This window comes from Mesoplodon bidens (assembly GCF_964165515.1).
Source record: "Mesoplodon bidens genome assembly, chromosome: 14".
In the NCBI taxonomy this organism is placed as follows: domain Eukaryota; kingdom Metazoa; phylum Chordata; class Mammalia; order Artiodactyla; family Ziphiidae; genus Mesoplodon; species Mesoplodon bidens.
Genome location: NC_138170.1, coordinates 16712398 through 16784486, shown reverse-complemented (window position 1 = coordinate 16784486; position 72089 = coordinate 16712398). Strand labels below are relative to the sequence as shown.

General features: G+C 45.9%; 3 protein-coding genes across 14 annotated transcripts in view; 1 reads left to right on the top strand and 2 right to left on the bottom strand.

The window, feature by feature from the left end:
- Positions 1-1448, bottom strand: part of LOC308627892 (zinc finger protein 227-like) — a 140491-nt gene extending 139043 nt beyond the window's left edge. For all 12 annotated transcript variants that reach the window (XR_014017461.1, XR_014017462.1, XM_081254374.1 and 9 more), the window contains exon 1: positions 1-1448. This exon is cut by the window's left edge. The gene's annotated coding sequence lies outside the window, so the exon portion shown is untranslated.
- A 40893-nt stretch (positions 1449-42341) lies between these two features.
- Positions 42342-71673, top strand: LOC308627560 (uncharacterized protein; the record flags this gene model as incomplete). The annotated part of the gene is made up of 3 exons (XM_081253873.1): positions 42342-42351; positions 43578-43956; positions 71487-71673. The coding sequence occupies 3 exons, from the start codon at positions 42342-42344 to the stop codon at positions 71512-71514; spliced, it is 417 nt and encodes a 138-aa protein (XP_081109999.1). The 3' UTR covers positions 71515-71673.
- On the bottom strand, positions 48709-58364 carry LOC308627891 (uncharacterized protein). Its single transcript, XM_081254367.1, has 3 exons — positions 57191-58364; positions 55181-55307; positions 48709-51908 (listed from the first exon to the last, which is right to left on the bottom strand). The coding sequence occupies exon 3, from the start codon at positions 51371-51373 to the stop codon at positions 50252-50254; it is 1122 nt and encodes a 373-aa protein (XP_081110493.1). The 5' UTR covers positions 51374-51908; positions 55181-55307; positions 57191-58364; the 3' UTR covers positions 48709-50251.
- Positions 71674-72089: the final 416 nt, after the last annotated feature.

The following is a 72089-nucleotide window of genomic DNA, read 5'->3' as shown; positions in this document are numbered from 1 at the left end:
AAAAATTAACTTTCTAGACTTATCTTTCACATGTAGGTCCTTTAAATATTTTGGAGTCTATTTATGTACATTTTATTACATGGGATCCACTTTTATTTTTCTCCAAGAGAAATTCTTAAAAATAGTGATATTCATGGCTTGAAGATTCAATATTACAAAGATATCAGTAATCCTCAAAATGATCTATAGGCTCAGTCAAACCCCAATAAAAACACCAGCATTTTTTCCCCTTGGAAATTGATGAGATGTTTACAAATATTATGTGGGAAAGCAAAGAGCTACAAGAAGAGCTGGGGGCTTCCCTGGTGGCGCAGTGGTTGAGAATCTGCCTGCTAATGCAGGGGACACGGGTTTGAGCCCTGGTCTGGGAAGATCCCACATGCCACGGAGCAACTAGGCCCGTGAGCCACGTAGTGAGCCTGCGCGTCTGGAGCCTGTGCTCCCCAACAAGAGGCCGTGATAGTGAGGCCCACGCACCACGATGAAGAGTGGCCCCCGCTTGCCACAACTAAAGAAAGCCCTCGCACAGAAACGAAGACCCAACACAGCAAAAATAAATACATAAACTCCTACCCCCAACATCTAAAAAAACATAAAAATAAAAAACAAAAGAAGAGCTGGGACAATCTGAAAGAAGAATGAAAAGAAAGATATTAGTCACATTAAATCTTACTATAAATCTACAATATAAGATAGTCTGGTGTTCGCTCAAGGATAGACAAGATAATAGACATCAAAATCCATGTTGAAACAGACATTATAACAACGTGTAAAAAGAAAACACTGCAGGGAGTTCCCTGGTGGTCTAGTGGTAAGGATTTGGCGCTTTCACTGTGGTGACCCTGGTTCAATCCCTGGTCAGGGAACTGAGATCCCGCAAGCCACGCAGCACGGCCAAAAGAAAAAAGAAAGAAAAGAAAACACTGCAGCAGAGAGGGGAAAGAACTCTTGTTAATACAGTTGATCCTTGAACTAGGGTTCAAGGGGGTTAGGGGTGCCAACCCTCTGCTAAGCTGAAAATCCAAGTATAACTTATAGCCAGTCCTCTGTACGTACATGGTTTCTCCATAATCGGCAATTCTGCATCTGAGGATTGAACCAACCTTGGATCGTGTAGTAGTGCAGTATTTACTATTAAAAAAAATCCTCGTATAAGTGCACTTGTGTAGTTTAAACCCATGTTGTCCAAGGGTCAACTATTGGTTCTCAGTCAGCTGGATATCCATATGGGAAAAATATTAATCATTACTGCATAGGATATAAAAATATAAATTGCAGAAGATCTGCAGACTTAAATTTGAAAAGTAAACAATGATGCTTTAGGAAAGGAACGTAAGATAACAGCCTTTTTGCCTTGGAGTAGGAAGAATTTCTTAAGACCAAAAAAGTCACCAACTGTGAAAGAAAAAATTGAAAAATTGGACTATTTTAAAGTTAAGAAACACTGTAAACCCAAACGCAGCACTCTTGGGCCAAAAGTGAGAGATACTTTAAAAACATCTATGGAATAAAAGACTCAGATGCATCCCTCATGCCCATGCATTCTTCAAGGGTCAACTGTATCTACCAAAGTTGAACATATACCCTAGAACCCTTTGGCTCCACCCATAGAAATATCCCTCAAACAAGTGCACAAGGCACATTCTAGATTGCTCACGTCACCACTAACTGTGATAGCCAAGAATGGGGAAGTACCCAATACCCACCAATAATGGGATTAATAAATAGATTTTGATATGTTTACACACTGCAATAATATCCACCAATGAAAATGAATCAAAGGTATCCACTCCCAACAATATGGATAAATGTCATGGATATACTGTGGAGCAAATGAAGCCAACACAAAATAGCACCTGTTACACGACTCCATTTATATCAAGTACAAAATAGGCTAAGTGAATCTACACCATTACAAATTAGTGGCTACCATATGGAAAGGAAGGTTACTAGAAAGAGCCAAAAAGGGATGCTTCTAGGGCTTGGGGTTTGTCCTGGTCCTCCAAGAACTAGACGGCAAAGTGCTGAGAAAGACTTTAATGAACAAATCTTTCATTAGGGAAAACATCGGAGAGGAAATGGCAGGGAGCTCTGGAAGGCTGGCGGAGCTATCAGCTCATAGTGCAAGTCTGACCCTGAGTGAAGATTTGGAAGAAAGATTTGGTAGATCATCCGAGACTGCCTTGTCATCCACGTAAACTCCTTCAAGGCTGTCAGAGTCCTTGAAAAAAGGTCACTGGACAGAGGAATCCTGGTCTCCAAGAAATGGCCTGCCTTAGGATCCCTGCTGTGCTGACTAGGAGCAATCAGGGGCAAGGCCGGCCTCCAGGCAAACCTGGTGATGGGTTTAAGAGCAGCAGCTGGGACCTTTGGCCAGTTATGCTCCCTGTGGTCATAACTGTGAAACAGGAGACTCTCAACGTGGATGCTTCCTTGCGATAAGATCTGGTTCTTTATTTCTGTCAGTAATAGTACTGAAGCAACGTTGCGTCCTTCTCAGTATAGCATACCCCAGAGATCTAAAACGTTCGTTTGTTCTGTTATTGATCATGTTCATCTCTTGGCTAAGGTAGTGTTCACCAAATTTATACCTACTGTATTTCTTGTTGTGATTAATACTTTGTGGAGAGATACTTTGGGTTTTGTAGCATCCTGCTCCTTGTAAACTTTCAACCAGTAGTTTTATAATTCATGGATTACTCTTGCCAGAACCTATCATTACTATGATGGTTGTAAATAAGGATTTTTACATTACATCATTCCTTCTATATATTTATGGTTTGGCATTCTATTATGAGAGCCCTTCCTTCCCTCCCTTCCTCTTTTTTTATTCATATTCTGTATGATAATTGTTTATTTTATGGTCAAATTGCTCAGATTTACCCAGTGTGAGTCTCTTCAAGCTGGATCTTTTTACACATCCCGCCACTCTTTCCTACTTTCTGGCACAGTAAATTTTCTCCAGGATCATTCTACACTTTCCTTGCTCCAGCCCTGAAATAGAAACGTGGATATACATGCTTATATACATCACATACACATGTGTGTGTTTGTATATCCTCACACTTCCATATCTACTTCTGTAAATACCTAGCATGTGCACTCACTCCCTCTCTCTCTCTACAGATGGGTGGACGGATGGATGGATGGATAGACAGATCTGTATAAATAACTTATGGTCAGACTTCCATATCTGTGGTTCCTCTGTATCTGCAATTCTGCAACCATGGGTTCAACCAACCACAGATCATGTAGTACTGTAGTAATTACTATTAAAAAAAACCCTGCATATAAGTGGACCTGCCCAGTTCAAAACCATATTGTTCAAGGGTCAACTGTAACTTGCTAAATAAAGCCCTTTAACCAACTATATTAAAAATACCACCATTGGTCTGCGTATGGAACGCCATCCAAACCTGCTTTGTCCTTACTGGTTCCACATCCAGAGGGTCCTCTGCTATTATGCTCAGTTCTCTCCTCTTGTGCATCTTTTCAACAAGAGCAACTTTTTGTTTTTAAACCTCCACAATGTAGGTATATCCACTTTTGTTTCTAGCTCCAGGATTTTCCCTCTCCCTATGATGGATCTGTAGTTAAAGCAAAGCATAAATAATAAAGCTTCAATTGTTGAAACTCATGAATTTTTCTGTGTATGCAAAATAATCTGAGAACTGTTTTGTTTTTGAAATTGGCTTCCAGAGTTCATACCATAATTTTGATCTTATATGCCTTATGACAATATAGAACAATCATATAAGGTCTTAACTTGCTATTGCAGAGACTGCGCTCAACCTAGGTCCACAGAATGCTCTGATGTCATCATTGAGGTCACAGAATCCTGCTGTGCGCCTGGCAACCTTGTAAACTTAACAGCCCTGGTGAGCACTAGGCAGTACTGCTGCTTCACTAAGTGGTACAAGTTTTTCAGCCATTTAGGAGACTTGACTATTTTTATTTGTATTGAATCATTTCAGCGGATTGCCCAAGAGCCAACAAGGGCCAACCTGTAGGGAAGAGGAGGAGTTGGACATCTCTTGAGGCATCTTCTAAGGGAGACTTCTAGTTGGTACCATGAAACGGCGACAAAAGAGGAAACATCTGGAAAATGAAGAGTCCCAGGAAACTGCCGAGAACGGAGGAGGTATGTGGGGGGCAACATGCTGGGGCACATGGGTTTCTGCCAAACTAAACCTTCTCTAGGATGGGGGGGACTGAGAACGTGTCACCTGTGAAGCAGGGAGCGAGAGACCTTGTCTCACTGATGCTGCCGTATCCATCCGGAGGGTCCCTGTGGTGTGAGACGGCACAGAACGGCCAGATGCCCCCTGGGAGATGGGAGGTCAGCTCCGCTGGTCTAGGGACTCTCGCCTGGGGCTGCCGGGCCTGGAGCTTTGTCGGACTCACAGCAGGCTGCATCCTGCTTGCACAGACCTAGAGGTGCAGCTTTTCTCAGTCCCCGATTTCTCTCTTATTCTCTTGGATCGTTCCCTGGGGTCATGAGGTGGGGGATGTGAAGGATGCAAGGATGCTGAGAGAGACCCATGAGTTGCTTGGCCTCTTTTACCAAAGTGGAAAGAGAAGCCCCATGAGTTGAAGGCCCTGTTGAAAAATATCTTGACAAGTGGAATGCACTTTGAAAGAAGATTGTTTGTCTAGGGATGGTGTCATATTGAAAGCAAGGAGGTTTTATTCCTTCAACAGGAAGAATTTCCCAAAGGCGATCAAGGGAAGGGAAGGGTTTTCCAGAGACTGAGACCGCGTGAGCAGGGGTGAGAAATGGCCTCAGGGTCCTGCGGGGAGCTCTGAGAGCCACGGGCCACGTGGTGCCTGCGTGCATTAAAAGTAGGCGAGTAGCTTGCCCTGGGAGAGAGAGGGGTGGTCACCCCAGAGCTCCAGCTAGAGGCCTCTGCCCCAGATTAGAGCCCAGTAGCTCCTACCGGGCCCAGGGCCCTGGAGACTGTAGGATGGGCCCTGGGAATGGAGCTCTAGACAGCAGGCAGATTTCCAGGCAGTGGCTGGGACAGGCTGGGGAAGGCAATGACTGCCCCTGACCATTCAGAATATTTTGCTCTATGTTCCTGTGTGTGTGTGTGTGTGTGTGTGTGTGTGTGTGTGTGTGTGGTAGTGCAGAGAAGAGCGAGATGAATGGGGTTAGAGTGCTTACCAGATATAAAGTCTGCGTGGTAAAGTTCTTGTCACCCTGCCTGGACCTGGCTGACACTCGGTGTACGTAAGAGTGTATACAGAATTCTTGTTAGGGGTGTTTCATGAGACAGTAACTCATACACCCATGTACACTCTGATACAGCAAAAATATCACACACCCCACATATAACTTCCTTAGTAAACCACACACAGCACATGGAGGTATATACATGCATCCCTTCTCTACAACGTTCTCATACAACCCACCTGTATCACAATCGTCTCCTTCAACACCAAACGCTGGAGATGAGATATGTATATAGACACACACACTATATATATAGGACACACACACACACACACTGTATATATATGTATCTCAACTCTTGCACAAACACAGCTAACTTCAGCCATCTCTAAATACCTCTATAAGAACCAGTCACGTGTCATACACACCACACTTATAACACATTCTTGAGTAATGCCAGACCCGCTTTGTACAAACCACAGTAAACCACAGTCTCAGTAACCCAGGTCAGGATTGCCAGAGAAAATATGGGCTATCCAGTTCAATTTGAATTCCAGATAAACAACAAGTAATTTTTCAGTATCAGTATGTCCCACATATTGTATGGGCCATACTTACACTAAAACTAAGTCAGGCCAAACACTGCATGGGAATACTTACACTAAAAAAGTATTCTGGGTTTATCTGAAACTGAAATTTAACTGGGTGCCTTGTATTCTTGTTCGCTAAGTCTGGCAACCCTTATATACTTACCACCAGCTGATGTATTATATATTTATTGTAGTTTTGTTTAGTGTGTGTCTTCCCCTACTAGAATGTGCAGCGTTACCAAAGACTACAACAATGGAAGAGTGCCGGATACACAGGAGTAGCTGCTTACTGAATCTTGGTGACTGAATGAATGAACACGCACCATAAATACAAGCCACACCATGTAATGAGGAAAAGTTACATGTCCCAGAATTCCTGACTTGTGAACAGAAACCATGCACACAAAGGCCACAGACACAGATAGACACATCTGCACTGTGCTCCCCATGCCAACCCCACACTTACCACAGACTTAACTGATACACATCACTCACTCTTCCCACACACTCACAGTCACCACCGAGGCCTACATTACCAACTAGACAGTGAGAGAATAAGTATGGATTGGAATTAAATCCTGGAGTATCCACTGGGAACCACACTCTCAACTGTGTGTATTCACTGCACCTGACACGTGTCACACACTCAGTAAATATTTGTGGACAGAGGACTGATGAACCCACCCTGAGCCTTTCATTCCTCCCTCAGGAATCTCGAAGTCACAAGAGGATCCCCCTCGGCTTGGATCCACTGTGGTGGCCCAAGGCTGCAGCCCAGGGCCAGGGGAGGTCTCCTCTGCCTCTAAATACTTCTTCTGTACTTCTACTCGGCGCAAGCTCAGCTACGCTGGTAAGGGCGCAGGGCTCCTCAGGTGAGGGGGTGCTTGGCTGTGAGGCAGGAGGCACACAGATCCCAGGGAGGCTGAGAGGAAACCCAGGGTCATCAGAGGTGATGAGGGCTCTGTGGAGGAGCCTGGGCAGGATGGCTGAGCTGTTCCGAGGGCGTGGATGCCAGCTGAGTCTGGGTGTGTGTGTGTGACTACTGCTACTACCATGGTGGGGAAGTCAAGGAGCAGGGGCCGGAAAGGTCTGGGCTTGAGGTGGAGGGAAGAGGGACCAGATTAAGCATCTTCAGAGGAAAATGTAGGCTTTGTCTTTGCCTTTGCTTCCAGAGAAGGACAGAGTTCTGCATCATACACCTCCAGCCTGAGAGCAGGACCATCCAGCTCAGGTGCACACAGCTCACACATACACGCGCCCTCCAGGCACAGCCCTTCTCAGTGCACATCAACCCCAAGCACGTGCTCCACAGTACTCTCCTCCTGCACCACAGCCCCATTCCACAAGGAATGCACCACCGATATTCCCAAACTCACACTCCTCGTCGTACACGCATCCAGCCGCATCCCTCACATACCACAGCCCTCACCACCATACTCCACACCCCTGTATACAGACACCGCTCCGGTATCCCCCCCACGCACATGAAAAGCCCACAGATGACACCAGATACACCACTCCGTCCTACGGCCAACAGACACCAAGCTCACGACATAGCTATGTCGTGCCAATGTCCCTCTCTCGTCTACCACACCTGCTCCCTCAGCTTCCGGCATGGCCCATGCATGTTATTATGATTTTAATTTCCTTTTTCAGGAATCCGGAGATTTCATCGAGACACTGCCCAGCCTAGAGCACCCCTAGCCCAGGATCAGGGAGAAGGAGAGACCGCTCCCCCATCACACTGTGTCTCCTCCTCACCCTCTTCACCCTCTAAGAACTATCTGCACCCAGACAAAGAGGAAAGGGGCATGAAAATATACTACATGCAGGTACAAGTGAACAAGGGTGTCGCTGTCTCCTGGAAGACAAAGAAACCCTTGGAGTTGCCTGAAAAGCAGCTGAGGATAGAAGAAGTGACCCTTCCTGAGGATGTGTGTGCTGTAGCCACTGAGCCCTCTTCTGATGTGTCCACCGAAAGCCTCCTGTCTGACAGTGAGCCCACTGGGGAGGAGAAAGAGTATGAGGAAAGGGCAGAGCCAGGCAGCCCATCAGGGCCACCTGCCGTCGAGGAGAGACCCAGCGCCAAGACAGCGGACTGGATGGTGACCATGGAGACCGGCTTCAGGTGCATGGCCTGCTGCCGGGTCTTCCCCGCCTTGGAGATCCTCCAGCAGCACGTGAAGTTCGGCATCCTGGAGGGCTTCAGCTGCCGTGTCTCTCATCTCACCATGGTCCAGCTGATGGGCAATGTGGAATCCAAGAGCACCCCGGAGGAGGAGGAGGAGAACGAGGAGGAGGAGGACGACGAGGAGGAGGAGGAGGAGGTGGAAGAGAAGCAAGAAGAAAAGGAGAATGAGGGAGCGCAGCCCACGGGGGAAGGCCCCAGCCCAAAGAGACCCCGCAGGCAGGGTCTTTTCTCTCCTTTGAGTTCCAAACAGCAACTGAGATTCATGGGACCGAAGATCCTGGAAGACGGTGTGGCCGTCCCTCGGAAGAGGTAAGGCTTGAGGCTGGCAGTCTTCTGAGCCTATGTCACGAGGGCCCAGAGGAGTCTAAGGGAAGGGGCCGCACACATGTGCTGGTTGACCTAATGGCTCTGCAGTTGCATCAAATGGGACACACCCAGCACTAACAAAGGCATTGAGCTCTGTTGACGTAAACAAGAAGGTGGAGCCTTTTCCTAGGAGTTTTCTCAGGGTCTGCACGACGGACCTCAACTCTTAGAGGACGTACTGCCAGCAGCGCCTTCTCGGCAGAGAGAGCCAGGAGTGGTCTCCAGAGAGGACAGGGGCCCTGGCAGGACCAGACCGTTGAGGTCTGAGAGCCTTGGGCCTGAGCCGAGATCTCACCCGGACCACTGGACCTAGCCTTCTGTGACAAAGGGGAATATGAAAGAGAGTCACGTGGAAATGAGGTCCCCCGAGATATGGAAATGTTCCAGAACCTTCGTTGCGTGGTAGTTGATCTGGAGCCAAGCTCACTGTGGTGTGTGTGGCTCTGAGCATTAAGGCAACGCTGGAGGGTAACCCTGACCAGCAGAGCTTGGAGTGCTGCTTGTCTCTTCCTGTTCTACCTCATTTGTTTTATCCCTTCCAGGGAGAAGAAAGGACCCTCGGGAGAGTAGCAGACAGAAGGCCGTGGTCTGAAGGAGGATGAAGGGACCGGCACTCAGTCTAACATCATATGACGATAGAAGCGTCCTATGCAATAAAGGGCATTTTCCAAACCTTTCCTGGAGCTTTTATTTAATTACATTTTTCTATCTATGCATCTATCTGTCATCTACATCTGTATCTTTCAAGGTTTGTGAACAAGCTTTCACATAAGCACTAGAGACGTCCACCAGCATTTTCCAGAAGAGGCCTGCAAATTGCTGGGGACTCCTCACAAATAGGGAATGGCCACAACCCCTGCCACACAGACTATGCGCGTGGCCCTCCTGACGTACTCCCACTCTCTCTCTGAATTTCCCAACGTCTGAGATGAGGGTGCTGGCTGGAGGCAATGATCACGTGCAGGCTGAATCTTCTCCAGATTCTGATTCTCTTCCTGGGCCTATCGTCCTCAAGCACAGTCTCCATGTCCCTGGCTACACTGATCTCTCTCCTTCAGTCCTTCCCTCCCTCCCTCTCCTGCCTCCCAGTGCAGAGAATACTTTTTTGCATTTGAGACGACATTTAGTTTTTGTTCACAGAATTCTCACCTGTTCTACTGTGGCCTCCGTTGTGAACATTCCAAAGCTGAGAATTTTCTTTTTTTCTCCCTCATTTCTGCTGAGTCTTTACCTTCCTAATGCAGTGAACTCAGAGTGCCTAGCTGACTGGATGGGGAAAAAAATCCAGGGAGCAAAGAGAAATAATAAAAGAATATATCAGTTAATTTTTCATAGTGTTATCCAACTACATATTTTTTAAATTTTGGAATACTATTAGGAATCTTCTCTTTATAAAAAACTGAATTATTGGGCTTCCCTGGTGGAGCAGTGGTTAAGAATATGCCTGCGAATGCAGGGGACATGGGTTCGAGCCCTGGTCTGGGAAGATCCCACGTGCCACGGAGTAACTCAGCCCGCGCGCCACAACTACTGAGCCTGCGCTCTAGAGCCCGTCTGCCACATCTACCGAGCCCACGTGCCACAACTACGGAAGCCTGCGTGCCTAGAGCCCATGCTCCGCAACAAGAGAAGCCACTGCAATGAGAAGCCCGTGCACCACAGCCAAGAGTAGCCCCCGCTCACTGCAACTAGAGAACGCCCGCTAGCAGCAACAAAGACCCAATGCAGCCCAAAATAACTTAATTAATTTTAAAAAATTGAATTAGTTTCAAGGGTACAATGTATAAAAGTACAATAAAAGCCCCCCTTCAGAACCCCCCAACCCCACTCTCAAGATGGAATAGATATGCTGTGATACAATTTATAGTCGTAGCACTACTACTCCTCCCACCACATCCCAAATCCTCTGAGCCAGGTGCAGCAGCTCCCTTTCACAATGCTAGGACCCGCCACAAGACAGATGATAATCCCTTTGGACATTTCAAGGAGCGGCACCAAGGCAACAGTACCTGGGAAATGCCACTGACAGCTCAGAATATCCATGGCATTTCTAGAGCCTCGGCACTGCTCTCGCTCTGGGAATGAAGGTCCAAAAAGCACATCGGAGAATGTCCATAGTTGTAAACAAGCTCCACCTTTGAAACACAATCTACATAGAACCACATATACAAGCCTGCACGATGGAGGAAGCCAAGGTCTCCTCCATGATTTCCCTTCTGACCACCTTATTGTCTCCTCAACCATAAAAGGTGAACTTGAAACTCAGGACCTTGCCTTGTCCCCAGAAACATCCAAGCTTGGATCAGTCTTTCTAAGACCAGATCCTTGCTCTCTGAACTATTAGAGACTTGTCACATACACAGAAGTAGAACAGGATTGTTTCTATCTACCTGGGGACCAGGAGTCTTTCACATTGCTCCTGTTAAAACTCTCACAACAGCAAAACTTTACCTACAAAGGGTTCAAGCTATGACACTCCCAATTTCCACAAACCTCCTCAGCTCTTGTGAGTCACATGCAGCCAATTCCAGGAATTGGAAACATGGTTGTGAGGATGAAACTGACTTTGGGGCTCCCCTTGGATATGGTCTTCCAGACTTACCAAAAGGCCATTAAGAGGAAGGTTTACCCCACCTCAGGGAAACCCGAGGCAGTACTTGCAGTCAAGGGCTGGCCATGGCTTCTGAGCTACATCCAAAAAGAATTTCATACTGTACCTGGATCTGCTGAAGCCATTTCTGACTGTCCGAGAGCCAGCATGTACCGCTCCTCAACTGCCTCCATTGTGGATCATCAGTAGGGCTGTCAGATTTAGTAAATATAAGTACAGGATGCCCAGTTCAACTTGAACTTCACATGAATAATAAGTCATTATTTTTAGTATAAGTAGATCCTATGAACTCTTTGGGGCATACTTATCTTAAAAATGTACTTGTTGTTTCTCTGACATTCAGATTTAACTAAACAGCTTATATTTTATCTGTCAACCCTACCCTTCAGAAATGATAGAGGCTCATAGAGATCCAGGAGACGCCTCAGCGCCTCCTCAGCTTTTATTTCTACGTCCTGGACAGCGAGCACGAACCTTCCAGTCCCAGTCATTGGCTAGAATGGAGGATATTCTCTGTTTTAGAGCTTTTTCTACTTGTCATTGTTATTATCTTCCTTATTTTAAAGAGATGTTTATTTTTTCCCAAACTTCATAGCTCATCCAAAAGTATTTCAAAGTTCATTAGACAAGGGAAAAACAACATGGGTCTGAAAAGTGAAGGAAACCGCCTGGTGTTTAGTAAAGAAGTAGTAGGGAGACTGAAAAAGCCAAACTTAATAAGCAAATCTCTCCAAGGGTATTTTCAGAGCTTGATACCCTCCCACACCCTGAAAATATTATTACATCAAAAACGTAGAACTGCTAACCAAATGTAAGGCTCCCATATGATTCTATCAAAGTGAGGATGCTTCTTTACGAAGCAGTGAGCACACTTGCTGCCCCAGGGACCTTGGCAGTTGCAACGTAGGGCTCTTCCCTCTGGGATGGAAACAGCAAGTTTTCCTGTGGTCTACACGCTGGCCCCAAAAATACTACACTCCCAATACTTGTCAACTTTAAGTATTTTTCTACATATCTCCATTTTTCTGTTACTATTTGGACTACATCCTAGACTTGACACTACATAAATTGCATTCAAGAAGCTATTTTTAAAAGTTGGTAGGAAACCTTAAATCTATAGCTTGCAGTCCCTGGCTTACTTTCATCCAGGTGCATAAGTGTTTTCAAAAGTAGTCAGGTTAGTTACCCCATATCACAGCCCCACGCTTGTGTCACAGATATAAAAATGGAACATGATATTTAAGGTTTTAGTTGCCAAATCATCAAGCCTCCCAGACAGAGGCAATAGGGCAAAATGATTACAGAGGCATGGATTTTGATTTGCTCCAGTGTCTTGGGCAAGTCACTTGGCCTCTGTATTTATTTGTACTTATCTGCACTTATCTGTCACTTGGGGGTCATAATTGTACCTGGTCCATGGGTACGTTGTACAAATGATCTGTAAAGTAGTTACAAGAAACCGACACAGAGTAAGCACTCCACAGACATTGGCTATTAGCTATTGGAAATATTTCTCCATGAAACAGATGACTTTATCAGTGGATGACTCGGTGGGAGACAGTGAATCACAGAATCACAGCATGTTGAAAGTGACCTAGTTCACACTCTTATGTGAAAAAAAGAAAAGTGTGCCTGGGTAGAAAATGTCTGAAAGCTTACCTAACAAATAGTTTATCATGTTAACTTGGAGAATTAGAATAAAACAGGAAAGCAGGAAAGAAAAACTTGAGTGTAATTCAATTTCTCTATCATTTGTGTTTCTACACTGAGACTCTGAATACACTGGAAGCGCAATGTTTTTTAATGTGGCGGGATAAAGGTTTTCACGTTTTCCTGATCCATCCGTATTATTATCTCAGAATTGCTGGCAGTTCTTGCCATCTTTGGATCTACACCCATCTGAGTCAGGGGGCCATTCTGGACGGAGGAGATAATAGAGCAGAAGTGAAGTGAGAGGAAAGGAGAGACAAGATTTTCTCTTTTCTCTTCCAAGAGGAAAGGTCTTTGGAATGGGAACAACTCACAACCAAACTTTGGGGAAAGGATGTGATGGAAAATGAGACAAACATCCTACCCCTGTGATGAGAAGGATTCCCTGGGCTGGATGGAGGGAGGTCACAGGTGGCTGGACAAGGAAACCAACTAGGGAGAAACACACACAAGTGCAGAGCAAACACCCTGAGGCCACTCAGCCGGACTCCATGCAAACATGTGTCCAGCAGCCAGCCCTTCACATGTGGCTCCCCAGCAAGACAGGTACCTCGGGGGTGCCAACTCATTCTGAGTCCATTATGCCTGGCCATTCATAAACCGCTGTCTAACGTGTGAGGAATAAACTCTCAATGTTTATGAGGAAATTGGGGAAGGAGATTGAAAGGTTACTTAAACGGAAAAAAAAGAAGTTCAGGAAGGCAGAATGGTAGAGAGACAAGAAAAAGACCTTAAAAGATAGAAAGGATTTGCCAAAGAAGAGAAAGAAAAAGAAATGATTCCGAATGGCTTAACCTGCAGCTAGGAAGTTAAGGAAGATTATTGATGGGTGAAGACTATGGAATAAAGTGAATAAAAGTTTTCAGAAGTTGCTGAGAATATGGTAAGAAGCATGATTATCCAATTATGAATTGGCTGCAATGGCATTCTAGGGGGACACTAGGAAGGGGAAGCAAATGTTCCTGAGATGACAGTGGCAGGTGGAAAGTTGTTTCAGGGGAAGATCAGTCTTGCAGAGGGTGTATGAGAGGAGGGCAAGTGTGAGCAAGCAAGGAAATACTAAGTGTATACGGTTCCTTCACTGAGTGCACCCAGCCCCGTGGTCAGCCTTGAGAACAAGCAGGACTTCAGGTACTGGAGCTACATTTCAGTCATCAAGACTTGAGAAGACACCCTTAACTCAGGTCTTCTCTTCAAACTCCATCTTTCCTTCTTGACCTTCATTTGGCCTCTTCCCTTACCCTCAAGCTGTGGACTGAGGCCACAGAGCAAGATGGGTCACTAGTGTCCTCCATCCCCTGGCGACTGTGGTTCACATCAGTGGAGTACCAAAGGCAATAGCCAAGTAACAGACACAAGAGTGTATGAAGAAGAAGAGATTCTGATAAGGCTTTCTGTGACAGTGTGGGCCAAGTCGGCTCTATATGGCTGGTATCACCTGAATTATGAGCAGCCTTAGGGGAGAAGTTCTCAGAAGGCAGAGCCTGGCTCTCTAGAGGCTCTGCGTGCTCACAGCCCACTCCAAGACCTCAGTTACACCTTCGGCCCCCAATATCTCTCCCTCTGCCTGCTCAGAGTTTTTGAAGGCTTCTTTCCTCCACATTTCTCTTGAGCGGTGGAGGAGGAAGATGAGCTTCAGGCCAGCTCAGACTCCCCTGGGATCCCAGCAGGATGCCTATCATTAACCTCCCACCTTCTAGGAAGCTCCTAAGATCTTCACATTTGGGGCAGTTTTCATTTCAGCTGTGCTTCAAATTGCTGGCTGGAGACGGCCTGTTGGAAGGTGGCTGAAAGCAAGTAGCAATCCTTCGGGCAGCCTGGCCCTTCTCGACTGTCAGACATCTTCAGGGATATTCTAGGAAATGTTGTTTGTTCTAGAGAAGGGAGGGAAACAATCCAATTGTCCAATAATGCTTGAATGGAAAATAAATGATGCTATATGCATGTGATGAAATAATATCAAGCAGTCAAAAATCAAAGACCTAGATCTATATGGATTCACGGGGATAAATCTTGAAAACATAATATTGATTGAAAGAAAATAAGATCAAGAATGTTAGATTGTGATAACAGGTATGTAAGTATTTAAATATTTAAATCAATTCAACATATTGCTTCTATATATATATAGATGCAAGAAAATAAACTTTATCCAAAGAACACATTATTTACATTTCCTATGCTCATTTATCTAGGAGACCCAAAAGAACCCACAGATAAACTAGCAGGAACTAATAAGACGGTTCAACAAGGCACACACATACAAGATCAATAAATTTTAAAAGTCAATCAGGCTCCTCTACACTGGCGATAACAAATTAGAAACTGTAAAAGAAAATAAGAAAAAAAGAAGATCTAAAAATTGTCACAAGAGCCATATAAATTATTTAGAGCTAAGCATACGTAGAAGGCAATATAACTAACAAACTGAGTACGAACAGTTAAACTCCACCCAACCCAAGGTTAGGAAAAGACTGTTGTTACTTTATGAGAACAGACCCTCTTCTTAAGTGGCAGATCAGTAAGTGAGAGTGAATCAAAGAAACACAGCATTTGAAAAGTCAGCTAGTCCAAGCCTCTTGATGGCACATACAGAAGCTGAAGCCCAGATAGGTTGAGTTACTTGGTAAAGGGCCCAACGTCCTGACTCAAGGACTAGCATTTTTCACTCATTCGTAAGACACAATCAAATGCAGTACCTTGGAAAGAGATGGGAAAAAAATGAAGAAATCAATTATATAGTTCCTCATCTTTAAGTACAGAAATAGCTGTGACAAAATTACACGTATTGAGGGAAAATTGAAGTGCAGAGTTTAAAATGTCAATAATCCACAGGGAAACTGGAGACCACTGAAAATATTCATATTAAATCTCTCTAGAAAAGACATGAAAAGATCTCCACTCAAAATGTGAATTTTATAATAGACATGGTATGATACAATTTATAATAGATATGGTATGAACCTTTCCCTTTCACGGGAAAGGTTCAGCTGGGAAAAAGGAAATGTTCTTGAAAATGGGGCCTGTGCTATTGCAGACACTGTGCTCCACCTAGGTCCACGGAATGCTCTGATGTCATCACTGAGGTCACAGAATTCCACTGTGCGCCTGGCAACCTTGCAAACATAACAGCCCTGGTGAGCACTAGGCAGTACTGCTGGTTCACTAAGTGGTACAAGTTTTTCAGCCATTTAGGAGACTTGACTATTTTTATTTGTATTGAATCATTTCAACGGATTGCCCAAGAGCCAACAAGGGCCAACCTGTAGGGAAGAGGAGGAGTTGGACATCTCTTGAGGCATCTTCTAAGGGAGACTTCTAGTTGGTACCATGAAACGGCGACAAAAGAGGAAACATCTGGAAAATGAAGAGTCCCAGGAAACTGCCGAGAACGGAGGAGGTATGTGGGGGGCAACATGCTGGGGCACATGGGTTTCTGCCAAACTAAACCTTCTCTAGGATGGGGCGGACTGAGAACGTGTCACCTGTGAAGCAGGGAGCGAGAGATCTTGTCTCACTGACGCTGCCGTATCCATCCGGAGGGTCCCTGTGGTGTGAGATGGCACAGAACGGCCAGATGCCCCCTGGGAGATGGGAGGTCAGCTCCGCTGGTCTGAGGACTCTCCCCTGGGGCAGCCGGGCCTGGAGCTTTGTCGGACTCATAGCAGGCTGCATCCTGCTTGCACAGACCTAGAGGTGCAGCTTTTCTCAGTCCCCGATTTCTCTCTTATTCTCTTGGATCGTTCCCTGGGGTCATGAGGTGGGGGATGTGAAGGATGCAAGGATGCTGAGAGAGACCCATGAGTTGCTTGGCCTCTTTTACCAAAGTGGAAAGAGAAGCCCCATGAGTTGAAGGCCCTGTTGAAAACTATCTTGACAAGTGGAATGCACTTTGAAAGAAGATTGTTTGTCTAGGGATGGTGTCATATTGAAAGCAAGGAGGTTTTATTCCTTCAACAGGAAGAATTTCCCAAAGGAGATCAAGGGAAGGGAAGGGTTTTCCAGAGACTGAGACCGCGTGAGCAGGGGTGAGAAATGGCCTCAGGGTCCTGCGGGGAGCTCTGAGAGCCACGGGCCACGGGGTGCCTGCGTGCATTAAATGTAGGCGAGTAGCTTGCCCTGGGAGAGGGGTGGTCACCCCACAGCTCCAGCTAGAGGCCTCTGCCCCAGATTAGAGCCCAGTAGCTCCTACCAGGCCCAGGGCCCTGGAGACTGTAGGATGGGCCCTGGGAATGGAGCTCTAGACAGCAGGCAGATTTCCAGGCAGTGGCTGGGACAGGCTGGGGAAGGCAATGACTGCCCCTGACCATTCAGAATATTTTGCTCTGTGTTCCTGTGTGTGACTGTGTGTGTGTGTGTGTGTGTGTGTGTGTGTGTGTGGTAGTGCAGAGAAGAGCGAGATGAATGGGGTTAGAGTGCTTACCAGATATAAAGTCTGCGTGGTAAAGTTCTTGTCACCCTGCCTGGACCTGGCTGACACTCGGTGTACGTAAGAGTGTATACAGAATTCTTGTTAGGGGTGTTTCATGAGACAGTAACTCATACACCCATGTACACTCTGATACAGCAAAAATATCACACACCCCACATATAACTTCCTTAGTAAACCACACACAGCACATGGAGGTATATACATGCATCCCTTCTGTACTACGTTCTCATACAACCCACCTGTATCACAATCGTCTCCTCTAACACCAAACGCTGGAGATGAGATATGTATATAGACACACACACTATATATATAGGACACACACACACACACACACTATATATATATGTATCTCCTCAACTCTTGCACAAACACAGCTAACTTCAGCCATCTCTAAATACCTCTATAAGAACCAGTCACGTGTCATACACACCACACTTATAACACATTCTTGAGTAATGCCAGACCCGCTTTGTACAAACCACAGTAAACCACAGTCTCACTAACCCAGGTCAGGATTGCCAGAGAAAATATGGGCTATCCAGTTCAATTTGAATTCCAGATAAACAACAAGTAATTTTTCAGTATCAGTATGTCCCACATATTGTATGGGCCATACTTACACTAAAACTAAGTCAGGCCAAACACTGCATGGGAATACTTACACTAAAAAATTATTCTGGGTTTATCTGAAAGTGAAATTTAACTGGGTGCCTTGTATTCTTGTTCGCTAAGTCTGGCAACCCTTATATACTTACCACCAGCTGATGTATTATATATTTATTGTAGTTTTGTTTAGTGTGTGTCTTCCCCTACTAGAATGTGCAGCGTTACCAAAGACTACAACAATGGAAGAGTGCCGGATACACAGGAGTAGCTGCTTACTGAATCTTGGTGACTGAATGAATGAACACGCACCATAAATACAAGCCACACCATGTAATGAGGAAAAGTTACATGTCCCAGAATTCCTGACTTGTGAACAGAAACCATGCACACAAAGGCCACACACACAGATAGACACATCTGCACTGTGCTCCCCATGCCAACCCCACACTTACCACAGACTTAACTGATACACATCACTCACTCTTCCCACACACTCACAGTCACCACCGAGGCCTACATTACCAACTAGACAGTGAGAGAATAAGTATGGATTGGAATTAAATCCTGGAGTATCCACTGGGAACCACACTCTCAACTGTGTGTATTCACTGCACCTGACACGTGTCACACACTCAGTAAATATTTGTGGACAGAGGACTGATGAACCCACCCTGAGCCTTTCATTCCTCCCTCAGGAATCTCGAAGTCACAAGAGGATCCCCCTCGGCTTGGATCCACTGTGGTGGCCCAAGGCTGCAGCCCAGGGCCAGGGGAGGTCTCCTCTGCCTCTAAATACTTCTTCTGTACTTCTACTCGGCGCAAGCTCAGCTACGCTGGTAAGGGCGCAGGGCTCCTCAGGTGAGGGGGTGCTTGGCTGTGAGGCAGGAGGCACACAGATCCCAGGGAGGCTGAGAGGAAACCCAGGGTCATCAGAGGTGATGAGGGGTCTGTGGAGGAGCCTGGGCAGGATGGCTGAGCAGTTCCGAGGGCGTGGATGCCAGCTGAGTCTGGGTGTGTGTGTGTGACTACTGCTACTACCATGGTGGGGAAGTCAAGGAGCAGGGGCCGGAAAGGTCTGGGCTTGAGGTGGAGGGAAGAGGGACCAGATTAAGCATCTTCAGAGGAAAATGTAGGCTTTGTCTTTGCCTTTGCTTCCAGAGAAGGACAGAGTTCTGCATCATACACCTCCAGCCTGAGAGCAGGACCATCCAGCTCAGGTCCACACAGCTCACACATACACGCGCCCTCCAGGCACAGCCCTTCTCAGTGCACATCAACCCCAAGCACGTGCTCCACAGTACTCTCCTCCTGCACCACAGCCCCATTCCACAAGGAATGCACCACCGATATTCCCAAACTCACACTCCTCGTCGTACACGCATCCAGCCGCATCCCTCACATACCACAGCCCTCACCACCATACTCCACACCCCTGTATACAGACACCGCTCCAGTATCCCCCCCACGCACATGAAAAGCCCACAGATGACACCAGATACACCACTCCGTCCTACGGCCAACAGACACCAAGCTCGCGACATAGCTATGTCGTGCCAATGTCCCTCTCTCGTCTACCACACCTGCTCCCTCAGCTTCCGGCATGGCCCATGCATGTTATTATGATTTTAATTTCCTTTTTCAGGAATCCGGAGATTTCATCGAGACACTGCCCAGCTTAGAGCAGCCCTAGCCCAGGATCAGGGAGAAGGAGAGACCGCTCCCCCATCACACTGTGTCTCCTCCTCACCCTCTTCACCCTCTAAGAACTATCTGCACCCAGACAAAGAGGAAAGGGGCATGAAAATATACTACATGCAGGTACAAGTGAACAAGGGTGTCGCTGTCTCCTGGAAGACAAAGAAACCCTTGGAGTTGCCTGAAAAGCAGCTGAGGATAGAAGAAGTGACCCTTCCTGAGGATGTGTGCGCAGTAGCCACTGAGCCCTCTTCTGATGTGTCCACCGAAAGCCTCCTGTCTGACAGTGAGCCCACTGGGGAGGAGAAAGAGTATGAGGAAAGGGCCGAGCCAGGCAGCCCATCAGGGCCACCTGCCGTCGAGGAGAGACCCAGCGCCAAGACAGCGGACTGGATGGTGACCATGGAGACCGGCTTCAGGTGCATGGCCTGCTGCCGGGTCTTCCCCGCCTTGGAGATCCTCCAGCAGCACGTGAAGTTCGGCATCCTGGAGGGCTTCAGCTGCCGTGTCTCTCATCTCACCATGGTCCAGCTGATGGGCAATGTGGAATCCAAGAGCACCCCTGAGGAGGAGGACGAGGAGGAGGAGGAGGAGAACGAGGAGGAGGAGGACGACGAGGAGGAGGAGGAGGAGGAGGAAGAGAAGCAAGAAGAAAAGGAGAATGAGGGAGCGCAGCCCACGGGGGAAGGCCCCAGCCCAAAGAGACCCCGCAGGCAGGGTCTTTTCTCTCCTTTGAGTTCCAAACAGCAACTGAGATTCATGGGACCGAAGATCCTGGAAGACGGTGTGGCCGTCCCTCGGAAGAGGTAAGGCTTGAGGCTGGCAGTCTTCTGAGCCTATGTCACGAGGGCCCAGAGGAGTCTAAGGGAAGGGGCCGCACACATGTGCTGGTTGACCTAATGGCTCTGCAGTTGCATCAAATGGGACACACCCAGCACTACCAAAGGCATTGAGCTCTGTTGACGTAAACAAGAAGGTGGAGCCTTTTCCTAGGAGTTTTCTCAGGGTCTGCACGACGGACCTCAACTCTTAGAGGACGTACTGCCAGCAGCGCCTTCTCGGCAGAGAGAGCCAGGAGTGGTCTCCAGAGAGGACAGGGGCCCTGGCAGGACCAGACCGTTGAGGTCTGAGAGCCTTGGGCCTGAGCCGAGATCTCACCCGGACCACTGGACCTAGCCTTCTGTGACAAAGGGGAATATGAAAGAGAGTCACGTGGAAATGAGGTCCCCCGAGATATGGAAATGTTCCAGAACCTTCGTTGCGTGGTAGTTGATCTGGAGCCAAGCTCACTGTGGTGTGTGTGGCTCTGAGCATTAAGGCAACGCTGGAGGGTAACCCTGACCAGCAGAGCTTGGAGTGCTGCTTGTCTCTTCCTGTTCTACCTCATTTGTTTTATCCCTTCCAGGGAGAAGAAAGGACCCTCGGGAGAGTAGCAGACAGAAGGCCGTGGTCTGAAGGAGGATGAAGGGACCGGCACTCAGTCTAACATCATATGACGATAGAAGCGTCCTATGCAATAAAGGGCATTTTCCAAACCTTTCCTGGAGCTTTTATTTAATTACATTTTTCTATCTATGCATCTATCTGTCATCTACATCTGTATCTTTCAAGGTTTGTGAACAAGCTTTCACATAAGCACTAGAGACGTCCACCAGCATTTTCCAGAAGAGGCCTGCAAATTGCTGGGGACTCCTCACAAATAGGGAATGGCCACAACCCCTGCCACACAGACTATGCGCGTGGCCCTCCTGACGTACTCCCACTCTCTCTCTGAATTTCCCAACGTCTGAGATGAGGGTGCTGGCTGGAGGCAATGATCACGTGCAGGCTGAATCTTCTCCAGATTCTGATTCTCTTCCTGGGCCTATCGTCCTCAAGCACAGTCTCCATGTCCCTGGCTACACTGATCTCTCTCCTTCAGTCCTTCCCTCCCTCCCTCTCCTGCCTCCCAGTGCAGAGAATACTTTTTTGCATTTGAGACGAAATTTAGTTTTTGTTCACAGAATTCTCACCTGTTCTACTGTGGCCTCCGTTGTGAACATTCCAAAGCTGAGAATTTTCTTTTTTTCTCCCTCATTTCTGCTGAGTCTTTACCTTCCTAATGCAGTGAACTCAGAGTGCCTAGCTGACTGGATGGGGACAAAAATCCAGGGAGCAAAGAGAAATAATAAAAGAATATATCAGTTAATTTTTCATAGTGTTATCCAACTACATATTTTTTAAATTTTGGAATACTATTAGGAATCTTCTCTTTATAAAAAACTGAATTATTGGGCTTCCCTGGTGGAGCAGTGGTTAAGAATATGCCTGCGAATGCAGGGGACATGGGTTCGAGCCCTGGTCTGGGAAGATCCCACGTGCCACGGAGTAACTCAGCCCGCGCGCCACAACTACTGAGCCTGCGCTCTAGAGCCCGTGTGCCACATCTACCGAGCCCACGTGCCACAACTACGGAAGCCTGCGTGCCTGGAGCCCATGCTCCGCAACAAGAGAAGCCACTGCAATGAGAAGCCCGTGCACCACAGCCAAGAGTAGCCCCCGCTCACTGCAACTAGAGAACGCCCGCTAGCAGCAACAAAGACCCAATGCAGCCCAAAATAACTTAATTAATTTTAAAAAATTGAATTAGTTTCAAGGGTACAATGTATAAAAGTACAATAAAAGCCCCCCTTCAGAACCCCCCAACCCCACTCTCAAGATGGAATAGATATGCTGTGATACAATTTATAGTCGTAGCACTACTACTCCTCCCACCACATCCCAAATCCTCTGAGCCAGGTGCAGCAGCTCCCTTTCACAATGCTAGGACCCGCCACAAGACAGATGATAATCCCTTTGGACATTTCAAGGAGCGGCACCAAGGCAACAGTACCTGGGAAATGCCACTGACAGCTCAGAATATCCATGGCATTTCTAGAGCCTCGGCACTGCTCTCGCTCTGGGAATGAAGGTCCAAAAAGCACATCGGAGAATGTCCATAGTTGTAAACAAGCTCCACCTTTGAAACACAATCTACATAGAACCACATATACAAGCCTGCACGATGGAGGAAGCCAAGGTCTCCTCCATGATTTCCCTTCTGACCACCTTATTGTCTCCTCAACCATAAAAGGTGAACTTGAAACTCAGGACCTTGCCTTGTCCCCAGAAACATCCAAGCTTGGATCAGTCTTTCTAAGACCAGATCCTTGCTCTCTGAACTATTAGAGACTTGTCACATACACAGAAGTAGAACAGGATTGTTTCTATCTACCTGGGGACCAGGAGTCTTTCACATTGCTCCTGTTAAAACTCTCACAACAGCAAAACTTTACCTACAAAGGGTTCAAGCTATGACACTCCCAATTTCCACAAACCTCCTCAGCTCTTGTGAGTCACATGCAGCCAATTCCAGGAATTGGAAACATGGTTGTGAGGATGAAACTGACTTTGGGGCTCCCCTTGGATATGGTCTTCCAGACTTACCAAAAGGCCATTAAGAGGAAGGTTTACCCCACCTCAGGGAAACCCGAGGCAGTACTTGCAGTCAAGGGCTGGCCATGGCTTCTGAGCTACATCCAAAAAGAATTTCATACTGTACCTGGATCTGCTGAAGCCATTTCTGACTGTCCGAGAGCCAGCATGTACCGCTCCTCAACTGCCTCCATTGTGGATCATCAGTAGGGCTGTCAGATTTAGTAAATATAAGTACAGGATGCCCAGTTCAACTTGAACTTCACATGAATAATAAGTCATTATTTTTAGTATAAGTAGATCCTATGAACTCTTTGGGGCATACTTATCTTAAAAATGTACTTGTTGTTTCTCTGACATTCAGATTTAACTAAACAGCTTATATTTTATCTGTCAACCCTACCCTTCAGAAATGATAGAGGCTCATAGAGATCCAGGAGACGCCTCAGCGCCTCCTCAGCTTTTATTTCTACGTCCTGGACAGCGAGCACGAACCTTCCAGTCCCAGTCATTGGCTAGAATGGAGGATATTCTCTGTTTTAGAGCTTTTTCTACTTGTCATTGTTATTATCTTCCTTATTTTAAAGAGATGTTTATTTTTTCCCAAACTTCATAGCTCATCCAAAAGTATTTCAAAGTTCATTAGACAAGGGAAAAACAACATGGGTCTGAAAAGTGAAGGAAACCGCCTGGTGTTTAGTAAAGAAGTAGTAGGGAGACTGAAAAAGCCAAACTTAATAAGCAAATCTCTCCAAGGGTATTTTCAGAGCTTGATACCCTCCCACACCCTGAAAATATTATTACATCAAAAACGTAGAACTGCTAACCAAATGTAAGGCTCCCATATGATTCTATCAAAGTGAGGATGCTTCTTTACGAAGCAGTGAGCACACTTGCTGCCCCAGGGACCTTGGCAGTTGCAACGTAGGGCTCTTCCCTCTGGGATGGAAACAGCAAGTTTTCCTGTGGTCTACACGCTGGCCCCAAAAATACTACACTCCCAATACTTGTCAACTTTAAGTATTTTTCTACATATCTCCATTTTTCTGTTACTATTTGGACTACATCCTAGACTTGACACTACATAAATTGCATTCAAGAAGCTATTTTTAAAAGTTGGTAGGAAACCTTAAATCTATAGCTTGCAGTCCCTGGCTTACTTTCATCCAGGTGCATAAGTGTTTTCAAAAGTAGTCAGGTTAGTTACCCCATATCACAGCCCCACGCTTGTGTCACAGATATAAAAATGGAACATGATATTTAAGGTTTTAGTTGCCAAATCATCAAGCCTCCCAGACAGAGGCAATAGGGCAAAATGATTACAGAGGCATGGATTTTGATTTGCTCCAGTGTCTTGGGCAAGTCACTTGGCCTCTGTATTTATTTGTACTTATCTGCACTTATCTGTCACTTGGGGGTCATAATTGTACCTGGTCCATGGGTACGTTGTACAAATGATCTGTAAAGTAGTTACAAGAAACCGACACAGAGTAAGCACTCCACAGACATTGGCTATTAGCTATTGGAAATATTTCTCCATGAAACAGATGACTTTATCAGTGGATGACTCGGTGGGAGACAGTGAATCACAGAATCACAGCATGTTGAAAGTGACCTAGTTCACACTCTTATGTGAAAAAAAGAAAAGTGTGCCTGTGTAGAAAATGTCTGAAAGTTTACCGAACAAATAGTTTATCATGTTAACTTGGAGAATTAGAATAAAACAGGAAAGCAGGAAAGAAAAACTTGAGTGTAATTCAATTTCTCTATCATTTGTGTTTCTACACTGAGACTCTGAATACACTGGAAGCGCAATGTTTTTTAATGTGGCGGGATAAAGGTTTTCACGTTTTCCTGATCCATCCGTATTATTATCTCAGAATTGCTGGCAGTTCTTGCCATCTTTGGATCTACACCCATCTGAGTCAGGGGGCCATTCTGGACGGAGGAGATAATAGAGCAGAAGTGAAGTGAGAGGAAAGGAGAGACAAGATTTTCTCTTTTCTCTTCCAAGAGGAAAGGTCTTTGGAATGGGAACAACTCACAACCAAACTTTGGGGAAAGGATGTGATGGAAAATGAGACAAACATCCTACCCCTGTGATGAGAAGGATTCCCTGGGCTGGATGGAGGGAGGTCACAGGTGGCTGGACAAGGAAACCAACTAGGGAGAAACACACACAAGTGCAGAGCAAACACCCTGAGGCCACTCAGCCGGACTCCATGCAAACATGTGTCCAGCAGCCAGCCCTTCACATGTGGCTCCCCAGCAAGACAGGTACCTCGGGGGTGCCAACTCATTCTGAGTCCATTATGCCTGGCCATTCATAAACCGCTGTCTAACGTGTGAGGAATAAACTCTCAATGTTTATGAGGAAATTGGGGAAGGAGATTGAAAGGTTACTTAAACGGAAAAAAAAGAAGTTCAGGAAGGCAGAATGGTAGAGAGACAAGAAAAAGACCTTAAAAGATAGAAAGGATTTGCCAAAGAAGAGAAAGAAAAAGAAATGATTCCGAATGGCTTAACCTGCAGCTAGGAAGTTAAGGAAGATTATTGATGGGTGAAGACTATGGAATAAAGTGAATAAAAGTTTTCAGAAGTTGCTGAGAATATGGTAAGAAGCATGATTATCCAATTATGAATTGGCTGCAATGGCATTCTAGGGGGACACTAGGAAGGGGAAGCAAATGTTCCTGAGATGACAGTGGCAGGTGGAAAGTTGTTTCAGGGGAAGATCAGTCTTGCAGAGGGTGTATGAGAGGAGGGCAAGTGTGAGCAAGCAAGGAAATACTAAGTGTATACGGTTCCTTCACTGAGTGCACCCAGCCCCGTGGTCAGCCTTGAGAACAAGCAGGACTTCAGGTACTGGAGCTACATTTCAGTCATCAAGACTTGAGAAGACACCCTTAACTCAGGTCTTCTCTTCAAACTCCATCTTTCCTTCTTGACCTTCATTTGGCCTCTTCCCTTACCCTCAAGCTGTGGACTGAGGCCACAGAGCAAGATGGGTCACTAGTGTCCTCCATCCCCTGGCGACTGTGGTTCACATCAGTGGAGTACCAAAGGCAATAGCCAAGTAACAGACACAAGAGTGTATGAAGAAGAAGAGATTCTGATAAGGCTTTCTGTGACAGTGTGGGCCAAGTCGGCTCTATATGGCTGGTATCACCTGAATTATGAGCAGCCTTAGGGGAGAAGTTCTCAGAAGGCAGAGCCTGGCTCTCTAGAGGCTCTGCGTGCTCACAGCCCACTCCAAGACCTCAGTTACACCTTCGGCCCCCAATATCTCTCCCTCTGCCTGCTCAGAGTTTTTGAAGGCTTCTTTCCTCCACATTTCTCTTGAGCGGTGGAGGAGGAAGATGAGCTTCAGGCCAGCTCAGACTCCCCTGGGATCCCAGCAGGATGCCTATCATTAACCTCCCACCTTCTAGGAAGCTCCTAAGATCTTCACATTTGGGGCAGTTTTCATTTCAGCTGTGCTTCAAATTGCTGGCTGGAGACGGCCTGTTGGAAGGTGGCTGAAAGCAAGTAGCAATCCTTCGGGCAGCCTGGCCCTTCTCGACTGTCAGACATCTTCAGGGATATTCTAGGAAATGTTGTTTGTTCTAGAGAAGGGAGGGAAACAATCCAATTGTCCAATAATGCTTGAATGGAAAATAAATGATGCTATATGCATGTGATGAAATAATATCAAGCAGTCAAAAATCAAAGACCTAGATCTATATGGATTCACGGGGATAAATCTTGAAAACATAATATTGATTGAAAGAAAATAAGATCAAGAATGTTAGATTGTGATAACAGGTATGTAAGTATTTAAATATTTAAATCAATTCAACATATTGCTTCTATATATATATAGATGCAAGAAAATAAACTTTATCCAAAGAACACATTATTTACATTTCCTATGCTCATTTATCTAGGAGACCCAAAAGAACCCACAGATAAACTAGCAGGAACTAATAAGACGGTTCAACAAGGCACACACATACAAGATCAATAAATTTTAAAAGTCAATCAGGCTCCTCTACACTGGCGATAACAAATTAGAAACTGTAAAAGAAAATAAGAAAAAAAGAAGATCTAAAAATTGTCACAAGAGCCATATAAATTATTTAGAGCTAAGCATACGTAGAAGGCAATATAACTAACAAACTGAGTACGAACAGTTAAACTCCACCCAACCCAAGGTTAGGAAAAGACTGTTGTTACTTTATGAGAACAGACCCTCTTCTTAAGTGGCAGATCAGTAAGTGAGAGTGAATCAAAGAAACACAGCATTTGAAAAGTCAGCTAGTCCAAGCCTCTTGATGGCACATACAGAAGCTGAAGCCCAGATAGGTTGAGTTACTTGGTAAAGGGCCCAACGTCCTGACTCAAGGACTAGCATTTTTCACTCATTCGTAAGACACAATCAAATGCAGTACCTTGGAAAGAGATGGGAAAAAAATGAAGAAATCAATTATATAGTTCCTCATCTTTAAGTACAGAAATAGCTGTGACAAAATTACACGTATTGAGGGAAAATTGAAGTGCAGAGTTTAAAATGTCAATAATCCACAGGGAAACTGGAGACCACTGAAAATATTCATATTAAATCTCTCTAGAAAAGACATGAAAAGATCTCCACTCAAAATGTGAATTTTATAATAGACATGGTATGATACAATTTATAATAGATATGGTATGAACCTTTCCCTTTCACGGGAAAGGTTCAGCTGGGAAAAAGGAAATGTTCTTGAAAATGGGGCCTGTGCTATTGCAGACACTGTGCTCCACCTAGGTCCACGGAATGCTCTGATGTCATCACTGAGGTCACAGAATTCCACTGTGCGCCTGGCAACCTTGCAAACATAACAGCCCTGGTGAGCACTAGGCAGTACTGCTGGTTCACTAAGTGGTACAAGTTTTTCAGCCATTTAGGAGACTTGACTATTTTTATTTGTATTGAATCATTTCAACGGATTGCCCAAGAGCCAACAAGGGCCAACCTGTAGGGAAGAGGAGGAGTTGGACATCTCTTGAGGCATCTTCTAAGGGAGACTTCTAGTTGGTACCATGAAACGGCGACAAAAGAGGAAACATCTGGAAAATGAAGAGTCCCAGGAAACTGCCGAGAACGGAGGAGGTATGTGGGGGGCAACATGCTGGGGCACATGGGTTTCTGCCAAACTAAACCTTCTCTAGGATGGGGCGGACTGAGAACGTGTCACCTGTGAAGCAGGGAGCGAGAGATCTTGTCTCACTGACGCTGCCGTATCCATCCGGAGGGTCCCTGTGGTGTGAGATGGCACAGAACGGCCAGATGCCCCCTGGGAGATGGGAGGTCAGCTCCGCTGGTCTGAGGACTCTCCCCTGGGGCAGCCGGGCCTGGAGCTTTGTCGGACTCATAGCAGGCTGCATCCTGCTTGCACAGACCTAGAGGTGCAGCTTTTCTCAGTCCCCGATTTCTCTCTTATTCTCTTGGATCGTTCCCTGGGGTCATGAGGTGGGGGATGTGAAGGATGCAAGGATGCTGAGAGAGACCCATGAGTTGCTTGGCCTCTTTTACCAAAGTGGAAAGAGAAGCCCCATGAGTTGAAGGCCCTGTTGAAAAATATCTTGACAAGTGGAATGCACTTTGAAAGAAGATTGTTTGTCTAGGGATGGTGTCATATTGAAAGCAAGGAGGTTTTATTCCTTCAACAGGAAGAATTTCCCAAAGGAGATCAAGGGAAGGGAAGGGTTTTCCAGAGACTGAGACCGCGTGAGCAGGGGTGAGAAATGGCCTCAGGGTCCTGCGGGGAGCTCTGAGAGCCACGGGCCACGGGGTGCCTGCGTGCATTAAATGTAGGCGAGTAGCTTGCCCTGGGAGAGGGGTGGTCACCCCACAGCTCCAGCTAGAGGCCTCTGCCCCAGATTAGAGCCCAGTAGCTCCTACCAGGCCCAGGGCCCTGGAGACTGTAGGATGGGCCCTGGGAATGGAGCTCTAGACAGCAGGCAGATTTCCAGGCAGTGGCTGGGACAGGCTGGGGAAGGCAATGACTGCCCCTGACCATTCAGAATATTTTGCTCTGTGTTCCTGTGTGTGACTGTGTGTGTGTGTGTGTGTGTGTGTGTGTGTGTGTGGTAGTGCAGAGAAGAGCGAGATGAATGGGGTTAGAGTGCTTACCAGATATAAAGTCTGCGTGGTAAAGTTCTTGTCACCCTGCCTGGACCTGGCTGACACTCGGTGTACGTAAGAGTGTATACAGAATTCTTGTTAGGGGTGTTTCATGAGACAGTAACTCATACACCCATGTACACTCTGATACAGCAAAAATATCACACACCCCACATATAACTTCCTTAGTAAACCACACACAGCACATGGAGGTATATACATGCATCCCTTCTGTACTACGTTCTCATACAACCCACCTGTATCACAATCGTCTCCTCTAACACCAAACGCTGGAGATGAGATATGTATATAGACACACACACTATATATATAGGACACACACACACACACACACTATATATATATGTATCTCCTCAACTCTTGCACAAACACAGCTAACTTCAGCCATCTCTAAATACCTCTATAAGAACCAGTCACGTGTCATACACACCACACTTATAACACATTCTTGAGTAATGCCAGACCCGCTTTGTACAAACCACAGTAAACCACAGTCTCACTAACCCAGGTCAGGATTGCCAGAGAAAATATGGGCTATCCAGTTCAATTTGAATTCCAGATAAACAACAAGTAATTTTTCAGTATCAGTATGTCCCACATATTGTATGGGCCATACTTACACTAAAACTAAGTCAGGCCAAACACTGCATGGGAATACTTACACTAAAAAATTATTCTGGGTTTATCTGAAAGTGAAATTTAACTGGGTGCCTTGTATTCTTGTTCGCTAAGTCTGGCAACCCTTATATACTTACCACCAGCTGATGTATTATATATTTATTGTAGTTTTGTTTAGTGTGTGTCTTCCCCTACTAGAATGTGCAGCGTTACCAAAGACTACAACAATGGAAGAGTGCCGGATACACAGGAGTAGCTGCTTACTGAATCTTGGTGACTGAATGAATGAACACGCACCATAAATACAAGCCACACCATGTAATGAGGAAAAGTTACATGTCCCAGAATTCCTGACTTGTGAACAGAAACCATGCACACAAAGGCCACACACACAGATAGACACATCTGCACTGTGCTCCCCATGCCAACCCCACACTTACCACAGACTTAACTGATACACATCACTCACTCTTCCCACACACTCACAGTCACCACCGAGGCCTACATTACCAACTAGACAGTGAGAGAATAAGTATGGATTGGAATTAAATCCTGGAGTATCCACTGGGAACCACACTCTCAACTGTGTGTATTCACTGCACCTGACACGTGTCACACACTCAGTAAATATTTGTGGACAGAGGACTGATGAACCCACCCTGAGCCTTTCATTCCTCCCTCAGGAATCTCGAAGTCACAAGAGGATCCCCCTCGGCTTGGATCCACTGTGGTGGCCCAAGGCTGCAGCCCAGGGCCAGGGGAGGTCTCCTCTGCCTCTAAATACTTCTTCTGTACTTCTACTCGGCGCAAGCTCAGCTACGCTGGTAAGGGCGCAGGGCTCCTCAGGTGAGGGGGTGCTTGGCTGTGAGGCAGGAGGCACACAGATCCCAGGGAGGCTGAGAGGAAACCCAGGGTCATCAGAGGTGATGAGGGCTCTGTGGAGGAGCCTGGGCAGGATGGCTGAGCAGTTCCGAGGGCGTGGATGCCAGCTGAGTCTGGGTGTGTGTGTGTGACTACTGCTGCTACCATGGTGGGGAAGTCAAGGAGCAGGGGCCGGAAAGGTCTGGGCTTGAGGTGGAGGGAAGAGGGACCAGATTAAGCATCTTCAGAGGAAAATGTAGGCTTTGTCTTTGCCTTTGCTTCCAGAGAAGGACAGAGTTCTGCATCATACACCTCCAGCCTGAGAGCAGGACCATCCAGCTCAGGTCCACACAGCTCACACATACACGCGCCCTCCAGGCACAGCCCTTCTCAGTGCACATCAACCCCAAGCACGTGCTCCACAGTACTCTCCTCCTGCACCACAGCCCCATTCCACAAGGAATGCACCACCGATATTCCCAAACTCACACTCCTCGTCGTACACGCATCCAGCCGCATCCCTCACATACCACAGCCCTCACCACCATACTCCACACCCCTGTATACAGACACCGCTCCAGTATCCCCCCCACGCACATGAAAAGCCCACAGATGACACCAGATACACCACTCCGTCCTACGGCCAACAGACACCAAGCTCGCGACATAGCTATGTCGTGCCAATGTCCCTCTCTCGTCTACCACACCTGCTCCCTCAGCTTCCGGCATGGCCCATGCATGTTATTATGATTTTAATTTCCTTTTTCAGGAATCCGGAGATTTCATCGAGACACTGCCCAGCCTAGAGCACCCCTAGCCCAGGATCAGGGAGAAGGAGAGACCGCTCCCCCATCACACTGTGTCTCCTCCTCACCCTCTTCACCCTCTAAGAACTATCTGCACCCAGACAAAGAGGAAAGGGGCATGAAAATATACTACATGCAGGTACAAGTGAACAAGGGTGTCGCTGTCTCCTGGAAGACAAAGAAACCCTTGGAGTTGCCTGAAAAGCAGCTGAGGATAGAAGAAGTGACCCTTCCTGAGGATGTGTGCGCAGTAGCCACTGAGCCCTCTTCTGATGTGTCCACCGAAAGCCTCCTGTCTGACAGTGAGCCCACTGGGGAGGAGAAAGAGTATGAGGAAAGGGCCGAGCCAGGCAGCCCATCAGGGCCACCTGCCGTCGAGGAGAGACCCAGCGCCAAGACAGCGGACTGGATGGTGACCATGGAGACCGGCTTCAGGTGCATGGCCTGCTGCCGGGTCTTCCCCGCCTTGGAGATCCTCCAGCAGCACGTGAAGTTCGGCATCCTGGAGGGCTTCAGCTGCCGTGTCTCTCATCTCACCATGGTCCAGCTGATGGGCAATGTGGAATCCAAGAGCACCCCTGAGGAGGAGGACGAGGAGGAGGAGGAGGAGAACGAGGAGGAGGAGGACGACGAGGAGGAGGAGGAGGAGGAGGAAGAGAAGCAAGAAGAAAAGGAGAATGAGGGAGCGCAGCCCACGGGGGAAGGCCCCAGCCCAAAGAGACCCCGCAGGCAGGGTCTTTTCTCTCCTTTGAGTTCCAAACAGCAACTGAGATTCATGGGACCGAAGATCCTGGAAGACGGTGTGGCCGTCCCTCGGAAGAGGTAAGGCTTGAGGCTGGCAGTCTTCTGAGCCTATGTCACGAGGGCCCAGAGGAGTCTAAGGGAAGGGGCCGCACACATGTGCTGGTTGACCTAATGGCTCTGCAGTTGCATCAAATGGGACACACCCAGCACTACCAAAGGCATTGAGCTCTGTTGACGTAAACAAGAAGGTGGAGCCTTTTCCTAGGAGTTTTCTCAGGGTCTGCACGACGGACCTCAACTCTTAGAGGACGTACTGCCAGCAGCGCCTTCTCGGCAGAGAGAGCCAGGAGTGGTCTCCAGAGAGGACAGGGGCCCTGGCAGGACCAGACCGTTGAGGTCTGAGAGCCTTGGGCCTGAGCCGAGATCTCACCCGGACCACTGGACCTAGCCTTCTGTGACAAAGGGGAATATGAAAGAGAGTCACGTGGAAATGAGGTCCCCCGAGATATGGAAATGTTCCAGAACCTTCGTTGCGTGGTAGTTGATCTGGAGCCAAGCTCACTGTGGTGTGTGTGGCTCTGAGCATTAAGGCAACGCTGGAGGGTAACCCTGACCAGCAGAGCTTGGAGTGCTGCTTGTCTCTTCCTGTTCTACCTCATTTGTTTTATCCCTTCCAGGGAGAAGAAAGGACCCTCGGGAGAGTAGCAGACAGAAGGCCGTGGTCTGAAGGAGGATGAAGGGACCGGCACTCAGTCTAACATCATATGACGATAGAAGCGTCCTATGCAATAAAGGGCATTTTCCAAACCTTTCCTGGAGCTTTTATTTAATTACATTTTTCTATCTATGCATCTATCTGTCATCTACATCTGTATCTTTCAAGGTTTGTGAACAAGCTTTCACATAAGCACTAGAGACGTCCACCAGCATTTTCCAGAAGAGGCCTGCAAATTGCTGGGGACTCCTCACAAATAGGGAATGGCCACAACCCCTGCCACACAGACTATGCGCGTGGCCCTCCTGACGTACTCCCACTCTCTCTCTGAATTTCCCAACGTCTGAGATGAGGGTGCTGGCTGGAGGCAATGATCACGTGCAGGCTGAATCTTCTCCAGATTCTGATTCTCTTCCTGGGCCTATCGTCCTCAAGCACAGTCTCCATGTCCCTGGCTACACTGATCTCTCTCCTTCAGTCCTTCCCTCCCTCCCTCTCCTGCCTCCCAGTGCAGAGAATACTTTTTTGCATTTGAGACGAAATTTAGTTTTTGTTCACAGAATTCTCACCTGTTCTACTGTGGCCTCCGTTGTGAACATTCCAAAGCTGAGAATTTTCTTTTTTTCTCCCTCATTTCTGCTGAGTCTTTACCTTCCTAATGCAGTGAACTCAGAGTGCCTAGCTGACTGGATGGGGACAAAAATCCAGGGAGCAAAGAGAAATAATAAAAGAATATATCAGTTAATTTTTCATAGTGTTATCCAACTACATATTTTTTAAATTTTGGAATACTATTAGGAATCTTCTCTTTATAAAAAACTGAATTATTGGGCTTCCCTGGTGGAGCAGTGGTTAAGAATATGCCTGCGAATGCAGGGGACATGGGTTCGAGCCCTGGTCTGGGAAGATCCCACGTGCCACGGAGTAACTCAGCCCGCGCGCCACAACTACTGAGCCTGCGCTCTAGAGCCCGTGTGCCACATCTACCGAGCCCACGTGCCACAACTACGGAAGCCTGCGTGCCTGGAGCCCATGCTCCGCAACAAGAGAAGCCACTGCAATGAGAAGCCCGTGCACCACAGCCAAGAGTAGCCCCCGCTCACTGCAACTAGAGAACGCCCGCTAGCAGCAACAAAGACCCAATGCAGCCCAAAATAACTTAATTAATTTTAAAAAATTGAATTAGTTTCAAGGGTACAATGTATAAAAGTACAATAAAAGCCCCCCTTCAGAACCCCCCAACCCCACTCTCAAGATGGAATAGATATGCTGTGATACAATTTATAGTCGTAGCACTACTACTCCTCCCACCACATCCCAAATCCTCTGAGCCAGGTGCAGCAGCTCCCTTTCACAATGCTAGGACCCGCCACAAGACAGATGATAATCCCTTTGGACATTTCAAGGAGCGGCACCAAGGCAACAGTACCTGGGAAATGCCACTGACAGCTCAGAATATCCATGGCATTTCTAGAGCCTCGGCACTGCTCTCGCTCTGGGAATGAAGGTCCAAAAAGCACATCGGAGAATGTCCATAGTTGTAAACAAGCTCCACCTTTGAAACACAATCTACATAGAACCACATATACAAGCCTGCACGATGGAGGAAGCCAAGGTCTCCTCCATGATTTCCCTTCTGACCACCTTATTGTCTCCTCAACCATAAAAGGTGAACTTGAAACTCAGGACCTTGCCTTGTCCCCAGAAACATCCAAGCTTGGATCAGTCTTTCTAAGACCAGATCCTTGCTCTCTGAACTATTAGAGACTTGTCACATACACAGAAGTAGAACAGGATTGTTTCTATCTACCTGGGGACCAGGAGTCTTTCACATTGCTCCTGTTAAAACTCTCACAACAGCAAAACTTTACCTACAAAGGGTTCAAGCTATGACACTCCCAATTTCCACAAACCTCCTCAGCTCTTGTGAGTCACATGCAGCCAATTCCAGGAATTGGAAACATGGTTGTGAGGATGAAACTGACTTTGGGGCTCCCCTTGGATATGGTCTTCCAGACTTACCAAAAGGCCATTAAGAGGAAGGTTTACCCCACCTCAGGGAAACCCGAGGCAGTACTTGCAGTCAAGGGCTGGCCATGGCTTCTGAGCTACATCCAAAAAGAATTTCATACTGTACCTGGATCTGCTGAAGCCATTTCTGACTGTCCGAGAGCCAGCATGTACCGCTCCTCAACTGCCTCCATTGTGGATCATCAGTAGGGCTGTCAGATTTAGTAAATATAAGTACAGGATGCCCAGTTCAACTTGAACTTCACATGAATAATAAGTCATTATTTTTAGTATAAGTAGATCCTATGAACTCTTTGGGGCATACTTATCTTAAAAATGTACTTGTTGTTTCTCTGACATTCAGATTTAACTAAACAGCTTATATTTTATCTGTCAACCCTACCCTTCAGAAATGATAGAGGCTCATAGAGATCCAGGAGACGCCTCAGCGCCTCCTCAGCTTTTATTTCTACGTCCTGGACAGCGAGCACGAACCTTCCAGTCCCAGTCATTGGCTAGAATGGAGGATATTCTCTGTTTTAGAGCTTTTTCTACTTGTCATTGTTATTATCTTCCTTATTTTAAAGAGATGTTTATTTTTTCCCAAACTTCATAGCTCATCCAAAAGTATTTCAAAGTTCATTAGACAAGGGAAAAACAACATGGGTCTGAAAAGTGAAGGAAACCGCCTGGTGTTTAGTAAAGAAGTAGTAGGGAGACTGAAAAAGCCAAACTTAATAAGCAAATCTCTCCAAGGGTATTTTCAGAGCTTGATACCCTCCCACACCCTGAAAATATTATTACATCAAAAACGTAGAACTGCTAACCAAATGTAAGGCTCCCATATGATTCTATCAAAGTGAGGATGCTTCTTTACGAAGCAGTGAGCACACTTGCTGCCCCAGGGACCTTGGCAGTTGCAACGTAGGGCTCTTCCCTCTGGGATGGAAACAGCAAGTTTTCCTGTGGTCTACACGCTGGCCCCAAAAATACTACACTCCCAATACTTGTCAACTTTAAGTATTTTTCTACATATCTCCATTTTTCTGTTACTATTTGGACTACATCCTAGACTTGACACTACATAAATTGCATTCAAGAAGCTATTTTTAAAAGTTGGTAGGAAACCTTAAATCTATAGCTTGCAGTCCCTGGCTTACTTTCATCCAGGTGCATAAGTGTTTTCAAAAGTAGTCAGGTTAGTTACCCCATATCACAGCCCCACGCTTGTGTCACAGATATAAAAATGGAACATGATATTTAAGGTTTTAGTTGCCAAATCATCAAGCCTCCCAGACAGAGGCAATAGGGCAAAATGATTACAGAGGCATGGATTTTGATTTGCTCCAGTGTCTTGGGCAAGTCACTTGGCCTCTGTATTTATTTGTACTTATCTGCACTTATCTGTCACTTGGGGGTCATAATTGTACCTGGTCCATGGGTACGTTGTACAAATGATCTGTAAAGTAGTTACAAGAAACCGACACAGAGTAAGCACTCCACAGACATTGGCTATTAGCTATTGGAAATATTTCTCCATGAAACAGATGACTTTATCAGTGGATGACTCGGTGGGAGACAGTGAATCACAGAATCACAGCATGTTGAAAGTGACCTAGTTCACACTCTTATGTGAAAAAAAGAAAAGTGTGCCTGTGTAGAAAATGTCTGAAAGTTTACCGAACAAATAGTTTATCATGTTAACTTGGAGAATTAGAATAAAACAGGAAAGCAGGAAAGAAAAACTTGAGTGTAATTCAATTTCTCTATCATTTGTGTTTCTACACTGAGACTCTGAATACACTGGAAGCGCAATGTTTTTTAATGTGGCGGGATAAAGGTTTTCACGTTTTCCTGATCCATCCGTATTATTATCTCAGAATTGCTGGCAGTTCTTGCCATCTTTGGATCTACACCCATCTGAGTCAGGGGGCCATTCTGGACGGAGGAGATAATAGAGCAGAAGTGAAGTGAGAGGAAAGGAGAGACAAGATTTTCTCTTTTCTCTTCCAAGAGGAAAGGTCTTTGGAATGGGAACAACTCACAACCAAACTTTGGGGAAAGGATGTGATGGAAAATGAGACAAACATCCTACCCCTGTGATGAGAAGGATTCCCTGGGCTGGATGGAGGGAGGTCACAGGTGGCTGGACAAGGAAACCAACTAGGGAGAAACACACACAAGTGCAGAGCAAACACCCTGAGGCCACTCAGCCGGACTCCATGCAAACATGTGTCCAGCAGCCAGCCCTTCACATGTGGCTCCCCAGCAAGACAGGTACCTCGGGGGTGCCAACTCATTCTGAGTCCATTATGCCTGGCCATTCATAAACCGCTGTCTAACGTGTGAGGAATAAACTCTCAATGTTTATGAGGAAATTGGGGAAGGAGATTGAAAGGTTACTTAAACGGAAAAAAAAGAAGTTCAGGAAGGCAGAATGGTAGAGAGACAAGAAAAAGACCTTAAAAGATAGAAAGGATTTGCCAAAGAAGAGAAAGAAAAAGAAATGATTCCGAATGGCTTAACCTGCAGCTAGGAAGTTAAGGAAGATTATTGATGGGTGAAGACTATGGAATAAAGTGAATAAAAGTTTTCAGAAGTTGCTGAGAATATGGTAAGAAGCATGATTATCCAATTATGAATTGGCTGCAATGGCATTCTAGGGGGACACTAGGAAGGGGAAGCAAATGTTCCTGAGATGACAGTGGCAGGTGGAAAGTTGTTTCAGGGGAAGATCAGTCTTGCAGAGGGTGTATGAGAGGAGGGCAAGTGTGAGCAAGCAAGGAAATACTAAGTGTATACGGTTCCTTCACTGAGTGCACCCAGCCCCGTGGTCAGCCTTGAGAACAAGCAGGACTTCAGGTACTGGAGCTACATTTCAGTCATCAAGACTTGAGAAGACACCCTTAACTCAGGTCTTCTCTTCAAACTCCATCTTTCCTTCTTGACCTTCATTTGGCCTCTTCCCTTACCCTCAAGCTGTGGACTGAGGCCACAGAGCAAGATGGGTCACTAGTGTCCTCCATCCCCTGGCGACTGTGGTTCACATCAGTGGAGTACCAAAGGCAATAGCCAAGTAACAGACACAAGAGTGTATGAAGAAGAAGAGATTCTGATAAGGCTTTCTGTGACAGTGTGGGCCAAGTCGGCTCTATATGGCTGGTATCACCTGAATTATGAGCAGCCTTAGGGGAGAAGTTCTCAGAAGGCAGAGCCTGGCTCTCTAGAGGCTCTGCGTGCTCACAGCCCACTCCAAGACCTCAGTTACACCTTCGGCCCCCAATATCTCTCCCTCTGCCTGCTCAGAGTTTTTGAAGGCTTCTTTCCTCCACATTTCTCTTGAGCGGTGGAGGAGGAAGATGAGCTTCAGGCCAGCTCAGACTCCCCTGGGATCCCAGCAGGATGCCTATCATTAACCTCCCACCTTCTAGGAAGCTCCTAAGATCTTCACATTTGGGGCAGTTTTCATTTCAGCTGTGCTTCAAATTGCTGGCTGGAGACGGCCTGTTGGAAGGTGGCTGAAAGCAAGTAGCAATCCTTCGGGCAGCCTGGCCCTTCTCGACTGTCAGACATCTTCAGGGATATTCTAGGAAATGTTGTTTGTTCTAGAGAAGGGAGGGAAACAATCCAATTGTCCAATAATGCTTGAATGGAAAATAAATGATGCTATATGCATGTGATGAAATAATATCAAGCAGTCAAAAATCAAAGACCTAGATCTATATGGATTCACGGGGATAAATCTTGAAAACATAATATTGATTGAAAGAAAATAAGATCAAGAATGTTAGATTGTGATAACAGGTATGTAAGTATTTAAATATTTAAATCAATTCAACATATTGCTTCTATATATATATAGATGCAAGAAAATAAACTTTATCCAAAGAACACATTATTTACATTTCATATGCTCATTTATCTAGGAGACCCAAAAGAACCCACAGATAAACTAGCAGGAACTAATAAGACGGTTCAACAAGGCACACACATACAAGATCAATAAATTTTAAAAGTCAATCAGGCTCCTCTACACTGGCGATAACAAATTAGAAACTGTAAAAGAAAATAAGAAAAAAAGAAGACCTAAAAATTGTCACAAGAGCCATATAAATTATTTAGAGCTAAGCATACGTAGAAGGCAATATAACTAACAAACTGAGTACGAACAGTTAAACTCCACCCAACCCAAGGTTAGGAAAAGACTGTTGTTACTTTATGAGAACAGACCCTCTTCTTAAGTGGCAGATCAGTAAGTGAGAGTGAATCAAAGAAACACAGCATTTGAAAAGTCAGCTAGTCCAAGCCTCTTGATCGCACATACAGAAGCTGAAGCCCAGATAGGTTGAGTTACTTGGTAAAGGGCCCAACGTCCTGACTCAAGGACTAGCATTTTTCACTCATTCGTAAGACACAATCAAATGCAGTACCTTGGAAAGAGATGGGAAAAAAATGAAGAAGTCAATTATATAGTTCCTCATCTTTAAGTACAGAAATAGCTGTGACAAAATTACACGTATTGAGGGAAAATTGAAGTGCAGAGTTTAAAATGTCAATAATCCACAGGGAAACTGGAGACCACTGAAAATATTCATATTAAATCTCTCTAGAAAAGACATGAAAAGATCTCCACTCAAAATGTGAATTTTATAATAGACATGGTATGATACAATTTATAATAGATATGGTATGAACCTTTCCCTTTCACGGGAAAGGTTCAGCTGGGAAAAAGGAAATGTTCTTGAAAATGGGGCCTGTGCTATTGCAGACACTGTGCTCCACCTAGGTCCACGGAATGCTCTGATGTCATCACTGAGGTCACAGAATTCCACTGTGCGCCTGGCAACCTTGCAAACATAACAGCCCTGGTGAGCACTAGGCAGTACTGCTGGTTCACTAAGTGGTACAAGTTTTTCAGCCATTTAGGAGACTTGACTATTTTTATTTGTATTGAATCATTTCAACGGATTGCCCAAGAGCCAACAAGGGCCAACCTGTAGGGAAGAGGAGGAGTTGGACATCTCTTGAGGCATCTTCTAAGGGAGACTTCTAGTTGGTACCATGAAACGGCGACAAAAGAGGAAACATCTGGAAAATGAAGAGTCCCAGGAAACTGCCGAGAACGGAGGAGGTATGTGGGGGGCAACATGCTGGGGCACATGGGTTTCTGCCAAACTAAACCTTCTCTAGGATGGGGGGGACTGAGAACGTGTCACCTGTGAAGCAGGGAGCGAGAGACCTTGTCTCACTGACGCTGCCGTATCCATCCGGAGGGTCCCTGTGGTGTGAGACGGCACAGAACGGCCAGATGCCCCCTGGGAGATGGGAGGTCAGCTCCGCTGGTCTGAGGACTCTCCCCTGGGGCAGCCGGGCCTGGAGCTTTGTCGGACTCATAGCAGGCTGCATCCTGCTTGCACAGACCTAGAGGTGCAGCTTTTCTCAGTCCCCGATTTCTCTCTTATTCTCTTGGATCGTTCCCTGGGGTCATGAGGTGGGGGATGTGAAGGATGCAAGGATGCTGAGAGAGACCCATGAGTTGCTTGGCCTCTTTTACCAAAGTGGAAAGAGAAGCCCCATGAGTTGAAGGCCCTGTTGAAAACTATCTTGACAAGTGGAATGCACTTTGAAAGAAGATGGTTTGTCTAGGGATGGTGTCATATTGAAAGCAAGGAGGTTTTATTCCTTCAACAGGAAGAATTTCCCAAAGGAGATCAAGGGAAGGGAAGGGTTTTCCAGAGACTGAGACCGCGTGAGCAGGGGTGAGAAATGGCCTCAGGGTCCTGCGGGGAGCTCTGAGAGCCACGGGCCACGGGGTGCCTGCGTGCATTAAATGTAGGCGAGTAGCTTGCCCTGGGAGAGGGGTGGTCACCCCAGAGCTCCAGCTAGAGGCCTCTGCCCCAGATTAGAGCCCAGTAGCTCCTACCAGGCCCAGGGCCCTGGAGACTGTAGGATGGGCCCTGGGAATGGAGCTCTAGACAGCAGGCAGATTTCCAGGCAGTGGCTGGGACAGGCTGGGGAAGGCAATGACTGCCCCTGACCATTCAGAATATTTTGCTCTATGTTCCTGTGTGTGTGTGTGTGACTGTGTGTGCGTGGGTGTGCGTGGTAGTGCAGAGATGAGCAGGATGAATGGGGGTAGAGTGCTTATCAGGTATAAAGTCTGCGTGGTAAAGTTCTTGTCACCCTGCCTGGACCTGGCTGACACTCGGTGTACGTAAGAGTGTATACAGAATTCTTGTTAGGGGTGTTTTATGAGACAGTAACTCATACACCCATGTACACTCTGATACAGCAAAAATATCACACACCCCACATATAACTTCCTTAGTAAACCACACACAGCACATGGAGGTATATACACGCATTCCTCCTATACTACGTTCTCATACAACCCATCTGTACCACAATCCTGTCCTCCAACACCAAACGCTGGAGATGAGATATGCATATAGACACACACACTATATATATAGGACACACAAACACACACTATATATATATATGTATCTCCTCAACTCTCGCACAAACACAGCTAACTTCAGCCATCGCTAAATACCTCTATAAGAACCAGTCACGTGTCATACACACCACACTTATAACACATTCTTGAGTAATGCCAGACCCGCTTTGTACAAACCACAGTAAACCACAGTGTCACTAACCCATGTCAGGGTTGCCAGAGAAAATATGGGCTATCCAGTTCAATTTGAATTCCAGATAAACAACAAGTAATTTTTCAGTATCAGTATGTCCCAAATATGGTATGGGCCATACTTACACTAAAAGTAAGTAAGACCAAATACTGCATGGGAATACTTACACTAAAAAATTATTCTGGGTTTATGTGAAACTGAAATTTAACTGGGTGCTCTGTATTTTTCTTCGCTTAATCTGGTAACCCTTATATACTTACCACCAGCTCAGGTATTATATATTTATTGTATTTTGGTTTAGTCTGTGTCTTCCACTACTAGAATGTGCAGCATTACCAGAGACTAGAACAATGGAAGAGTGCCAGATACACAGGAGTAGCTGCTTACTGAATCTTGGTGAATGAATGAATGAACACACACCATAAATACAAGCCACACCATGTAATGAGGAAAAGTTACATGTCCCAGAATTCCTGACTTGTGAACAGAAACCATGCACACAAAGGCCACAGACACAGATAAGACACATCTGCACCGTGCTCCCCATGCCAACCCCACACTTACCACAGACTTAACTGATACACATCACTCACTCTTCCCACATACTCACAGTCACCACCGAGGCCTACATTTCCAACAAGACAGTGACAGAGTAAGTACTGATTGGAATTAAATCCTGGAGGATCCACTGGGAACCACACTCTCAACTGTGTGTATTCACTGCACCTGACACGTGTCACACACTCAGTAAATATTTGTGGACAGAGGACTGATGAACCCACCCTGAGCCTTTCATTCCTCCCTCAGGAATCTCGAAGTCACAAGAGGATCCCCCTCACCTTCGATCCACTGTGGTGGCCCAAGGCTGCAGCCCAGGGCCAGGGGAGGTCTCCTCTGCCCCTAAACACTTCTCCTGTGCTTCTTCTCCGCGCAAGCTCATGTACGCCGGTAAGGGCACGGGGCTCCTCAGGTGAGGGGGTGCTTGGCTGTGAGGCAGGAGGCACACAGATCCCAGGGAGGCTGAGAGGAAACCCAGGGTCATCAGAGGTGATGAGGGCTCTGTGGAGGAGCCTGGGCGGGATGGCTGAGCTGTTACGAGGGCGTGTATCCCAGCTGAGTCAGGGGTGGGGGGCGGGTGTGAATCCTGGTACTACCATGGTGGGGAAGTCAAGGAGCAGGGGCCGGAAAGGTCTGGACTTGAGGTGGAGGGAAGAGGGACCAGATTAAGCATCTTCAGAGAAAAATGTAGGGTTTCTCTTTGCCTTTGCTTCCAGAGAAGGACAGAGTTCTGCATCATACACCTCCAGCCTGAGAGCAGCACCATCCAGCTCAGGTCCACACAGCTCACACACACATGCGCCCTCCAGGCACAGCCCTTCTCCGTGCACACATGAACCCCAAGCTCGTGCTCCACAGTACTCTCCTCCTGCACCACAGCCCCATTCCACAAGGAATGCACCACCGATATTCCCAAACTCACACTCCTCGTCATACACGCATCCATACGCTTCCCTCACATACCACAGTCCTCACCACTGTACTCCACACCCGTGTATACAGACACCGCTCCAGTATCCCCCAACACGCAGATGAAAAGCCCACAGATGACACCAGATACACCACTGCCTCCTACGGCCAACAGACACCAAGCTCACGACATAGCTACGTCATGCAAATGTCCCTCTCTCGTCTACCACACCTGCTCTCTCAGCTTCCGGCATGGCCCATGCATGTTATTATGTTTTTAAATTCCTTTTTCAGGAATCCGGAGATCACATCGAGACACTGCCCAGCCTACCGCACCCCTAGCCCAGGTTCAGGAAAAAGGGGAGACCGCTCCCCCATCACACTGTGTCTCCTCCTCACCCTCTTCACCCTGTAAGAACGATCTGCACCCAGACAAAGAGGAAAGGGGCATGAAAATATACTACATGCAGGTACAAGTGAACAAGGGTGTCGCTGTCTCCTGGAAGACAAAGAAACCCTTGGAGTTGCCTGAAAAGCAGCTGAGGATAGAAGAAGTGACCCTTCCTGAGGATGCGTGCACAGTAGGCACTTACCCCTCTGATGTGTCCACTGAAAACCTCCTGTCTGACAGTGAGCCCACTGGGGAGGACAAAGAGTATGAGGAAAGGGCAGCGCCAGGCAGCCCATCAGGGTCACCTGCCGTCGAGGAGAGACGCAGGGCCAAGACACCGGAGTGGATGGTGACCATGGAGACCGGCTTCAGGTGCATGGCCTGCTGCCGGGTCTTCCCCACCTTGGAGATCCTCCAGCAGCACGTGAAGGGCGGCGTCCTGGAGGGCTTCAGCTGCCGTGTCTTTCATCTCACCATGGCCCAGCTGATGGGCAATGTGGAATCCGAGATCACCCCGAGGAGGAGGACGAGGAGGACGAGGAGGACGAGGAGGACGAGGAGGACGAGGAAGAGAAGGTAGAAGGCCCCAGCCCAAAGAGACTCCGCAGGCAGGCTCTTTTCTCTCTTTTGAGTTCCACACAGCAACTGAGATTCATGGGACACAAGATCCTGGAGACGGTGTGGCCTTGGAAGAGGTAAGGCTTGAGGCTGGCAGTCTTCTGAGCCTATGTCACGAGGGCCCAGAGGAGTCTAAGGGAAGGGGCCGCACACATGTGCTGGTTGACCTAATGGCTCTGCAGTTGCATCAAATGGGACACACCCAGCACTAACAAAGGCATTGAGCTCTGTTGACGTAAACAAGAAGGTGGAGCCTTTTCCTAGGAGTTTTCTCAGGGTCTGCACGACGGACCTCAACTCTTAGAGGACGTACTGCCAGCAGCGCCTTCTCGGCAGAGAGAGCCAGGAGTGGTCTCCAGAGAGGACAGGGGCCCTGGCAGGACCAGAACTTTGAGGTCTGAGAGCCTTGGGCCTGAGCCGAGATCTCACCCGGACCACTGGACCTAGCCTTCTGTGACAAAGGGGAATATGAAAGAGAGTCACGTGGAAATGAGGTCCCCCGAGATATGGAAATGTTCCAGAACCTTCGTTGCGTGGTAGTTGATCTGGAGCCAAGCTCACTGTGGTGTGTGTGGCTCTGAGCATTAAGGCAACGCTGGAGGGTAACCCTGACCAGCAGAGCTTGGAGTGCTTCTTGTCTCTTCCTGTTCTACCTCAGTTGTTTTATCCCTTCCAGGGAGAAGAAAGCACCCTCGGGAGAGTTGGTAGTAAACCAGGGTATATCCTCCCTCAAGGAGACCCGGCCTGCCCTTCATTCAAGATGCTCTGGAAATGGGAACTGACTCATGTTATCCAATTGGCTGAGGGAGCACAACTCCCATGTTGATTCCGGTCAGACATGTTCATCAGACCTAGAGCTTTTCTCCTGATTCAAATCAAGTAGGGTATTAGTAGAGTTCCCATTTATTTCAGCCCTAGAGATAGCACATGAGCAAATAAAAAATCTTTGTGTATCAAAGCATTCTAATGAGCCCTTTCATTTTGCTGTTCATTGTGAAAAACACGCTCACTTTATCTCTGCCAATGAAGTGTTTCCACTTGACCAATGATGCCCCACGATCCCATTAGCCTCACTGAATTTAGGGAGCCCATTATGATGACATCATTTCCCTCTCATTCTTGGCCTGCAGAGAAGAGCAGCTACAGAGCATTCCAAGACTGCTAACGCTCCCCTCACCAATACGTTTCTTAAACCTCTGGCAAAGGAAGTGTCCTCTGAGCCCTCCCAGGGCACATAGGGGGTTTGGGTGAGCAGATCTTATATGATAAATCCACTCCAGTGGTCTGGCATTCCTATGCCTTTGTAAACCTTCTACAGTGGTGGTTCTCAGCTGGGGACACTTTTGGTCCCCCCTCCCAGGAAATATGTGGCAGTGTCTTGAGACTTTTATTTTATTTTATTTTTTTTTTGTGGTACGCGGGCCTCTCACTGTTGTGGCCTCTCCCGTTGTGGAGCACAAGCTCCAGACGCACAGGCTCAGTGGCCGTGGCTCACGGGCCTAGCCGCTCCACGGCATGTGGGATCTTCCCGGGCCCTGGCACGAACCCATGTCCCCTGCATCGGCAGGCGGACTCTCAACCACTGCGCCACCAGGGAAGCCCCTTGAGACTTTTTTCTTTAAGGAGCTGTGTTATGAATGAGCCCCACGTGGCTGGTGCACACGGATGTATCAAGGCACTTTTTTTTTTTTTTTTTTTGTGGTACGCGGGCCTCTCACTGTTGTGGCCTCTCCCGTTGCGGAGCACGGGCTCCGGACGCGCAGGCTCAGCGGCCATGGCTCACGGGCCCAGCTGCCCCGCGGCATGTGGGGTCTTCCCGGACCGGGGCACAAACCCGTGTCCCCTGCATCGGCAGGCGGACTCTCAATCACTGCGCCACCAGGGAAGCCCTCAAGGCACTTTTTATTGTTACAACTAGGGTGGCAGGGAAGAGTATGTGCCACTGGCCCATCTTACATTGCACAGGACAGCTCCCAACAACAAAGAGCTATCCAGTTCAAAATGTCAGTCATGCCAACGTCAAGAAATTTTGCTACAACATACTTAGAAAGTCCTGGCATTTTGACTTTAGCCTACGCTAACTTTGGGTACAGGTTTCAGTCATTTGAGCAAACTGCTGAAGGCATTCCCAGGTAGCCAAGCTAACACGCTGAGTCTGGAATGGGTGTTGAATGCACTCGTATCAACAAATCCAGCCTAACCCAATATTACATTACTCCCACCTGCTTCAATACCTACAAACTCCACACACATTATTTCTCAGGTTTCTATTGATATAAGTTATAAAATTCCGTATTTTAGCAGATAGTGTCTCCTCATGGTCATCCTTTATACCCGGTGGGTACCCACCCCTTCCCTGCTCCCGTCCCCATTTCAAGGACTCTAGTCTGATTACTAGGTCTGGAAAAACGAGAGGTAGTGGAGGCAAGTCTTGAGGATCCACAGACCCCTGCAAGGAAACTACCTCAGAGTAGAGGCAGACTTCCTTCTAATAGCACAGCAGGCTCAACTAAGAGGTCACAGGTCAGAGGTCACAGGCCTCAGCTTTGTTGGAATCTGCCCATATATTTCCACCTCAAATTTCCAGGATTCTACTCCTTCCCACTGATGCCCTATGACATAAGAGAATCTACAAGGTTGTGAATCAATGTGTTGTCATTCAGCCACTGACTGAATTTGACTTTGGATCCCCTTAAAAAAATAAATAAATAAAAAGGAAGGAAAGAAAGATAGAAATGCTGATTATAACAAGTCCCCCAAAGTGTTGCTATGTAGCCAAGCTCAAAGCTAAGACAGAAAATCCCCAACGGTAAAAACAGATTTCGAGCTCAAGCTATCAACTGGGACTTGAAACTGAAGGCCCTACAAAGGCCAATGGAACTGGATACAAAGCTAAAGATTTAGTCTTTAGCATAGATGGGAGTCAAGGTTAGAGGAAGCCACGCACTGGGAGTGAGTTGTGAACTACTCAACACTAAGAGCAGCTCTTTCATTGAATGTGAAGAAAGAAACAGGTAGTCCCTAGTTGCTACCACTGTCTTTGAACCAAACTAAAGAACAAGGTCAACCAGAAGGGCAGATATGAGAATCAAAAAGGAAACCTCTCTGGAATCCTCACTGAACCAAGTCTAAGTTCTGCTCTACTTGTGGTCTTTCACTTACAGAGACAAACCTTTTGGGCTTACCACAGGGATCAACAGACTTTTTCTCTGAAGGGCCAGAAAGTAAATATTTTAGGTTTTGTGGGCCATCAGTGCTCGTCACAACCACTGAACACTGTCAGCACAATGGGAAACACTCAAAGATGGTAAATAAATGGATGGGCCAATAAAGAGCTTTTATGTTCCAATAAAGCTTTAAAGGCAATGAGCCAGGTTGGGCTCACAGGAGGTAGTTTTCCAGCCCTTGACTTAACTCACTAAACTACAAATTACCTTGAGAGTTGGTGGTTTGATATCTACCAAACCAAACCAAACAAGAAAGCCCTAGGATTTCTGACATCTAATGCAATGCAATTTGAGGTAGCATGGACTTTACATACACATGTGAAGGTGTGGTCTAGGAAACCAATCTTGGAAACCTGCCTCTCACATTAAATACATCTTTTGCTGAGTAAAGCCCTTTAACCAAGTAAGTGTTAAACATCAGTGAAATGACCAAGAAGTAGGAAATGGTATGCAAACCTCCTCCTTAACAACTTGTTCCCATCATTCTAGGTTTCTTCCCTATGCACATTTTTCCTTAGGGAATCGTTGATAAATTTTACCTCTAAAACTTACCTATTTCCACTCTCTATCTTCAGGATTTGCCCAATCACTGTTACTTTGTAAACAATTTAAAAAAGTTTTTTGGGGGGTAAATTCCTTTTTTCCCACAGCTAATGGTTCTCTGTGTCATAGTGTCTGGAACGACCCAGCTACTTCTCCAGTCAGACCAAGCACTTGAAAGGACAAGCCGGTACCCCGAGCTATCCATCCATTCACCCAGTAAGGAAGCCTGATGAGGAGAACTAGGATGTGTACATTTCTACTGTTGGAATTAAAACAGAATATTCTGGGCTGCATGGATTTATCCTAAACTTCAAATGCATTAATTATAAATAGACCGTTACACTGACTAATATTCTGTCTCTTTGAATAACCATATACATTTTTTCTTTTTTATAACTGATTTCTAGAGGTCTATTCCTTAATTTTGGCCATATATATGTATACCTCATGATGATAGGATTTCTTACTGTGAGGGATTAATATGTTCTTAGTAATTTTTAATATTATATTTTACATTATTTTACTACCTATGTTACTATAAAAATAACAGTATTTTACTGGAAAATTGATGCTCAATGAAAAATTTAAAATATGGAAGTTAAATGTGGAAAAAATCCCTGAAAATCTTGCCACTGTTTACATAAGGGTGAATATCCCTTTACAGATGATAGGATGCATTAACACACACACATACATGTTTGATTAAGGTATGTGATGTACCTACCTAAAATACATTAAACTGTTACATGCTTCTGTCATTAAGTTTAAGCCATCATTTTAACAGACCTGTCATTACATAAGTATCTTAAAATATAAAGACATTCCTATTGAATATTTCACTTTTACAAAATTTAGTAACATTGACATGCTACTCACCTTTTCTACTTGAATTTCCTAATTATAAGGTCCTATTCTGTGATTTCTATATCAAAGGGACGCACGTTCTATGTTTTGATATGTACTCAGCAACTTCACTTTGAAAATCAATTTTTCAATCCACCGCTAGGAAAAAGTGTGCAAGTCAGTCATTGAATAAATATGTTTGATGAAGTTACCAAATTTCAACAAATAATTTTTTTCTTTTTATCTCAGGCCAGAGAGGAGTAAGGAGATAGAGAACTTGACAAAAGTAATCTACTTCACACAGCCTCTTTTCTCTACTTAAGAAGTCCTGATGAAAGTAATGCTAAAACCCTTGGGAGACAATCACATCAAAACCTAGACGGAAATGTGGTGAATAAGAAACCAACGATCAGTTCATTTACTAAGAAATGTTTGTCCTCTGTCACTGTCATTAGGAACTCTTTCTGACACTTAAACCTCTGCCTTGACGTTCTTGAAAAAAGGGTCAACAGTATGCTTTCTGTATTGCAAGATGAACAATCCATTTTCAGTAAGTCTATACTGTCACAAAAGATAACCAAATTTGTACTGTATAAGGTTCACAGAATATTAGATAGACAAAGTCCAAGATAAGATCCAACTTGAAGCGAGGCTGGGGGGAGACAAATGGAGCTCATCATAACAGGACGATGCCACATTAATATTACAAATTGCAATACTGAGTGGTTTTCTAACACTTCAAATTTTTGTCTCCCTGAATTACTTTTAAGGCCAGATTTAGGTTAACTCCTCTGAATACAAATTTTTATGAAATTTTGGAGGGGATTGCAACATAATTTTCAAAAAGTTTTTCCTCATTCATTAACTGAACAAATATCGAGCACCTACAAAGTAGCTGACAATGTTCAGACTGTAGATTCAGAACAAACGTCGCTGCATTCGTGGAATTTACGTTGTAATGGGCATAAATTTTGGCATGTTCATCATACTTTTGTACAAGGCCTGCTAAAACTCACACTAAGGCTTCTCCCCTAATATTTAATAGAGGTCAAAGTTCAAACTTACTACACCATTTACCAGAGTTCTCTGCCGTGTGGCCTCCTGGCTACTGGGACATGTTGAGCTATGGCTGAAACACCGACTTTAATGAAACAAATGATTTTTTTTTCTTCTGAACTTGATGACTGGAAGAATTCACATGACACCTGAGTTGTTTCTGTCTCTGTTTTCATCATTTTATGGAACTTTTTTCGTGTGTGGGCTCTCTGATGGTCTTACCACTCCTATCACTTTTATAGGATTTATCAGCAGCATGGATTCTGTGATGAACTGTCAGATTGGAGCGCCAGCTGAAGCTCTTCCCACAGGTCTCACACGTGTAAGGCTTCTCCCCCGTGTGCACTCTTTGATGGGACTGTAGCTGTGAAGGCCGACTGAAGACCTTACTGCATCTGTCACATCTGTACGGCTTCTCTCCAGTGCGGACGCTCTGATGAAGCTGAAGACTTGAGGCCTGACTGAAGTGCTTCCCACACTCCCCACACTTACATGGTTTCTCTCCTGTGTGGACCCTCTGATGCATGTCGAGGTTCAGGCTCCGCTTGAAGCCCTTCCCACACTCCTCACATTTGTATGGCTTTTCTCCAGTGTGGACTTTTTGATGGGCTTGAAGGTGTGAACTCCGACCAAAGCTCTTCCCACACTCTTCACAGTTGAATGGTTTTTCTCTGCTGTGGACTCTCTCATGGGCCAGAAGATTTCAGGCCTGCCTGAAGACTTTCCCACACTCCTCACAATTATACGGTTTCTCTCCGGTGTGGATTCTGCAATGAATTTTAAGATCTGCTCTACGACTGAATCCCTTCCCACACTCTTCACATTTGTATGGTTTCTCACCGGTATGGATCAGCTGGTGGATCTGAAGTCGTGAACTCTGATTGAAGCCCTGCCCACACTCCTCACACTTGTAAGGTTTCTCTACACTGTGGGCCTTCTGATGGATTTGAAGATATGAACTCTGACTGAAGCCCTTCCCACATACCTCACATTTATAGGGCTTCTCCCCTGGGTGGACAACCAGATGAACTTGATAATGGGAGTTCCTCCTGAAGCTCTTCCCACACTCATTACATTTGTATGGTTTCTCTCCTGTATGGACTCTTTGATGTGCCTGAAGGTTTGAACTCAGAGTAAAGCCTTTACCACACACATTACATATGTATGATTTCTCTCCAGTGTGGACTCCCTGATGGGCCTCAAGACTTGAAGGCCGACTAAAGCCTTTCCCACATTCCTCACATTTGTAGGGTTTTTCTCCTGTGTGGACCCTCTGATGAATGTATAGATTTGAGGTACAAATGAAGCCCTTCCCACACTCCTCACATTTGTACGGTTTCTCTCCCGTATGGACTCTCTGATGGGACTGAAGGTGTGAATTCCGACTGAAGCTCTTATCACATGTGTCACATTTGAATGGTTTCTCCCCAGTGTGGACTCTCTGATGGTCCTGAAGGTGAGAGGCCTGACTGAAGGCCCTCCCACACTCCTCACAATTATAAGGTTTCTCTCCCGTGTGGACTTTACAATGAATAGTAAGTGCTGACCTACGACTGAAGCCTTTCCCACATTCCCCACATTTGAATGGTTTCTCTACAGTGTGGACTTTCTGAGGAGTCTGCAGCTGTGAGCTCTGACTGAACTCCTTGCCACACTCATCACACTCACTGTGTTTTCCTCCCACGTGAACTCTCTGATGAATATGAAGAACCGAGCTGTAACGGAAGCCTTTTCCACACTCACTGCACATGAGACTTCTCTTTTGAGTGTAATTGCTGGTGAAGATCAAAGGTGGAGAGATCGGTGAAGGTTTCTTTACATTCATCACACTGGTAAGGTTTTTGTCCTGTGTGAATCATAGTATTCTGATCCAGTGTTGAAACCCTCGTGCTATCTTTTCTATAATCACTGTAGCCGTAAGATTTTTGACCCTTGTGTACTCCATGAGCATCAAGGTGATGTGAAATCCAACTGATGGTGTCAACATCCTCTTTACACTGACACAGTTTATTTTTCATGGAAATTTGCTGGTGTCTATTCTGATAATTCTGGGACTCAGCCAATGAAGTTTTCCTCCAAGAATCCTGGGCTCTCAAAGTTGCAAACCTTGGATTTCCAGTACTACTGGGATCACCTGCTTTATCATTTAATATACGGTTCTCATCTTCAGAAATTTGAATAGAGTCCTGCCCCAATCTGGCAGGGGGAATCACCTTGTTTGTGGAACTGACAACTATTTATCATGGAGTCTTGGCATCTGGTTAAGTCATTTGCAATTTGTTGCCAGATTTGCCAGCAGGAAAGCTCTTCACGTGATCCTCTGTCTTGAACGGCCCTCAACTCACTTTGATTGTTTTCTTCTATATGGACAGAGAATTCAGAGATGTGGACACGTGAAAGCTTTGTTCAAAGATTCAAGATTTTACACTTAAGACACAGTATGAGACTTTAATGAACCTCAGGATGGTTCAGCTGATCTTTCGCACGACAAATGAAGTTCTCTGGTTTATATACTAACAGAAACCAAGAGATGGTCTGTTAAACTCCCAAATACTTAGCATTAATGAAACCCATTTAAAACCAAATGACTACTCTGACATACTATTTAAATCATCTTTCAAAAATTACATGTCATTCCTACCATAACACAGTATCAATAAAGACAAGCATTTTGCTGTGCTCACAGCTTTAACAGTGCCTAGCAGTTAGTCAGGGCTCAAGAAATGCATGCACAGGTGAACTCAGTTTGATTTCTAGGATTCTCTACAATTCTGAATCCCAGGTTAAGTTTGAACCAAGTCAGAGAAGCGAAACAGCTTTTACACGTCAGGTATCAGATACAGGAAAAGGACTGGAAAGTACAGTTTTGCTTAAGTTGAAAGGCTGCACCCGAGGCGGCAGCACACCAAGGGGGTTAGTGCTGAGGAGGATATGAAAGGTGCTAAAAACCGGGACTTCCCCGGTGGCACAGTGGTTAATGATCTGCCTGCCAGTGCAGGGGACACAGGTTCGAGCCCCGGTCTGGAAAGATCCCACATGCCGCAGAGCAACTGAGCCCGTGAGCCACAACTACTGAGCCCACGTGCCACAACTACTGAAGCCCGCGTTCCTAGAGACCGTGCTCTGAAACAAGAGAAGCCACTGCAATGAGAAGCCTGCGCACCACAACGAAGAGCTGCTCCCACTCACCACAACTAGAGAAAAGCCCATATGCAGCAACGAAGACCCAATGCAACCAAAAATTAATTAATTTTAAAAAAGGGTCTAAGAATCAGTGGGGTTAAAAAAAAGCATAAAGACCTATGCACTGGATCCTTCTGAGGCATTTGTGCTGCCTAATATGTTCCTCCACTCCCCCTGCCAAGCAGGAGTCAAAATGTAGAAGCTAGGGAAGAATGCTGTCTCTTTAAAAACAGCATGGAAAATTTTTGGACACAGATACATTGGTCTTTAACAAGAATGAGTTCCAAAGTGAAGAATGGGGTTTATGAGTGAGCTGGGAATAACTTCCATAGCCTGTGATAAGTATTGAGAAGAAACAGACTAGAAACTATTAAAGAATGATCAAAGCACCCAAGGTGACATTATCTAAAATGCCTTCTACAAGATACATACAAATGCACACACACACACACAAAATGTTTGTAGAGCTAACAAAGATCGATTTCTTATTAGTGAGGTGGGCTTTGGAGGAGGCAAATGGGACGCAGCGGGGCAAATCTTTTAAGGGAAAGGCTAACTCACCAGCTGCCTGTTTTCTGAGACCTGTTCTCCCCTGGTATAAGGGATAAGGAAACAGAAATTTCTTTCCTTCTATGGGAGGGCTACCTAAGAAGTAGACATAAGAATCCTCATTCAAAACAGTATTTCCTCCCCCAAATGAATTTGCTCTGCTACTAAGAGCTCAAGGAAAGTCACAGGGAAAGCATTTTACTCAGTTTGGTTATAATTACAGGTTCTATACATATTTTTTGTGCAAGTTGATGAGGGCCAACTTGTACAGAAAGGCAAACACACACATACACACATCATGGGCACCTGAGAAGTTAGAATTAGGCTAGGAATTCATTTGAAGACAAAAAAACATTTAGCAATATCCCTTATTCACTCGGATTTGTTCACCGCCTACTAGCTATTTTCATGGAAGGCTAATTTCTCTATCCATTAACTCATTCGTTTATTCAAGAAATATTTAAGAGTTCCTGTCATGTACCAAGACTATGCTAAGCACTGAGGCTAGTGAGCAATAAACATATAACAGACCAAATTCCTCCTGCACTCCTGGATTACCCTCCAGTGGAAGAAAGAGAGGCGAGAAACAGGTGAACAAAATGTACATGAGTGAAACGCTTAGAGACAAAACAAGGCAGGGCAGAGAGAGTAAGAAAGAGAGGACTGTATTTCCCATAGGGTGGTCAGAGGACAGCCACCTCCTCATCTTTAAGGTGACTGACTGAAAGAAGTAGAGGCCTAAAAGATTACAGGTGAAAGAGCATTCCAGGCAGAGAGAAGGACAAGGAAAAGGCTCTGTGGCAGAAGCATCCTTTGCAGGTCTGGAAAAGATAGGGTAAGAGGGAGGAGAGGTGGTGTATTCAGGGAGGTGGTGGAGAACGAACAGCAGCCCACAGAAGGCTCTAGAAGCCACTTTAAGTGGTTTTTATTCTAAGTAAAAGAAGCCACAAGAGAATTTTGAAACAAGAACATAACCTGACTTAAAGTTACAAAAGATCACTTTGCCACCTAAAGAACAAACTGTGGGAGGAGAAGGGTGGCAACAGGTGACCAGTACAAAGACTATGCAATAATCCTGGAAAGAGATTTCCAACTGGGACCAGGTGATGGACAGCACAGGGCTGGTGAGAAGCAAAACAGATAGACAGCTAACCACAGGAACTCACGACTGCTTGGTTCTCACCTAAATTTCTATCTGCGTTGCTGAATTCATCAACCAAAGCCTCTCTTCTCTTTCTATATGTTTTGTATCTCGTTTGAAGAATGAGAACATGCAAAGTCACAAGTTAACATGAACGGGCTAGAGCGAAAGTTTACTAGAAATTTGAGTTCCAACTGCATATTCAAGGTATTGAAAGCTGTGTTTTTCAAACTTTGTATCACGACCCACTGAAGAAACAGCATTTATTTCACAACCTAGATACACAGGCAGAAAAGTATACATTACTAAAACGAAGCTTGAATGACCTATATCTAACCAATGTCTCTTTTCATGAAATCTGTTCCCACTGGCTCTCACACCACTCATGCCATCGCCCAGAGTTTCTGCTGCAATGTGTTGTACTCTTCCTAAGAAACTCTGATCTTTTCTATACTTTTTTATTTCATTAAAAAATCACACGTAGGGCTCAATAAATTGGCTTTATGATCCACTAATGGCACGGAGGGAAATCTGAAAAAGAATACACAAGGTACAGCAAGATACTGTCGATTTACAGTTCTTTTACAGAATAATTGAAAAGGACCTGAAACACACTGTTTGGAAAGACCAGAGGCATCCTCTCGTGTCCCACAGGAATTGCAAAAGTCTGGTCCCCAAACTCAGGGAACCACCTCAAGAGGCCCAAAGCCTTGAAACAACAAGGTCACAAAGACACTCGCAGAGAAAGGCTGTCCTCACCCACTGAGACCAGGTTCCGGAAGTTTTCCACCATCACATCCTGGTACAGCTTCCTCTGGGCCGAGTCCAGCAGCCCCAGCTCCTCCTCTGTGAAGGCCACGGCCACGTCCTTGAAGGTCACCGCCTCCTACGACAAACACCACCACCTCAATCTTATACCCAGTGGCCAGTGGAAGAGGGGCAGCCCCGAGGAGACGAGGAGGATGGGAAGTTGCTCCGGCTCCTGTGAGGTGTGCAGACTTCCCAGCACCCCCTCCTTCCATCCTGCCAATGCCACACACTGACTTTCCTCAGCCTCACCGGACGTGCAGCTATGAAAGAGAAAGCTTTGTGTATTTACCTGGGGCTCTCAGACAACTCATAAGTAAACTCCCTAGAATTCTAACCCCTGGATCCTGAACTAAAAAGCTTTCACTGTTTAATTATTATTGCCAAGTGCCCCAGAAACAGTTACCAATTTAGTCCTGGCAGTATTTGATGGCACCTGCTTTCTCATTGAGGTGGGAACCAGCTGAGAAGGAGTGTTATCTGTGGAAACTAACCAAAAGGCCATGCCAGGTCTCTGAATGAAAACTCTCTCTTTCCCCGTTTCTGTCTTTCGCTTGAATGCAATACTCTGACTCCAGACCCTTGGTTTTCTGGGTGAGTCTGAGTTGGTTCCTCCTTTTTTCACAACCCCTATTCTTTATATTTAAAACAAAGATGAAACCAAGCACCTCTTTATACAATTGTTCTGAGCTGTCTATGCAGTGACAAGTGCTTTAAGTACCACTGGACTTTTTAAACTAAGGTCATGTATTACTCTGATTAGAAAAAAATAGAAGATGGAAAAAGAAACAAACCAGTAAATAAAATACACAAAGGGTCTGACTCAAGCATGGGGAAGACTGAATCTAACTCTGGTCGTGAGAAAACTTCTAACCATACATTATTTTTTCTGCGTGAAGCAGCAGTTTGATCCTGCTGTGCTCTGCCGTATTTGGATATTCTACCAAAAAACATCCAAGGCACCACATGGAAAACATACCTCTTAAATTCTGAATACCTAAACCTACTATGTTAAGGGCAAAAAGGGGCAATATTCTTCAGAACAGATATTTTGAGAACAAGGTTAAATCAGGAACACTGTCACTGTAGTGCTCCGAAAACAGGAGAAGTCTTTCAACTCAATGTCTGTGAATAAAGAATAGTTTAAAAAATAGGTGCAGGGCTTCCCTGGTGGCGCAGTGGTCGAGAGTCCGCCTGCCGATGCAGGGGACACGGGTTCGTGCCCCGGTCCGGGAAGATCCCACATGCCGCAGAGCAGCTGGGCCCGTGAGCCGTGGCCGCTGAGCCTGCGCCTCCGGAGCCTGTGCCCCGCAACGGGAGAGGCCACAACAGTGAGAGGCCCGCATACCGGGGAAAAAAAAAAAAAAATAGGTGCCTAAGTTTGCAGGAACATGATAAAGCAATTAAAAGTGAATGTTAGCTAGTATTAAATGAAAAAAACAATTTAAAACTGTATCTATGTTATAAATACAAATACGCATCCATGAATACATATGATGAAGAGATTACAGAAATATAAAAGCAGCTAATTTGTAAGCAGGTAAGCAGTAGACTGGAAGATGTCCTTCATTTCCCTTAATTTTTCTTTTACTTGTAAAATAAAAAAATGATGAAATAAAACAAAAATTAAAACCGAAACCAATTAAATTTAACAGGAATTTTAAAAAAAGCACACATGGCACACTCAGGTCCTCATATGCTTAGACTCTCCTTGAAAGAGAAAACCCATATGGAACTATACCCAATATTTCGTAATAACCTATAAGGGAAAAGAATCTGAAAATATATGTATATATATGTATAACTGAATCACTTTGCTGTACACCTGAAATTAATACATTGTAAATCAACTATACTCCAATCAAAAAAAAAAAAGAAAAAGAAAAAAAAAGAGGAAAACCTGTGTCCAACCTGAGTACAAAAATGGCGTTTTTAACAGCAAGAAAGGCAAGCTCTACTCACCTGGAATGTGCTCATTTTCTCTCTCCTTCTGGGGCAGTGCAGAGTCCTAGCAAGACAGACAGGGAAAGAAGAAGTCAAACTGGAAACTGGTTTAAAGAAAAAGAAGTCACTAACCCACGTGGTGCTCATTGTGAATTACCAAGGCTCCCAGTCCTCGGGGTGGCTACAGCTGATTATGCTTGATGAGCAGAGCCCCACGCAGATACCAGATGCCCCCGTGAACCCCCTCAGTGGCTGTGTGAGGAATGACCTGCCCATTCATACACAGTGGCCCCCTCACAGTGTGCCTGCAGCTTCCACAGGGGTCATTCTTATTCTGGGTATGGTGTAAACAGAGACCATGTAAGTCAGAGTAGGTTTTGGAGTCAATAGGCATGGGCTCTGATCAGGCTACGCCATTCACTAGCAGTGTCACCCTGGGCAAATTATGCACATCCCTTCGCCTCAGTTCTGTCCTCTGCCAGTAGGGGAGAACACGGGCATCCACCTCGTGAGATCGTCATAAGGTAGGAAGCTCTGAGAACACCACTGTCAGGGTTTCTTATTTCTTAGCAACTGCGGTAAAGCAGATGATATTTTAGTTAGAAATTATCCTTAGAGATGTGATTTCTACCAACAGAAGACTGTCAGACATGTGGAGGTCATACGTTGTTGCCCTGTTATGTGAGAGTCTTTAGACTTCTGAAAATCTCTGCTTGTCTTCCTAAAGATTTTGTGACTGCAACAATAATATTTAAATTGACATGGACAACTTTTTACAAAAGGTATAAAAATACGTTAAGTTTCTTTTTAGACAGGAAGTACCCTTTTGACAATTATGCACAGAGGTAAAGAGAACTAATAAAAGCCAGGATTCTGCAACAACAATAAAAAATAGTTTGACAGTCCATACCTAATTCAAATGAAAAAAGACAGGAATCTGAATTGTAATTATATCATCATAAATATAGGAAAGTTTAAGAAATAAATGGGAGACTTCCCTGGTGGTGCAGTGGATAAGACTCCACATTCCCAATGCAGGGGGCCCGGGTTCGATCTAGTACAAAAGATGGCAATGATTCCACTCCCCAAAGCTTGGGAGAGAGACATCTTCACAACTTCTAACGACCTCCATTTTGACTCTACACTTGCTAGCTGTCTTCTGCTCAACTCAGGATTCTGAAAGGGGCCCTGACAGTTGACAATAATTAGTGGGGGAATAAAATCATTGGACTAAGTAGGGCTTTGGTGAATCCAGCTCAGTTTTATCTGTGACATCCAGCAGGGTCAATTTCCTCGGCCTCAGTTTCCAGAAAAGACCCTCTCTTGAGCTTCTCGAATTTTCACGTGCATGTGAATTACTGCGGGATCTTGTTGGAATGCAGCCTCCTGGGCCCCCTACGCAGAAATTATAAATCAGAAGGTCTCGAATGGGGCTCAAGGCTGGGCATTTCTATCCAAGTGATGCCAGTGCCGCTGGTTTGTGGACCACAATTTCAGTAGCACTGCAGTGTAACATCAGTCCCACAAAAAACAGCCTCCACTACACAGAAACATACACAAAGAGTAACCAGACAAAAAGGCACTAAAACATTAACAACTGCTATCTTTACATCCTAAAGTTATAGATAATTAAAATTTTTCTTTATGTATATATCTGCATTTTTCCATAATGATTATGCTGCTTCTATGATATACATATTATTTGAAATAAAATAAATGACCCAGTTGAGAAAACTATCTTAAAAACTCATAAAATAGCCTAAACCTTGCTCTCAAGGTCCCCACAATTAAGTCCCAACCTACTTTCATGATATGATTCTAGCCAGTACCCTATGCTCAAAGAGAATATACCAAAGGGATTAGCAAACTCAGCTGCTGGACTCAAACTGCCTGGGTCCCAACCCCAGCTCTGCCTCCTACCATCGGGGTGAGGATGGGCCAACAGGGTTGTTTTCCCTGCCCCCAGCTCCTCAGCCTTAAAGTAGAGAAAACAGCAGTACCAATTCACAGAGCCACTGCCTGATGGAAATGTGGTCATGTGCATAAAGCTTTTAGAATGGAAATTAGTGACCAAGGCTCAGTTATCATCGTTACCCATGTCCCATACGTTCTACAATTTATAGGAATATCTTAAGTAGAAGAATGCCAAGTCCTACTCACGTGGGGCTCTGTTGCCTCTTCCTCCGTGCAGTGCTTTTTGAGAAGCCAGGGCTGGGGAAGGAAAGGAGACTGTGAAATACCAGGGCTGTTGTTTCCATCCCCACTAATTCATACCGCACCCCCTTCCGCCCCCGTACCAGCTAGAAGTCCTCTCCTTCCAAAACAGGCCAGGAGTCCAGGACAATTCAGCTTCCTGGGCTCACAGAATCCCGCTGCGAAATGGGTGCCTCCCGAATTAGCGTAGTATTAATACCAACAATGTATCAGGCAGTTGTAGACCTTTTACTTGTGCTATCTCGTTTCTTCTCACAACACTATGTTAACAAGGCATTCCTTTTTCCCCCCTTTTACCGAACAGCAACGGAGGCACAGAGGAGTTAAGCAACTCACCCAGTGTGACGCCGTATGAAGCGGTAGGGCTAGCTCATAGGTGGGGGACGGGGTCAGGTTAGGGGTGAAGAAAACCGGGGAGACCCTCAAACCCCAGGAGGCACGACCTGAGCCCACCCCATCCCGGGTACGTTACCAAACGCAAAGAAGCTCCGCCCGCGGGACGTACATCACCACTCCAGGCCCTCAAACCTCCGCTTTTAGCCGCCCCTCCTCTTTCTCCCCAAATGAAAGGTCTGCAAACGTTGGCCCCAGGCGCATGTCGGGGAAGCTTGAATGGGTCGTGAAGAGCGGACCTGAAACACCGCCATCACGCAAAACATGGCTGCTACGTGTCCTCCTGGGGCGGAAGTGCCTGCGACTAACCCGGAACTCCTGGACCACATTTCCCAGAATTCCGCGGGTAAACCTTTACAGCGAGGCGTTACTGTAGCTGCAGTATATGGGACTACACGAGTTTACGAGCTCTGGACTACATGTCCCAGAATGCAAGGGTGGGTGCGGGGGTGTCTACCGGCACCAGCTCTGGACTACATGTTTTCACTCTGGTTTTCACTTTCCGGAATCCCTGAGAAGGTCTCGGGCAGTCTTGCCGTTCTACTGTGTAGGCTTCAGAAGAGTGTAGATTCTGTTCATTGAAAGGCGTACAAACTCAGTAGAATTTTGGACGTCTTCAAGAGGCTAAGCGACATAAAAGCATTACCAGCCACGAAGGCTTCCTGGTAAACCCCAAAGAGTTTCACCATTGGAATAAGGGGAGAAGGAAACTGGGCTTTCTTTGGCAGGGACTGAAGCCAAACGCCAAAACACCTCATTCCCTGAGATTGTGTAAAGGTGAACGTGTTTTGTTAGCATCTTACAACCCGTGCAGAAGCAAGGGAAAATCCTTTCTAGAGACAGACATCAACATCCTAGGTCTCAAGTTATTTCTGTAATTATAAAATCTGTGACATTGTTATTTGACCAAGTGAACTTTAAGGGGAAGGAAAAAGCATTACTTGACATACGGAGGGACACTTCACAGTCATAAAAGTTTCCAATTATCAGAAACTAATAACTTCAGCTGATACTTTATAAAGCAAAAATTGACAGAACCATGAAGAGAAACATTCAAATTCATAATTGGATCTGGAGATTTGAACACATACATAGAGGGAAATGTTGAGCCTTAAAAGCATATATTAAAGTAGAAAGGGGGGCTTCCCTGGTGGCGCAGTGGTTGAGAGTCCGCCTGCCGATGCAGGGGACACGGGTTCGTGCCCTGGTCCGGGAAGATCCCACATGCCGCAGAGCGGCTGGGCCCGTGAGCCATGGCCGCTGAGCCTGCGCGTCCGGAGCCTGTGCTCCGCAACGGGAGAGGCCACAACAGTGAGAGGCCCGCGTACAGCAAGGAAAACAAAAACAAAAACAAAACAAAACAAAAAAAAAACAAAGTAGAAAGGAAGTTGAAAATTGATTCAGAAAACATCCATTTCAGGAAGTTAATAAATGAATAATAAAACTGAAGAAGGCAGATGGAAAAATATAAGATCAGATTAATGAAATACAAAATAAAGTAGATCCCACACACACCCACAAAACAGAAATTAAAGAAAAAAACAAAACAAACAAAAAAAGATCATCCATAGTATAAACAAAGATTTTTTCAAAAATTTGTTCCAAATTCTTTCAGGAAAATATCCTCCAAGAACTATTCCTGACTTAAGCCAACATAGCACACAGGATTTCTTTCCACTACAAGTAAAGTGAAATCTTGGATATAGCATGATGAAATACGGTAACATGATTAAGTTTTATTTATTCACCTCCTGTTCCCTATGGCACCCTCCACTCCCTTCTCTACCCCGTAAGCTACCATTCTAATTTGTTTGATGTGTTTTCTTTTGGGTGTGTTCTTGTGCACAATGTGCACTTGTGTATATTTTCAATTCATATAAATAATATTGTGTCATAAAATTCATTCTGGTGTTTATTTCCTTCATTCAGGAGTATATTTTTAAGATTCACCCATCCGGGCTTCCCTGGTGGCACAGTGGTTGAGAGTCTGCCTGCCGATGCAGGGGACGCGGGTTCATGCCCCAGTCTGGGAAAATCCCACATGCCGCGGAGCGGCTGGGCCCGTGAGCCATGGCTGCTGAGCCTGCACGTCCGGAGCCTGTGCTCCGCAGCGGGAGAGGCCACAACAGTGAGAGGCCCACGTACCGCAGAAAAACAAACAAACAAAAAAAAACATTCACCCATCTATCTAATTTGTTTCATAGAGTTCCATTTTCTGCACCCACATTTTACCTGTACTCTTCCAACTGCCATGCCAATGACAATCAAGTAAACATCTTCTTACATTTGTTTATAGACGTATCTGAGAATTTCTTTGGAATACATACCCGAGTGAAATTATTTCATAGCAAATGTGTATACTTTAATAATATAGCCAGATTGACTTCCTGAACGGCTACACCAGTCCAGATTACCAAAGAGTTGCACGTCAGGTTTTTGTGCAACCACTTACCTTCATTTGGACGACTCATCACCGTTTTGCTAGTGTATTAAGTGTACAGTAGTATCTTGTTTTAGTTAAATTTCTCTGATTTCTAATAAGTTTGATCTTTTTTTCAAATGCTTGGTAGCTTCATCTATAAATGTCTACTTAAAACTTTTGCCCCATTTTCTAATGTGGATGCTATCTTTTTCTTCCTCATTTCTATTACATATTCTGATTATTAATACCTTTTCAGTTTTACCAATTACAAGTATCCTTTCCTAATTGGGCACGTGTTTCTAAAATTTTTCTATTGTGTTCTTCATGGAATAGAAATCTTTAATTATAAGATAATAAACCAATAATTTCTTAATATCTGTGCTTCTGAAACTCCTCAGGTGAAAAAATATATTTCTACCTTTTAAAAATTAACTTTCTAGACTTATCTTTCACATGTAGGTCCTTTAAATATTTTGGAGTCTATTTATGTACATTTTATTACATGGGATCCACTTTTATTTTTCTCCAAGAGAAATTCTTAAAAATAGTGATATTCATGGCTTGAAGATTCAATATTACAAAGATATCAGTAATCCTCAAAATGATCTATAGGCTCAGTCAAACCCCAATAAAAACACCAGCATTTTTTCCCCTTGGAAATTGATGAGATGTTTACAAATATTATGTGGGAAAGCAAAGAGCTACAAGAAGAGCTGGGGGCTTCCCTGGTGGCGCAGTGGTTGAGAATCTGCCTGCTAATGCAGGGGACACGGGTTTGAGCCCTGGTCTGGGAAGATCCCACATGCCACGGAGCAACTAGGCCCGTGAGCCACGTAGTGAGCCTGCGCGTCTGGAGCCTGTGCTCCCCAACAAGAGGCCGTGATAGTGAGGCCCACGCACCACGATGAAGAGTGGCCCCCGCTTGCCACAACTAAAGAAAGCCCTCGCACAGAAACGAAGACCCAACACAGCAAAAATAAATACATAAACTCCTACCCCCAACATCTAAAAAAACATAAAAATAAAAAACAAAAGAAGAGCTGGGACAATCTGAAAGAAGAATGAAAAGAAAGATATTAGTCACATTAAATCTTACTATAAATCTACAATATAAGATAGTCTGGTGTTCGCTCAAGGATAGACAAGATAATAGACATCAAAATCCATGTTGAAACAGACATTATAACAACGTGTAAAAAGAAAACACTGCAGGGAGTTCCCTGGTGGTCTAGTGGTAAGGATTTGGCGCTTTCACTGTGGTGACCCTGGTTCAATCCCTGGTCAGGGAACTGAGATCCCGCAAGCCACGCAGCACGGCCAAAAGAAAAAAGAAAGAAAAGAAAACACTGCAGCAGAGAGGGGAAAGAACTCTTGTTAATACAGTTGATCCTTGAACTAGGGTTCAAGGGGGTTAGGGGTGCCAACCCTCTGCTAAGCTGAAAATCCAAGTATAACTTATAGCCAGTCCTCTGTACGTACATGGTTTCTCCATAATCGGCAATTCTGCATCTGAGGATTGAACCAACCTTGGATCGTGTAGTAGTGCAGTATTTACTATTAAAAAAAATCCTCGTATAAGTGCACTTGTGTAGTTTAAACCCATGTTGTCCAAGGGTCAACTATTGGTTCTCAGTCAGCTGGATATCCATATGGGAAAAATATTAATCATTACTGCATAGGATATAAAAATATAAATTGCAGAAGATCTGCAGACTTAAATTTGAAAAGTAAACAATGATGCTTTAGGAAAGGAACGTAAGATAACAGCCTTTTTGCCTTGGAGTAGGAAGAATTTCTTAAGACCAAAAAAGTCACCAACTGTGAAAGAAAAAATTGAAAAATTGGACTATTTTAAAGTTAAGAAACACTGTAAACCCAAACGCAGCACTCTTGGGCCAAAAGTGAGAGATACTTTAAAAACATCTATGGAATAAAAGACTCAGATGCATCCCTCATGCCCATGCATTCTTCAAGGGTCAACTGTATCTACCAAAGTTGAACATATACCCTAGAACCCTTTGGCTCCACCCATAGAAATATCCCTCAAACAAGTGCACAAGGCACATTCTAGATTGCTCACGTCACCACTAACTGTGATAGCCAAGAATGGGGAAGTACCCAATACCCACCAATAATGGGATTAATAAATAGATTTTGATATGTTTACACACTGCAATAATATCCACCAATGAAAATGAATCAAAGGTATCCACTCCCAACAATATGGATAAATGTCATGGATATACTGTGGAGCAAATGAAGCCAACACAAAATAGCACCTGTTACACGACTCCATTTATATCAAGTACAAAATAGGCTAAGTGAATCTACACCATTACAAATTAGTGGCTACCATATGGAAAGGAAGGTTACTAGAAAGAGCCAAAAAGGGATGCTTCTAGGGCTTGGGGTTTGTCCTGGTCCTCCAAGAACTAGACGGCAAAGTGCTGAGAAAGACTTTAATGAACAAATCTTTCATTAGGGAAAACATCGGAGAGGAAATGGCAGGGAGCTCTGGAAGGCTGGCGGAGCTATCAGCTCATAGTGCAAGTCTGACCCTGAGTGAAGATTTGGAAGAAAGATTTGGTAGATCATCCGAGACTGCCTTGTCATCCACGTAAACTCCTTCAAGGCTGTCAGAGTCCTTGAAAAAAGGTCACTGGACAGAGGAATCCTGGTCTCCAAGAAATGGCCTGCCTTAGGATCCCTGCTGTGCTGACTAGGAGCAATCAGGGGCAAGGCCGGCCTCCAGGCAAACCTGGTGATGGGTTTAAGAGCAGCAGCTGGGACCTTTGGCCAGTTATGCTCCCTGTGGTCATAACTGTGAAACAGGAGACTCTCAACGTGGATGCTTCCTTGCGATAAGATCTGGTTCTTTATTTCTGTCAGTAATAGTACTGAAGCAACGTTGCGTCCTTCTCAGTATAGCATACCCCAGAGATCTAAAACGTTCGTTTGTTCTGTTATTGATCATGTTCATCTCTTGGCTAAGGTAGTGCTCACCAAATTTATACCTACTGTATTTCTTGTTGTGATTAATACTTTGTGGAGAGATACTTTGGGTTTTGTAGCATCCTGCTCCTTGTAAACTTTCAACCAGTAGTTTTATAATTCATGGATTACTCTTGCCAGAACCTATCATTACTATGATGGTTGTAAATAAGGATTTTTACATTACATCATTCCTTCTATATATTTATGGTTTGGCATTCTATTATGAGAGCCCTTCCTTCCCTCCCTTCCTCTTTTTTTATTCATATTCTGTATGATAATTGTTTATTTTATGGTCAAATTGCTCAGATTTACCCACTGTGAGTCTCTTCAAGCTGGATCTTTTTACACATCCCGCCACTCTTTCCTACTTTCTGGCACAGTAAATTTTCTCCAGGATCATTCTACACTTTCCTTGCTCCAGCCCTGAAATAGAAACGTGGATATACATGCTTATATACATCACATACACATGTGTGTGTTTGTATATCCTCACACTTCCATATCTACTTCTGTAAATACCTAGCATGTGCACTCACTCCCTCTCTCTCTCTACAGATGGGTGGACGGATGGATGGATGGATAGACAGATCTGTATAAATAACTTATGGTCAGACTTCCATATCTGTGGTTCCTCTGTATCTGCAATTCTGCAACCATGGGTTCAACCAACCACAGATCATGTAGTACTGTAGTAATTACTATTAAAAAAAACCCTGCATATAAGTGGACCTGCCCAGTTCAAAACCATATTGTTCAAGGGTCAACTGTAACTTGCTAAATAAAGCCCTTTAACCAACTATATTAAAAATACCACCATTGGTCTGCGTATGGAACGCCATCCAAACCTGCTTTGTCCTTACTGGTTCCACATCCAGAGGGTCCTCTGCTATTATGCTCAGTTCTCTCCTCTTGTGCATCTTTTCAACAAGAGCAACTTTTTGTTTTTAAACCTCCACAATGTAGGTATATCCACTTTTGTTTCTAGCTCCAGGATTTTCCCTCTCCCTATGATGGATCTGTAGTTAAAGCACAGCATAAATAATAAAGCTTCAATTGTTGAAACTCATGAATTTTTCTGTGTATGCAAAATAATCTGAGAACTGTTTTGTTTTTGAAATTGGCTTCCAGAGTTCATACCATAATTTTGATCTTATATGCCTTATGACAATATAGAACAATCATATAAGGTCTTAACTTGCTATTGCAGAGACTGCGCTCAACCTAGGTCCACAGAATGCTCTGATGTCATCATTGAGGTCACAGAATCCTGCTGTGCGCCTGGCAACCTTGTAAACTTAACAGCCCTGGTGAGCACTAGGCAGTACTGCTGCTTCACTAAGTGGTACAAGTTTTTCAGCCATTTAGGAGACTTGACTATTTTTATTTGTATTGAATCATTTCAGCGGATTGCCCAAGAGCCAACAAGGGCCAACCTGTAGGGAAGAGGAGGAGTTGGACATCTCTTGAGGCATCTTCTAAGGGAGACTTCTAGTTGGTACCATGAAACGGCGACAAAAGAGGAAACATCTGGAAAATGAAGAGTCCCAGGAAACTGCCGAGAACGGAGGAGGTATGTGGGGGGCAACATGCTGGGGCACATGGGTTTCTGCCAAACTAAACCTTCTCTAGGATGGGGGGGACTGAGAACGTGTCACCTGTGAAGCAGGGAGCGAGAGACCTTGTCTCACTGATGCTGCCGTATCCATCCGGAGGGTCCCTGTGGTGTGAGACGGCACAGAACGGCCAGATGCCCCCTGGGAGATGGGAGGTCAGCTCCGCTGGTCTAGGGACTCTCGCCTGGGGCTGCCGGGCCTGGAGCTTTGTCGGACTCACAGCAGGCTGCATCCTGCTTGCACAGACCTAGAGGTGCAGCTTTTCTCAGTCCCCGATTTCTCTCTTATTCTCTTGGATCGTTCCCTGGGGTCATGAGGTGGGGGATGTGAAGGATGCAAGGATGCTGAGAGAGACCCATGAGTTGCTTGGCCTCTTTTACCAAAGTGGAAAGAGAAGCCCCATGAGTTGAAGGCCCTGTTGAAAAATATCTTGACAAGTGGAATGCACTTTGAAAGAAGATTGTTTGTCTAGGGATGGTGTCATATTGAAAGCAAGGAGGTTTTATTCCTTCAACAGGAAGAATTTCCCAAAGGCGATCAAGGGAAGGGAAGGGTTTTCCAGAGACTGAGACCGCGTGAGCAGGGGTGAGAAATGGCCTCAGGGTCCTGCGGGGAGCTCTGAGAGCCACGGGCCACGTGGTGCCTGCGTGCATTAAAAGTAGGCGAGTAGCTTGCCCTGGGAGAGAGAGGGGTGGTCACCCCAGAGCTCCAGCTAGAGGCCTCTGCCCCAGATTAGAGCCCAGTAGCTCCTACCGGGCCCAGGGCCCTGGAGACTGTAGGATGGGCCCTGGGAATGGAGCTCTAGACAGCAGGCAGATTTCCAGGCAGTGGCTGGGACAGGCTGGGGAAGGCAATGACTGCCCCTGACCATTCAGAATATTTTGCTCTATGTTCCTGTGTGTGTGTGTGTGTGTGTGTGTGTGTGTGTGTGTGTGTGGTAGTGCAGAGAAGAGCGAGATGAATGGGGTTAGAGTGCTTACCAGATATAAAGTCTGCGTGGTAAAGTTCTTGTCACCCTGCCTGGACCTGGCTGACACTCGGTGTACGTAAGAGTGTATACAGAATTCTTGTTAGGGGTGTTTCATGAGACAGTAACTCATACACCCATGTACACTCTGATACAGCAAAAATATCACACACCCCACATATAACTTCCTTAGTAAACCACACACAGCACATGGAGGTATATACATGCATCCCTTCTCTACAACGTTCTCATACAACCCACCTGTATCACAATCGTCTCCTTCAACACCAAACGCTGGAGATGAGATATGTATATAGACACACACACTATATATATAGGACACACACACACACACACTGTATATATATGTATCTCAACTCTTGCACAAACACAGCTAACTTCAGCCATCTCTAAATACCTCTATAAGAACCAGTCACGTGTCATACACACCACACTTATAACACATTCTTGAGTAATGCCAGACCCGCTTTGTACAAACCACAGTAAACCACAGTCTCAGTAACCCAGGTCAGGATTGCCAGAGAAAATATGGGCTATCCAGTTCAATTTGAATTCCAGATAAACAACAAGTAATTTTTCAGTATCAGTATGTCCCACATATTGTATGGGCCATACTTACACTAAAACTAAGTCAGGCCAAACACTGCATGGGAATACTTACACTAAAAAATTATTCTGGGTTTATCTGAAACTGAAATTTAACTGGGTGCCTTGTACTCTTGTTCGCTAAGTCTGGCAACCCTTATATACTTACCATCAGCTGATGTATTATATATTTATTGTAGTTTTGTTTAGTGTGTGTCTTCCCCTACTAGAATGTGCAGCGTTACCAAAGACTACAACAATGGAAGAGTGCCGGATACACAGGAGTAGCTGCTTACTGAATCTTGGTGACTGAATGAATGAACACGCACCATAAATACAAGCCACACCATGTAATGAGGAAAAGTTACATGTCCCAGAATTCCTGACTTGTGAACAGAAACCATGCACACAAAGGCCACAGACACAGATAGACACATCTGCACTGTGCTCCCCATGCCAACCCCACACTTACCACAGACTTAACTGATACACATCACTCACTCTTCCCACACACTCACAGTCACCACCGAGGCCTACATTACCAACTAGACAGTGAGAGAATAAGTATGGATTGGAATTAAATCCTGGAGTATCCACTGGGAACCACACTCTCAACTGTGTGTATTCACTGCACCTGACACGTGTCACACACTCAGTAAATATTTGTGGACAGAGGACTGATGAACCCACCCTGAGCCTTTCATTCCTCCCTCAGGAATCTCGAAGTCACAAGAGGATCCCCCTCGGCTTGGATCCACTGTGGTGGCCCAAGGCTGCAGCCCAGGGCCAGGGGAGGTCTCCTCTGCCTCTAAATACTTCTTCTGTACTTCTACTCGGCGCAAGCTCAGCTACGCTGGTAAGGGCGCAGGGCTCCTCAGGTGAGGGGGTGCTTGGCTGTGAGGCAGGAGGCACACAGATCCCAGGGAGGCTGAGAGGAAACCCAGGGTCATCAGAGGTGATGAGGGCTCTGTGGAGGAGCCTGGGCAGGATGGCTGAGCTGTTCCGAGGGCGTGGATGCCAGCTGAGTCTGGGTGTGTGTGTGTGACTACTGCTACTACCATGGTGGGGAAGTCAAGGAGCAGGGGCCGGAAAGGTCTGGGCTTGAGGTGGAGGGAAGAGGGACCAGATTAAGCATCTTCAGAGGAAAATGTAGGCTTTGTCTTTGCCTTTGCTTCCAGAGAAGGACAGAGTTCTGCATCATACACCTCCAGCCTGAGAGCAGGACCATCCAGCTCAGGTCCACACAGCTCACACATACACGCGCCCTCCAGGCACAGCCCTTCTCAGTGCACATCAACCCCAAGCACGTGCTCCACAGTACTCTCCTCCTGCACCACAGCCCCATTCCACAAGGAATGCACCACCGATATTCCCAAACTCACACTCCTCGTCGTACACGCATCCAGCCGCATCCCTCACATACCACAGCCCTCACCACCATACTCCACACCCCTGTATACAGACACCGCTCCGGTATCCCCCCCACGCACATGAAAAGCCCACAGATGACACCAGATACACCACTCCGTCCTACGGCCAACAGACACCAAGCTCACGACATAGCTATGTCGTGCCAATGTCCCTCTCTCGTCTACCACACCTGCTCCCTCAGCTTCCGGCATGGCCCATGCATGTTATTATGATTTTAATTTCCTTTTTCAGGAATCCGGAGATTTCATCGAGACACTGCCCAGCCTAGAGCACCCCTAGCCCAGGATCAGGGAGAAGGAGAGACCGCTCCCCCATCACACTGTGTCTCCTCCTCACCCTCTTCACCCTCTAAGAACTATCTGCACCCAGACAAAGAGGAAAGGGGCATGAAAATATACTACATGCAGGTACAAGTGAACAAGGGTGTCGCTGTCTCCTGGAAGACAAAGAAACCCTTGGAGTTGCCTGAAAAGCAGCTGAGGATAGAAGAAGTGACCCTTCCTGAGGATGTGTGTGCTGTAGCCACTGAGCCCTCTTCTGATGTGTCCACCGAAAGCCTCCTGTCTGACAGTGAGCCCACTGGGGAGGAGAAAGAGTATGAGGAAAGGGCAGAGCCAGGCAGCCCATCAGGGCCACCTGCCGTCGAGGAGAGACCCAGCGCCAAGACAGCGGACTGGATGGTGACCATGGAGACCGGCTTCAGGTGCATGGCCTGCTGCCGGGTCTTCCCCGCCTTGGAGATCCTCCAGCAGCACGTGAAGTTCGGCATCCTGGAGGGCTTCAGCTGCCGTGTCTCTCATCTCACCATGGTCCAGCTGATGGGCAATGTGGAATCCAAGAGCACCCCGGAGGAGGAGGAGGAGAACGAGGAGGAGGAGGACGACGAGGAGGAGGAGGAGGAGGTGGAAGAGAAGCAAGAAGAAAAGGAGAATGAGGGAGCGCAGCCCACGGGGGAAGGCCCCAGCCCAAAGAGACCCCGCAGGCAGGGTCTTTTCTCTCCTTTGAGTTCCAAACAGCAACTGAGATTCATGGGACCGAAGATCCTGGAAGACGGTGTGGCCGTCCCTCGGAAGAGGTAAGGCTTGAGGCTGGCAGTCTTCTGAGCCTATGTCACGAGGGCCCAGAGGAGTCTAAGGGAAGGGGCCGCACACATGTGCTGGTTGACCTAATGGCTCTGCAGTTGCATCAAATGGGACACACCCAGCACTACCAAAGGCATTGAGCTCTGTTGACGTAAACAAGAAGGTGGAGCCTTTTCCTAGGAGTTTTCTCAGGGTCTGCACGACGGACCTCAACTCTTAGAGGACGTACTGCCAGCAGCGCCTTCTCGGCAGAGAGAGCCAGGAGTGGTCTCCAGAGAGGACAGGGGCCCTGGCAGGACCAGACCGTTGAGGTCTGAGAGCCTTGGGCCTGAGCCGAGATCTCACCCGGACCACTGGACCTAGCCTTCTGTGACAAAGGGGAATATGAAAGAGAGTCACGTGGAAATGAGGTCCCCCGAGATATGGAAATGTTCCAGAACCTTCGTTGCGTGGTAGTTGATCTGGAGCCAAGCTCACTGTGGTGTGTGTGGCTCTGAGCATTAAGGCAACGCTGGAGGGTAACCCTGACCAGCAGAGCTTGGAGTGCTGCTTGTCTCTTCCTGTTCTACCTCATTTGTTTTATCCCTTCCAGGGAGAAGAAAGGACCCTCGGGAGAGTAGCAGACAGAAGGCCGTGGTCTGAAGGAGGATGAAGGGACCGGCACTCAGTCTAACATCATATGACGATAGAAGCGTCCTATGCAATAAAGGGCATTTTCCAAACCTTTCCTGGAGCTTTTATTTAATTACATTTTTCTATCTATGCATCTATCTGTCATCTACATCTGTATCTTTCAAGGTTTGTGAACAAGCTTTCACATAAGCACTAGAGACGTCCACCAGCATTTTCCAGAAGAGGCCTGCAAATTGCTGGGGACTCCTCACAAATAGGGAATGGCCACAACCCCTGCCACACAGACTATGCGCGTGGCCCTCCTGACGTACTCCCACTCTCTCTCTGAATTTCCCAACGTCTGAGATGAGGGTGCTGGCTGGAGGCAATGATCACGTGCAGGCTGAATCTTCTCCAGATTCTGATTCTCTTCCTGGGCCTATCGTCCTCAAGCACAGTCTCCATGTCCCTGGCTACACTGATCTCTCTCCTTCAGTCCTTCCCTCCCTCCCTCTCCTGCCTCCCAGTGCAGAGAATACTTTTTTGCATTTGAGACGACATTTAGTTTTTGTTCACAGAATTC

Bases quoted from the DNA above. Each gene is read 5' to 3' on its own strand.
- LOC308627891 (XM_081254367.1), bottom strand. From the start codon at position 51,373: ATGAATGTAAAGAAACCTTCACCGATCTCTCCACCTTTGATCTTCACC.